Raw genomic sequence first — 64,297 nt, 5'->3', positions numbered from 1 at the left:
GGGGTGGGGGGGGGGGCGGGGCAGCTCCGGGTCCGCCCCCGGCCCGAGGAAAGGGGGAACAGATCCGGGATCGGGATCGGGATCGGGATTCGGGATCGGGATCCAGGATCGGGGATCCCCGGCCCGGCTGCGGACCCTGGAGCGGGTACGGGACACCCGGGAGGGCTTCGGGACCCCGGGAATATGGGGAGGGGGATCCCAGGAATGCTGGGGGGACACCCGGGGGTTGCGGGATCCCGGGAATGTGAGGAGGGATCTTGGGAATGAGGGGGGAGGGGGGGAGGCAGACCCAGGAATGCTGGGAGGACCCCGGGAATTCGTTCAGAACACTCGGGGGGCTGCGGGATCCCGGGAATGACGGAGGTGGGGGGGGGGGGGGGGGGAGGGGAGAAATATGCGGGAGGATCCAGGGAATGCGGGGAGGGAGATCCCGGGAATTTGTGCGGGACATTCGGGAATGCTGGGGGGAATCCCGGGAATGCAGGGGGGAATCCCGGAAATGCTGGGGGGAATCCCGGGATCGGGGCAGGGCGGGCGCTCCCGGGTCGCGCTCCGTGGGGGCCATGTCGGGACATGTCGGGACAGGTTTTCCCAGCGTTTTGCGGGAGTTCCTTTTCCCTCCAGGATCCCGGAGGATGGATGGATCCATGGATGGATCCCGGAGGATGGATGGATGGATGGATGGATGGATGGATGGATGGATGGGGGGGGTCTGAACCCCACGGGGGGAGGGGATATTTTGGGAAGCAGGGCTGGGATAGGGGAGGGGCTGGTCCTGGGTTCACTCTCGTCTCTGCTCCCAGGACAGACCCACGGACATTCCCTGGAATTCCTGCCGGGAATCACCGGAGAGGGGTCAGGATCGGGGTCGGGGCCGTGACCTTGGTGCCCCCGGAAAGAGCCCGGGCCTTCCTCCTTCCTCCTCCTCCTCCGCCCCGTCTTCCTCTTCCTCCCCTGGGCACAGAACCCGCGCTTGTGGGGCACTCCTGGGATCCACAGAATTCCTGGGAGCCACAGAATTCCCGGGACACTCTTTGGGACCGACGAAACTCCTGGAACACCCCTGGGACCCACAGAAATCCTGGGACTCCCCCGGGTCACGCCAGGGACACCTTTGGGACTCACGGAATTTTCTGGGGACTGACTGAATTTCTGGGACACTTTTGGGACTCGCGGAATTTTTTTGGGACACTCTCGGGACTGATTTGGGAATTCCCAGGACAACCATCCCCGGGCCAGGTGAGGCGGATCCTCGTTCCCTTCCCACTTTCCGGATCCATGTTCTGTTTCCCGTCCAGGAGGAAGGGGCGCAGGGCGGATTCCCCCGAATCCATGGATCGCGGGATTTCCCCGCAGGAATCATCGGGAGCCTCCAGGCCCTGGCAGGCGGATCCAGAGTTTTCCATGCTGTGCCAGTACCAGCGTTCTGGGAAGGGCTGGGCCAGGCCATGGACCCACGACGGGGTCCGAGGGGCTGGGGAGAGCGGGAAAAACACCGGGAAAGAGCCAGGAGAGACGGGAGACGGGCACGGATGCACCCAGGTGGACGGAGAACAACCGGGGAGCCGCCGGAATTCCGGAGCCCAGGCAGGAAAGCTGAACCCCAGCGGGATCCAACCCCTCGGGGAGAACTTTAGGGATGAGCCGTCCCGGAATGGGAACGTGCCGAGGGAAGGGATGGATCGGCCTCAAGGGAAGGGTCCCAGCCTCCCGCTCCAGGCTGGGGACAGCCAGGATGAGGAGGGAGAATCCAGCGGCTCATCCCAGAGTTGGAGCTGGGAGAGGGACAGGGACGGTGCCGGAGGGGACGGGCACGGCCAGAACCCAGGAACGAAGCCCAGGGAGTGGCTCCGGGAAAAGCTGCGCGGGCTGGGAGAGGACGTGGAAAAGTGGGAAGGGAAATCCACGGCGGAGCTGGCGGCCGGACTGGCACAGCGCATCGTGGGAACGCCCACGTGCAGCTACCCCGCGGAGCCGGGAATCCATCGGGAACCGAGCTCCGGAGCCAGCCAGGACACCGGCATTCCCATAGGGATTTACGGGAGACTCCCGGGAATGCTGAGGGCCGGCGGGAATACCGAGAGCCGGGACTCGGACTCGGCATTTCCCATTTCAGTCGCGTACCTGAGGCAGAGCCCGCGCTCCGAGGGGCTGGAAGAGGAATTCCCAAAGGTGTGGGCGCGATCCCGGATGGATTGCGGGCGGCTGAGCGAGGAGGAGCTGCTGGACGGGGATCCGGTGCCTTTCCGGCAGGAACGCCCACAGCCCCCGCACGTGGAGAGGCAGATGGAGGAGCTGCTGCGGGAATACCTGGAGCACAGAATCGTGGTGGAGGGCACGTCCAGCTCCAACAATCCCTGGATCCTCATCCCGAAATCCAACGGGCGCGGCTGGCGCCTCTCCCTGCAGTGCTCGGCCCTCAACGACGCCACTCCCGTGGGGCCTCAGGAGCAGCTGGACAAGGAGGCGATCCTGGCCTCCATCAGCCACCGGAGCCGCTTCTTTTCCGTGCTGGATTTATGCAACGCCTGCCTCGCCATCCCCTTGGCCCGGAGCTGCTGGGAGCGCTTCGCCTTCACCTTCCGGGGCCGGCAGTACCTGTTCACTCGGCTGCCGCCCAAATTCCACGGCACCACTTCCATCCTGCACCGCCGCGTGGCCGCCATGCTGGCCCAGCTGGATCCCGGAGCCGCTCCCGGCGTTTTCCATTACTGCGACGACATCCTGATCACCGGGAAGAGCCGCTGGCAGGCGGAACGCCGCACCCGGCAGGTCCTGCGGCTGATTCAGAGCGCCGGCTTCAAAGCCAACCGGGATAAGGCGCAGCTGGTGCGGCGCCAGGTGAATTACCTGGGAATCACCATCGGAGCCGCGGGGTGCAGCATTCCCGAGGAAAAGGTGCGGGAGATCTGCGGGGACCTCGACGCTCCCGGCCCGTGGAATCCCGCCAGGCTTCGCTCCATCCTCGGGAAGTTCAGCTCCTTCAGGAATTTCATTCCCGACCACTACGAGCTGGCCCTGCCGCTGCAGCGTCTGGCGGGGCCGGGGAACCGGGAAGCGGAACGGGAATGGGAATGGGGGCAGGAGCAGAGGGAGCAGCTGCAGCGGCTGAGGGAGGCTCTGGAGCACGCTCCCGTCCTGCGCTTCCCGGTGAAATCCCGGCCTTTCCTGATCCGGATCTCCATGCACGCGGAGACAGTGGGAGCGGAGCTGCTACAGGAAAACTCGGGAATTCTGCTCCCGGTGTGGTACAGCTCCCACAAGCTGAAGGGCCGGAATTTGTCCCCGCTGGACGCCTGGCGCGTGGCGACCATCCAGGCCGTCCAGGAATTCCAGACCCTGGCAGGGTCGGCTCCCATGGTGATCCAGGATCCCAATGGGAATTACCTGCTCCGGGGTCAGGTTTTGGACACCGGTGGCCGCCGGCATCCGGAGGAGTGGACGCTGCTCGTGGCCCCCAAAGGCCCGGAGCCGCAGCAATCCCAAAGGATCACGATCCCGCTGGCACCACCGCTCAGGGAGCTGCCTCCCGACTTCCCCAGAGCCAACGTGTGGTTCCTGGCCGTGGAGAAGGGAACGTTCCGGGAAACGTCCGTCGGCTTCGCCCTCTCCAGCCTGGAGAGACGGCGGATGACGGGAGTGTCCGGGAGAAGCTCGGTTCCCAAAGTGGAGCTGGAAGCGCTGCGGGAACTCCTGGAGCAGCACGGGAGCCGCTCCCCGCTGCTCCTCTACTGCAACTGCCCGGGCCTGGCGGAGCGGCTGGAACGGCGGGAGCGGGAGCGGGGCTGGAATTCTGATGGGGACGCCTGGCCCGTGGTGCTGCGCTGGCTCCGAGCGTTCCCGGGAACGCTCAGGATCCGCGAGGTGGGAACGGACGCGGATCCGTTGGAGAAGGAGTGGATCAAGGATGTGAGCGGCTCGGCCAGGATCCTGCCCGAGGTCACCACCAGCAGCTGGATAATCTGGGAACCATCCCGGTACGAGAAGCAGGAAGTGGTGGCCCAGTGCCACCGCTGGCACGAGGACACAAAGGACACCACGGCCAGGGTGGGAAAAGTGGAATTCTTCGGAAAGTACCAGGAGGACGTGACCCGCTGGGTGCAGAACTGCCCCACGTGCAGAGAGAACAACTTCCATCCCGATCCCGATCCCGACGCCCCTCAGCGGGCGCAGGGCCCCTGGTCCTGCCTGCGGATCAGCCTCTCCAAGGCTCTTCCCGGCACTCCCGAGGGATTCCAGGCGCTGCTGGTGGCTCAGGACGCGCTCTCGGGCTGGCTCGACGCCTTCCCGCTGCGCCAGCGCTCCGAGCCGGACGTGACCGACGCGCTGCTCCAGGAAGTTTTTGGGCGTTTCGGGAAGGTCGAGACCGTTCTGCTGGCTCCGGCTCCCGCCTGGATGTGGAATTCCATGCAGGATCTGCCGCTCCGGGGTTTCTGGAGCCGCCTGGAGCGCTCGGAGCCGCAGGCGGCGGCCGCGTGCGTGTTCAGGGCGGCGCAGGAGGTCGGGAAGGGCTGGGCCGCGGCGCTGCCGCTGATCCTGGCAGGAACCAGATCCCAGTGGATCAGGGAAGGGGAGCTGAGCCCGCTGCTCTGCGTTCCCGACCTTCCCCTGGAAGTGTGCTGGGAATGGCCCGGCCTGGAGCCTCCCCACGGGAATAACAACGACGGGAATTACAGAAATGGGAATAACGAGCTGTCCCGGCTGCGCGGGATGCGGCTCCGTCCGGGATTCCGGGATCAGGTGGAGGCTGCGCTCTACTGGGATCCAAAAGAGGAATCCGAGATTGGGATACGCTGGTACCGGGATTGGGCTGTGCCGGATCCAGGCTCGGAATACGCCAGACTCCCGAGCACCATCCGCTGGATCCAGGATTGGAGTGTGCCGGATGCGAGATCGGGATGTGCCGGATCCGGGATCAGAATTCGCCAGATCCGCAAGCAGGGCCCTCTGGATCTGGGATCGGGATATTAGGGATCCAGGATCGGGATCTGATGGATCCGGGATTGGGATACCAGGGATCCGGGATCGGGATGTGACAGATCCGGGATTGGGATATCAGGGATTTGGGATCGGGATTTGATGGGTGCAGATCTCACTGTGAGGATGCTGGGCTGGACTGGGGGATTTAGGTGGGACGTGGGGTGGGTTTAGGCTGGGAGAGGCTTAGGTGGGACTGGGAGAGGTTTTAAACTGGACTGGGAGAGGTTTTAAACTGGAATGGGAGGGGTTTTAAACTGGGCTGGGAGGGGTTTTAAACTGGGCTGGGAGAGGTTTTAAACTGGAATGGGAGAGGTTTTAAACTGGTCTGGGAGGGGTTTTAAACTGGACTGGGAGGGGTTTTAAACTGGGCTGGGAGGGGTTTTAATCTGGTCTGGGAGAGGTTTTAAACTGGGCTGGGAGGGGTTTTAGGTGAAGCTTTTAGGCTGGACTGGGGTTCTTTTGAGCACGACTGGGCGGGGGGTGGATTTTAGGCAGAACCTGGGACTTTTTTGATCTGGTGATGGTTTAAGTCAGGACTGAGAGACTTCTAGTCCTGGGAGAGCTTTTAGGTGACACTGAGCAAGGTTTTAGGACTGAGAGGGCTCTTAGGCTGGACTGAGGAGCTTTTAGAACTGGTGAAGCTTTTAGGCTGAGCTGAGGGGCTTTAGGCGGGACTGGGGGAGGTTTGAGGCGGGACTAGGACAAGTTTTATGTTGGATTTAGGACTTTTTAGAACTGATTGAGCTTTAAGTCAGGACTGGGGCTCGCTTAGGCCCGGGAGAGCTTTCAGGCTGGACTAAGCCTGGCTCAAGCTCCTGCTCCGCTGGCTGGGCCCAGGCAGGGAAATCTCCCAGCTCCAACTGGTTTGAACTGGGCTGGCCTTTTCCCTGGGAGCACTGGGAGCACTGGGATGGGGCCGCCATTCCCAATCCCAGAGCCCGGGAGCGCTTCCCGACATCCTGGAATGTTTCCTTGGGGACGTTTTCTTGGGAATGCTTTCTCTGGGATGTTTTCTCCTGAATTTTTCCCCGGGGAATGTTTTCTCGGGAATGTTGTTTCCCCTCGTTTTCTACTCCTGGTTCTCTTCATTAAACTGAGTTTAAACTGCAGGCCTGAGTTTTTCCTGTGGTCAGGATGGGGTTAAATCCTTGGAGCTCCTGCGGGCTGGGAACAGGGAGATAACCAGGAATTCTCCGGGCTGGGAACAGGGAGATAACCGGGAATTCTCTGGGATATCTCCACAGCTCCAAGGTTCCTTCCACCTCCTCACATTCCAGGGAATCCTCCCCCAGGCCCAGGGAATTTTTGGGGGCTGAATCCTGATTTGGGCTCTTCCCGAGGCTCCTTCCCAAGGTTCTGGCTCCTCCTTTCCCGTTTTTCCCCCAGTGAAGGCTCTCCAGGCCCCTCTGACGTTAAAAACCTGGAATTCTGAAATAACCGAGGTGGGAAAAGAGCCTTGAGGGATCAGTCCAGGAATTTGGGATCAGCCTGAGCCTTGGACATGTTGGGATCAGCTCCAGGGGCTGGGAATTCTCAGGGGTGGAGATGGGGAGGAACATCCCGGGATGGCCTGAAATCCAGGAATGCCATGGGATGAGTTGAGGGCACAGCCCAAGGGGGGCTCTGCTCCTTCAAATTCCCGGGATTTTTGAATTCCCTGAGGGAATGTTCCTGATCCCGTGGGAATCCCGTTCCTGATCCGGGGTCACCGCTCCAGCCGGAAACCGGGAACGGAACCATCCCAGGGATCCAGGAGGGACCCCGGACCCTGATCCCGGCCCCTCATCCCAGGACCATTCCCAGGATTCTGGATCCAATCCCCAGATCCCTGCCCCAGGTCCAGGAATCACAGCCCAGACCCCATTTCTCCATATGGGATCCCCAGATCCAAATCCCAAATCCAGGGGCCATTCACAGCGTCCCCAGACCAATTATCCAACCCCTGCCACAAATCCAGGGATCAGATCCCAAACTCATTCTCTATTCCCATCCCAAATCCAGGGATCACATTCCAAATCCCATTTCCCTGTCCCAAATCCAGGGATCAGATCCCAAAACCACTCCCTATTCCCACCCCAAATCCACATCCTGACCCCTCCATCCCAATCCCAGACCCCAGATCCCGTTTCCCTGGAACCGTTCCCCTCTCCTAGTCCGGGACCCCACCCCAGTCCCAGACCCCATTCCCACAACCCATTCCTGGATCCCATTCCTCATTCCCAGGCCCCATTCCCAGACCCCATTCCTGGAGCCTATTCTCAGACCCCATTGCCACACCCCATTCCCAGACCCCATTCCCCTTTCCCATTCCCCCATTCCCATTCCCCATTCCCAGACACAATTCCCCATTCCTAGACCCCATTCCCATTCCCCATTCTTGGACCCCATTCCCAGATCCCATTCCCAGACCCCTTTTGCCATTCCCAGACCTCATTCCCACACCCCATTCCTGGATCCCATTCCCCATTCCCAGACCCCATTTCCAGTCCCCATTCTCCATTCCCAGTCCCCATTCCCAGACCCCATTCCCACACCCCATTCCCACACCCCATTCCCACACCCCATTCCCAGACCCCAATCCCGGATCCCATTCCCACACCCCATTCCCACACCCCATTCCCACACCCCATTCCCAGACCCCAATCCCGGATCCCATTCCCAGAACCCATTCCAAGACCCCATTCCCGGATCCCATTCCCAGTCCCCATTCCCGGAGCCCCTTCCCAGTCCCCATTCCCAGTCCCCATTCCCAGTCCCCATTCCCAGACCCCATTCCTGGATCCCATACCCAGTCCCCATTCCCACACCCCATTCCCACACCCCATTCCCAGTCCCCATTCCCAGACCCCATTCCCGGATCCCATACCCAGTCCCCATTCCCACACCCCATTCCCGGACCCCATTCCCGCTCCCGCCCCTTTCCCCTCCTTAGGGGCGGGCTCGGGCTCAGCCGCGATCCCAAATCCCGGTTTTTGGTGGCCGCTGTCCAGCCCCGCGCCCTTCCTGCTTTTCCCCGCATGATCCAGCCGGGAATTCCGAGCGGTCCCCGGGAAGTTTTGGGGGCGCGGGGCCGGCGCGGGGGAGCCGCTCCCGGAGCTCGTGCGGGAAGAGGAATTCCAGGGTGGATGCGGGAATTGGGGCGCTGAGGCCCGGGATTGGAGCGATGAGAGGTGAGCGGGACAATCCCGGGGGATTCGGGGATCCGGGGCGGGGGTGAGGGGAAGGAATCCCGAAATCCCACTCGGGAGGATCCCAAAAATCCACCCGGGGAGAATCCCAAAATCCCACTCGGGAATCTCAAAACCCCATTTGGAGGGGATCCCAAAAACCCACCCGGGGAGAATCCCAAAATCCCACTCGGGAGAATCCCAAAAATCCGCACCTTCAGGGGAGAATCCCAAAATCCTACTCGGGAATCCCAGAAACCCTCCCGGGAGGATCCAAAATCCCACCTGGGGAATCCTAAAAACCCACAGGGGGAAATCCCAAATTTCCCACCCTGAACAAGGAAAGGGGCACTGGGAATTTTTTGGGTTTTTTTTTTTTTCAATGTTTGGGAATTTAGGAATTCCCTGGGAGTCATCCCTGGACATCCCAAATTTTCCACCCTGAACCAGGAAGGGGAATCTGGAATTTTTTTTTTTAATTTTTTTTTTTTTTTAGTTTTTATTTTATGTTTGGGAATTTAGGAATTCTCTGGGATCAGGGAGCCACCCCTGGACATCCCAAATTTTTTACCCTGACCTAGGAAAGGCACCAGGATTTTTTTTTTTCCCAATGTTTGGGAGTTTAGGAATTCCCTGGGAGTCATCCCTGGACATCCCAAATTTCCCACCCTGAACCAGGAAGGGGCACTGGGATTTTTTTCCTTTGTTCCCATGGTTTTTATGGTTGGGAATCCCAGAAGCTGCTCCTTGCCTCCATCTCCCACTTTTTTTTTTTTTCCCCCAAATCCCAAAATTCCCCAAATTCTGGCCTCTGGGGCGCCAGGATTCCCACTGGATCCTGGAGGGACCCAGATGTGTTCCCATGGGATTTGCCAGTGGTGGATCCCGGGTGGATTCCCAGTTTTTCCTTGGGAATGCTGGGCTTGGGGGTTCCCCAGGGATCCTTGGGATGGGATTTGGGATCTCAGGGATGCCCTGGAATGGGATCCCAGTTCTCAGGGATCCTCGGGATGGGATTTGGGATCGCAGGTATCCTCAGAATGGGATTGGGGATCTCAGAGATCTTTGGGATGGGATTTGGGATTTCAGGGAACCCCTGGATTGGGATCTGGGGTCTCAGGGGTCCTCTGAACAGGATCCTGGCTCTCTGGGATCCTTGGGATGGGATTTGGGAACTCAGGAATCCTTGGGATGGGATCCTGGCTCTCTGGGATCCTTGGGATGGGATTTGGGGTCTCAGGAATCCTCAGGATGGGATTTGGGATTTGGTTTGGGATTCCAGGGATCTCCTGGGATGGGATCCAGGCTCTCAGAAACCCTCAGGATGGGATTTGGGATCTCAGGAATCCTCAGAATGGGATCCTGGCTCTCTGGGATCCATGGGATGGAATTTGGGATCTCAGGAATCCTCAGGACAGGATCTGGGCTCTCAGGGATCCTCAGGATGGGATTTGGGATCTCAGGGGTCCTCTGGATGGAATTTGGGATCTCAGGAATCCTCAGGGTGATATTTGGGATCTCAGGGATCCTGGGGACAGGATCCAGGCTCTCAGGGATCCTCGGGATGGGATCCGGTGGCTTCAATCCCGCTCTTTTGCCTTCCAGCTCCCGAGGCAGCCGAGGAGGAGGAGGAGGAGGAGCAGATGCCGCCCTTCAGCTCCGGGGCGGGCGGTGAGGAGCAGGAATTGTGGGATCGGGGGAATTTTGGGATGGGGGATGGGAAGGGATCGGCCCCATCCCAAATCCCGGCGGTTCCAGGGCGATCCCGGAGGTGCCGTGGGAGCTGTGGCCGGGAAGCGTCACTGGGAGCGGCCGTGCGGGGCCTGTTCGGGATATCCGGGATCCTGCTGCTCGCCGTGGGACTGCTGGGAACGCTGGGTCAGACAGCGGGATCGGGAATGGGATTGGGATAGGGAGCGGGGAATAGGGAACAGGGACAGGATCGGGATCGGGATCAGGATCGGGAATGGGATTGGGATAGGGAGCGGGGAATGGGGAACAGGGACAGGATCGGGATCAGGGATGGGAATGGGAATGGGAATGAGATCAGGGATGGGGATGGGATCGGGATTGGGAACAGGAACAGAGATGGGATTGGGAATGGGATTGGGGTCGGGAATGGCAACACAGATTGGGATCGGGAACCTGACTGGGGAACGGGGACAAGATTGGGATTGGGATTGGGGATGGGATCAGGGACAGGAATGGGGATGGGGCCAGGAACAGGATTGGGATCGGGGACGGGGTTGGGACTGGGACTGGGGACGGGATTGGGATCAGAATCGGGGTCAGGGACGGGATTGGGGATGGGAATGGGAATGGGAACGGGAACGGGAATGAGAAGGGGCTTGGGGTAGGGAACAGGAATGGGGTCAGGATCGGGATCGATGTCAGGATCGGGACTGGGGTCAGGATCGAGATCCGGATTGAGATTAGGATCAAGACCGGGATCAGAATGGGGATTGGAGTTGGGATTGGGATCAGGGGAGACTCCAGAGGCACCTGGGAGACCTTGGGAATTATCCCAGGAGTGTGGGATTGATCCATGAGCACCACGGGAATCACCTGGAGCCTGGATCCCAGCGATTGCCAAGGGGGATCCCAGGGATGGAATTCCCAAGGGATGGAATTCCCGAGGATCCTGGATCCCAGCGATTTCCAGGGGGATCCCAGGGATGGAATTCCCAAGGGATGGAATTCCCGAGGATCCTGGATCCCAGCGATTCCCAGGGGGATCCCAGGGATGGAACTCCCAAGGGATGGAATTCCCGAGGATCCTGGATCCCAGCGATTCCCAGGAGGATCCCAGGGATGGAATTCCCAAGGGATGGAATTCCCGAGGATCCTGGATCCCAGCGATTCCCGGGGGGATCCCAGGGATGGAATTCCTAAGGGATGGAATTCCCGAGGATCCTGGATCCCAGCGATTCCCGGGGGGATCCCAGGGATGGAATTCCCAAGGGATGGAATTCCCGAGGATCCTGGATCCCAGCGATTCCCAGGGATGCCAATTCCCAAGGGATTCATCCTGGAGGAGGTTGGATCCCAGCCCCTCCCAGGTGATTCCCAAGGGTCTCACATTCCCAAGGGACAGAATCCTGGAGGAGCTCTGGCAAATCCCAAACCCCGCCCTGGTGCGGGGCCGGCATTCCCAACTCCCTGACTTCCCGAATTCCCAAATTCCCGGGCAGTGTTCCGGAAGGTGGATTCCATCTCCGAGGAGATCAGCACATCCCAGACCTTGTACGAGCAGAAACTCCTCTCCCTGCAGGAGGATCTCCAGGCATTGGGTGAGCAGTGCCGGGATCGGGATTTTCCAGGGATTCCTCCCTTTTCCAGCTCCTCCGGCTCCGCACCCCTGGAGCCAAATCCCCGATATTTTTTTCCCCCCAGGATTTTGGGCAAGGATGTCCGGCAGATCCCAGGGGTGGGGTTGGTGGGATGGGGCTTTGGAGAAGCCTGACTACAGAATCATGGAATCCTGGAATTCCAAAGGATTTGGGTGGGAAGGGAGGGTGGGATCAGGGCTGTCCCAGTGTTCATCTCCAGGCTCATAAAGTCCTGGAATTCCAAAAGATTTGTGTGGGAAGCACCCTCCAGTCCCTGGCTGCATCCCAGGAGCCGTTCCCCAAGCCCGGGCTGCTCCGGTTCCCGTCTGGCCTGGCCTGGAGCCGGGATCCGACCATGGAGCAGCTCCCTGGAGCTGGGATGGGATAATGGGATGGGATGGGATACAGGGATGGGATACAGGGATGGGATGGGATGGGATGGGATGGGATGGGATGGGATGGGATGGGATGGGATGGGATGGGATGGGATGGGATGGGATGGGATGGGATGGGACGGGACGGGACGGGACGGGATGGGATGGGACGGGACGGGACGGGACGGGACGGGACGGGATGGGACGGGACGGGACGGGACGGGACGGGACGGGATGGGATGGGATGGGATAATTCGGGATCCTCTCCCAGAGCAGCTGCAGGATGGGATACCCCAGGATTTTTTCCCCGGAGCAGCTCCCGGCTGGGATAACTCGGGATTCTCCCTCCCAGGTGAGAGGAGCTCCGGGAACGGCTCCTCCGTGTGCCGGGACACGGCGGCGCTGGGCCGGGAACTCTCGGAGCTGCAGCTGGAGCTGGAGCAGATCCAGAGGATGCTCCAGGCGCAGGAAATCCTCCTGGAGCGAACTTCCCAGAGCCACGCCCGCCTCTCCTCCGCCGGCTCCTCCATCTCGGGCGGGCTGCGGAGCTGCTCCGCATCCATCGGGAATGTCAGCCGGAGCCTGGAGCAGCTGCGGGAGCAGGCGCGGGGGTGCCAGGGGGTCACCGCCCGCCTGCAGAATTCCCTGCGGGATTTGACCCGGCAGCGCTCGGAGGCCGGAGAGGCGGCGGAGCGGCTGAATTCCAGCCTGGAGCAGAATTCCCAGCGGCTCCGCGCTCTCCAGAGGCGGGCGGAGCAGGAGACGCTGGCGCTGAGCAGGGCGGCGACCGAGTGGCAGAACGTGACGCGGATTTTTGGGATGCTCCGCGCGGCCTCATCGCGGAATTCCGAACTGCTCCGGGGTTTGCAGGCCGGGCTGGGCTCGGCGGTTCGGGAAGCGTCGCGGAATTCCGACGGGACGCAGGAGCTGGCGCTGGAGCTGCTGGGGCTGCAGCTGGAGCTGGATAACATTTCCTCGCAGCTGGAGGAGCAGCAGGAGAACGCGCAGGATCTGCGGCACCGCCGCGGGCACGGGCGGAACCGAACCCAGGAGAGGTTCCGGGAGCTCGAATCCCGGCTGGAATCTCTCCAGCTGGAAATCCGAACCATCCTGGCCAACGTGGGGGCCACGGACGGGCACGTGCAGGGAATGCTGCGGTTCCTGGACGCCGTGCGCTTCTCCTGCTCCCGGGAATTCCGCGGCCAGGCCGAGGAGCTGCGGGAGCTCAGGAGATCCCTCGGGATGCTCCAGGAGGTGACGGAGGAGCTGCGGGAGCGCTCCGGGGTGCTCGGGGCGCGGCTGGAATTCGGCGTGAGGAATCTGTCGGTGGCGGTGGAGGAGATGAGGGCGGTGGACGAGCGGCACGGGGAGATGCTGCGGGACGGCTCCGCGCTCCGGGGTGAGCGGGACGGACGGACAGAGGGACAGGGGGATAGACAGAGGGACGGAGGGACGGACGGAGGGAGGGACAGAGGGGATGGACAGATGGACAGAGGGATGGATGGAGAGATGGAGGGAGGGATGGAGGGAGGGACGGAGGGGCAGACAGAGGGATGGACAGATGGACGGAGGGATGGACGGACGAACAGACAGAGGGATCAACGAAGGGACAGAGGGACGGAGGGATGGACAGATGGACGGACAGAGGGATGGACAGAAGGACAGAGGGATGGATGGATGGACAGAGGGATGGAGGGATGGACGGACGGACAGAGGGATGAATGGATGGATGGATGGATGGATGATGGATGGATGGATGGATGGATGATGGATGGATGGATGGATGGATGGATGACGGATGGATGGATGGATGGATGATGGATGGATGATGGATGATGGATGGATGGATGGATGGATGGATGGATGGATGATGGATGGATGATGGATGATGGATGATGGATGGATGGATGGATGGATGATGGATGGATGGATGATGGATGGATGATGGATGGATGATGGATGGATGATGGATGGATGATGGATGATGGATGGATGGATGGATGGATGGATGGATGGATGATGGATGGATGATGGATGATGGATGATGGATGGATGGATGGATGATGGATGGATGGATGATGGATGGATGATGGATGATGGATGATGGATCATGGATGGATGATGGATGGATGATGGATGATGGATGGATGGATGGATGGATGATGGATGGATGGATGATGGATGGATGGATGATGGATGGATGGATGATGGATGATGGATGATGGATGGATGATGGATGATGGATGGATGATGGATGATGGATGGATGGATGGATGGATGGATGATGGATGATGGATGGATGATGGATGATGGATGGATGATGGATGATGGATGGATGGATGATGGATGGATGATGGATGGATGATGGATGATGGATGATGGATGGATGGATGGATGGATGATGGATGGATGATGGATGGATGATGGATGATGGATGATGGATGGATGGATGGATGGATGATGGATGGATGATGGATGGATGATGGATGGATGGATGGATGGATGGATGGATGGATGGATGGATGATGGATGGATGGATGATGGATGGATGGATGGATGGATGGATGGATGGATGGATGGATGGAGCGGGGCTTTCCCCGGGATAGGGCGGAATTTTGGGAGTCCTGATCCCGAGAAGGAAGATCCAAACCCTCACTCTGATGTCTGGAACGGCACCGGGATCATCCCGTGGATGTGGATCCCAGGGAACGTGACCCTTCCCTGGATGAGGAGTGGGATTTCTTGGGAATCCTGATCCCGAGACAGCTGTAGGAGGATCCAAATCCCCACTCTGAGATCCGGGATCATCCCGTGGATGCGGATCCCGAGGACACCGGGGCAGTGACCCCTCTGGACAGCGGGATTTTGGGATTCGGGAATGTCCCGAGCTCCCTGCAGTGTCCCCCCCCGCACGGTGCCACTGACTCCTCCCGATCCCCCGGGATGGAATTCCCTCCTAGCCCGGGATTCCCAGGATCAGAGCATTCCCCATTCCCGGCACGGAATTCCCTGTTTTCCCTGGATGGGATCATTCCCGCTTTTCCCGGGAGGGAATTGCCGGGACTGGAGCATTCCCACGTTCCCTGCCCCAGGACCCCAGGATTAGATCATTCCCATACTCCCTGGGTGGAATTCCCGGGATGGAACCATTCCCGCATTCCTGGGATGGAATTCCCAGTTTTCCCGGGATCGGAGCATCCCTGCATTCCAGGGATGGAATTCCCGAGATGGGAGCATTCCCCGTTCCCGGGATGGAATTCCCAGTTTTCCCTGGATGGGAGCATTCCCCAGTTCCCCCTGGATGGAATTCCCAGTTTTCCCGGGATTGGAGCATCCCTGTATTTCCGGGATGAAATTCCCAGGATGGGATAATTCCTGCATTCCCCGGATGGAATTCCTAGAATCGGAGCATTCCTGAATTCTCTGGATGGAATTCCCGGGATGGGATCATTCCCCAGTTCCCCGTGGACGGAATTCCCAGTTTTCCCTGGACGGAATTCCTGCTTTTCCTGGGACGGAATTCCCACATTCCCTGCATCCCCCCTCTGTCATTCCAGGCGTTCCGGGGCTCCCGGGACCCCGCGGCCTCAAGGGCGACGTCGGATCCGGGGGAGCGCCGGGAGATCCAGGCCAGAAGGGCGACCTCGGGAATTTGGGATCTCCGGGATCGCCGGGATCTCCGGGATCGCCGGGAGCGGAGGGGCCGAGGGGGGAGCGGGGCCCGCCCGGATCCCGCGGTTTTCCCGGCTCCAAGGGATCCAAGGGCAGCTCGGGAATTCCGGGACCGCGTGGCTCCAAGGGTGATCCCGGAATTCCCGGAATTCCAGGAATTCCCGGAGCCGCGGGACAACCGGGCCCGGCCGGACCGCCCGGAGAGCGCGGGGATCCGGGAATGGCCGGGAATCCCGGGAATCTCGGGAAGGAGGGGACACAGGGGACACAGGGGGAGCCGGGACCCAGGGGACCCCCGGGAATGGCGGGACAGTGACGGGGACAGGGATTTGGGATTGGGGACAGGGACAGGGGACAGGAATGGGAACATGGACATGGACAGGGGACAGGGAGAGGGGACAGGGATTTGGGACAGGGGACAGTGACGGGGATTGGGATTTGGGATTGGGGACAAGGAGAGGGGATTGGGGATTGGGGACTGGGGATTTGGGATTGGGATTTGGGACAGCGATAGGGGACAGGGGACAAGGAGAGGGGACAGAGATTTGGGACAGGGGATAGTGATGGGGATTTGGGACAGGGATTTGGGATTAGGGACAGGGAGAGGGGATTGGGGATTGGGGACAGGGATTTGGGACAGGAATGGAGAAAGGGACAGGGGACAAGGAGAGGGGACAGGGGACAGTGACGTGGATTTGAGATTGGGATTGGGGATTGGGACTGGGGACAGGGATTGGGGACAGCGACAGGGGACAGGGATTTGGGATTAGGGACAGGGATTTGGGATTAGGGACAGGGATTTGGGACAGGAATGGGGACAGCGACAGGGATCAAGGAGAGGGGACGGGGATTTGGGACAGGAATGGGGACAGGGGAGAAGGAGAGGGGACGGGGATTTGGGACAGGGGACAGTGACAGGGATTTGGGACAGGGATTTGGGATTGGGGATTTGGGATTGGGGACAGGGAGAGGGGATTAGGGACAGGGATTTGGGACAGGAATGGGGAAAGGGACAGGGGAGAAGGAGAGGGGACAGAGATTTGGGACAGGGGATAGTGATGGGGATTTGGGACAGGGATTTGGGATTAGGGACAGGGATTTGGGACAGGAATGGGGACAGGGACAGGGATCAAGGAGAGGGGACGGGGATTTGGGACAGGGGACAGTGACGGGGATTTGGGATTGGGGACAGGGAGAGGGGACACGGGCAGGGGACAGGGATTGGGACAGGAACATGGACAGGGACTGGGGACAGGAATTTGGGATCGAGAACGGGGATTTGGGATGGGGACAAGGGACACAGACTGGGACAGGGATTTGGGACTGGGGACAGGGACCGGAGTGTCCCCAGTGCCACCCCAGCTCCCCCAGTCCCTCCCAGTTGGGGCCAGGGGCCGGTCCCCGCTCCCGGGAATTCCTTGGGAATTAATTTGGGAATTATTTGGGAATTTGGGTGACCCTAAAGTGACCCCGGGGGGGGGTCGCTGCCCAATAAAGGATCCTGGTGCCTCCTGGACTGGGAATACGGGGAATACCGGGAAAGCTCCACGGGAACTGGGAATGCCCTGAATGCCCTGAGCCCCGGCTTCCCAAATCTGGGAATTCTGATGTGAAGGTGCCGAACTCGGATCCCAAATTCCAGAATTCCGATGGAAAGGAGCCAAACTTGGATCTCAAATCCTGGATTTGGGATGAGCGCATTGTCCCCTTCCCTTATCCTGGGCTGTGATTCCCAAATCCCGGAATTCCAGGGGGAAGGAGCCAAACTCGGATCCCAAATCCCAGATCTGGGGGGGGGGGGGGGGGGGGGTCGGGGGGGGTCCTGTCCACCGCTCTCTTATCCCTGGCCGTGATTCCCAAATCCAGGAATTCTGATGGGAAGGAACTGAACTCGGATCCCAAATCCCAGATCTGGGGTGATCCCATCCCCTCTTTCCTCATCCTGGGCCGTGATTCCCAAATCCGGGAATTCCGATGGGAAGGAGCCGCACTCGGATCCCAAATCCCGGCTCTGGGGGGGCCCGTGCCCCCCTTCCCGGCCCCATCCCGGGAATTCCGTGCCCGGCCCTTTATTGGTGTTGGCAGCGCCGTTTCCTGTTTTGATCCCAAATTTCGGCCGTGTGCTGGGAGCGGCCGCTGGAAAAACAGCGCGGGGGCGGCGCGGGGGAATTTTGGGAATTTGGTGGGGGGGGGGGCGCTGAGACTGGGAATTCACTGCAGGGGTGGTTTGGGATCATGGGATCATCCCCACGGGATTCTGGGGAGGCTCAGACCGGGAAATCTTTGCAGGGAAGCATCCGGGATCATCCTGATGGGATTTTGGGAAAATCTGGGGGGGGGGGGGGGGGGGAGGGATTGGGGCGATCCCGAAATCCCCACTGGGCCTCGGTGAGGACCCCAAAACATTCCCGAGTTTGGGAACGGGGCCAGCCGGGGACACCCGAAAACATTCCCAGATCTGGGAAAGGCTCTGGAATGGAGCTGGTATCGGAACACCAGGAGCGGCTCCTGCTCACATTCCCAAAATGCCCAAATATTCCCACAACCCCCATTCCCACCATTCCCCCATTCCCACCGGGAACAGCTCCGGTTTTCCCGCCGCTCCCCCTTTCCCACATCCCAAAAATCGGAGCCATCCCAGGCTCTGCTTCTCATGGATCCGGGAGAGCTCCTGGATCCCGTTCCCGATCCCATTCCTGAGCCCTGGGATGTGGGAAGAGCAGGAATTCCAGAATTCCCATAGATCTGGGAAAGCTCCTGGATCCTATTCCCAATCCCATTCCTAATCCCAATCCCAATCCCAATCCAAATCCTATTCCGGAACAGTGGGAATTTCAGGATTCCCATGGATCCAGGAGAGGTCCTGGATCCCATTCCCAATCCCATTCCCGACCCAGCTCCTGACCCCTGGGATGTGGGAAGAGCAGGAATTCCGGAGTTCCCATAGATCTGGGAAAGCTCCTGGATCCTATTCCCGATCCCATTCCTAATCCCAATCCCAATCCCAATCCAAATCCTATTCCCGAACCCTGGGATGCAGGAACAGTGGGAATTTCAGGATTCCCATGGATCCAGGAGAGGTCCTGGATCCCATTCCCAATCCCATTCCCGACCCAGCTCCTGACCCCTGGGATGTGGGAACATCAGGAATCCAGGCTGGGATCACTGGGATCCCATCTTTTCCCTGGGATATTCCCAGATTTCCTCCGAGCCCAGAAACTCTTCCCGCTTTTTCCCAGATCTCTCCCACTCCAGGGATTCTCTCACCCCCTTCCAGAGCAGCTTCCCACAAAACCCTGGGAATTCAGCACAGTTCCAAAGGGAAACGATCCCAGAAATCCCAAACTCCCCCCCCCCCCCCCACCTTCCTTCCCGAGCCGGATCTTTTTCCCGAATTCCCTCCCGGGCGGAGTTTTCCCGACAATTCCCAGCGGGAAGAATTCCAGAGGCAGATCCAAGGCTTTGTTGGCTCCCCCATTCCCGGGAATTCCCTCCCGTTGTCCTTGGAAAAGCGGGGCCGGGAGCGCCCCCGGCTCCGAGGTTTTCCATGGAGCCAGAGTTCGTTTTCCAGGGAATTTTTTTCTTCCTTTTTTTTTTTTTTTTTCCCGGCGTCGGGAACGTTCCCAGGGCGGGATCCTCACATGAAATCGTCGGAGTCGTTCCCGTCCTGCAGGAAAAGCAGGAATGTGGGATTTTGGAATTTCTGGGAATTGCAGCCCATCGTTCCCCGGAAATCGGAGCGGAGGGATCGGGAATCCCGGGATGCTTTGGTAGTGGGGGGGGGGGGGGGGGCAGGGATTTTTTGGGATGATCCCATTCCGATCCCAACGTTTCCCGGCATTCCCGTGGTCTCCAAGCTTTCCCTGGACACCTCGCGGTCTGGAGCCACCCTTGGAGCTCTGGGAATTCCCATTCCTGTCCCATTATTCCCATTCTTCCCATCCCCAATCCCATTATTCCCATTACTCCCATTCCCACACCATTCCCATTATTCCCATTCCAATTCCCATTATTTCCATCCCGATCCCATTATTCCCAGTCTTCCCATTATTCCCATTCTCTCCATTCCCATCCCATTCCCATTACCGCAATTATTCCCATTCCCAACCCCATTCCCATTCTTTCCATTCCTCCCATTCCCAATTCAATTCCCATTATTCCCATCCTTCCAATTCCCCTTCCTCCCATTATTCCCATTCCCATTCCCAATCCCATTACTCCCATTCCCATCCCCAAACCTGTTATTCCCATTATTCCCATTCCCATTATTCCCATCTCATTCCCATTCCCAATCCCATCCCACTCCCATTATTCCCATTATCCCCATTCCCATTATTCCCAATCCCATTCCCATTATTCCCATTATCCCCATTCCCATTCTTCCCATCATTCCCATTCCAAACCATTCCCATTATTCCCATTCCCGTAATTCCCATTCCCAATCCCATTACTCCCATTCCCATCCCCAAACCTGTTATTCCCATTATTCCTGTTCCCATTATTCCCATTCCTATTGCTCCCTTCCCATCCTTGTTCCCACTATCCCTATTCCCATAATTCCCATTCTTCCCATCCCAAACCCCTTCCTCCCATTATTCCCACTCCCATTATTCCCATCCCATTTCCATTATTCCCACTCCCATTATTCCCATTCCACTCCCATTATTCCCACTCCCATTATTCCCAGCTCCTCCCTCCAGGAAAGGCCCCCCTCGAGGAGGTCGGAATTCCCGGAATTCCGTCCAGTTCCCCAGGAATTCCCGGGAATTCTCACCTGGTTGGAGGACATGTTCTCCGCCTTCATCAGGGACGAGTAGCTCCTGCAGGGAGAATTCCAGAGGATTATCCCGGATTTCGGCAGGAATTCCGACTGAAAGCCAGGACCAGATCCCGGAATTCCAAAGGATTTTCCCTCTGGAATTCGGCCTGGCTGGATCAGCCCTTGCTCCCCTCAGTGATTATCCCGGAATTCCTTTTTTCCCCCGAGGTTTTCTCTGGGATCTCCCAGCTGAAAAAATCCCGGACTTGGGAATCCCAATCCCCGTTTTCCCAGCCTGGATGGATCCCCGGGGAAAAATCCCAGAATTCCTGAAATCCCGTTTTTTTGTGGCGTCCAGGGAGAGCTGGAGCTCGGGGAAGCTCCCGAGGGAATCCTGGGAATCCCAAACCCCTGGGGATGAATTCCTGGAACATCCCAGCCCCTCAATCCCGGTTCTCTGGGATCGGGAATTCCGCGAGGAGCAGGAGGAGCAGCAGAACTCCTGGGGAAGCTCCGGGAATTCCAGGGGAATCCAGGATCAATTCCAGACACAATTCCAGGATCAATTTCAGAGGGAATTCCAAAGGGAATTCAGGAAGCAATTCCAGAGAGAAGTCCCGGAGACAATTCCAGGGGAAACTCCAGAGAGAATTCCAAAGTGAATTCCAGAGGGAATTATAAAAGGAATTCCAGAGAGAATCATCAGGGAAAATTCCGACAGGAATTCCAGAGGCAATGCCAGAGCAGTTCCAAAGGGAATTCCAGAGGGCATTCCACAGGGAATTTGAAAAGGAATTCCAGAGGGAATTTTGAGATAATTCCAAAAGGAGGCAAATCCAGAGACAATTCCCGAGGCAACTCCAGAGGGAATTCCAAAAGGAGCCAATTCCAGAGATAACGCCAGAGGCAATTCCAAGAGGAATTCCCAAGGGAATTCAGAGACAATTCCAAAAGGAATTCCAGAGGCAATTCCAAAGTGAATTCCAGGGACAATTTCAGGGCAACTCCAGAGGGAATTCCGCAGGGAATTCTAAAAGGAATCTCAGAGGGAATTCCAGAGCAATTCCAGAAGAAATTTTAAGAGCAATTCCAAAGGGAATTGTAAAACGAATTCCAGAGGGAATTCCAAGATAATTCCAGAAGGAGACAATTCCAGAGATAATTCCAGAGGCAATTCCAGAGATAATTCCAGAGGGAATCCCAGAGGCAGCTCCAGAGAGAATTCAGAGATAATTCCAAAAAGGAATTCCAGAAGAAATTCTACAGGGAATTCCAGAAGGAGGCAATTCCAGAGGCAATTCCAAAGGGAATTCCAGAGGGAAGCTCAGAGAAATTCTGAAGTGAATTCTACAGGGAATTCCAAAAGGAGTTCCAGAGAGAATTCAGGGATAATTCCAAAAGGAATTCCAGAGGCCATTCCAGAGGGAATTCCAGAGACAATTCCAAAAGGAATTTCCGAGGCAATTCCAAAGGGAATTCCACAGGGAATTTAAGGGCAATTCCAGAGGGAATTATAAAAGGATTTGCAAAAGGAGGCAATTCCAGAGGCAATTCCGAAGTGAATTACAAAAGGAATTCCAGAGGCGATTCCAGAGGGAATCACGGAAGGAATTTCGGAGGGAATTCCGAGATAATTTGAAAAGGAGGCAATTCCAGAGATAATGCCAGAGGCAATTCCAAAAGGAATTCCCGAGACAATTCTGGAGGCAATTCCAGAGGCAATTCCGGAGGCAATTCCAAAAGGAATTCCCGAGACAATTCCAGAGGCAGTTCCAGAGAGAATTCAGAGATAATTCCAAAAGGAATTCCAGAAGGAGACAATTCCGGAGGCAATTCCAAAAGGAATTCCCGACACAGTTCCGGAGGCAATCCCAGTCTCTCTCCCTCCCCCCACTCCAGGACTCCCCGTGCCCGTTCCCAGGGTTATCCAGGGAAAACCCGCAGCGGTCTCGGATCCCCCGGAATTCCCGGAATTCCCGGAATTCCCACCTGAGCTCCTCCATCTCCCTCTTTTTCCTCAGCTCCTCCTTCTCGGCCCTGCGGAGCTCCTGGAGCTGCTGCCGGCGCCTCCCGCGCTCCTCCCGATCCCGACATTCCCGCTCGGCCGCCAGGTCCGGGAATCGCTCCACGCGCGTCCGCTCCAGGCGCCGCAGCTGCTCCGACGGCCGCCGCTCCACCGTCAGCGTCCGCACCTGGAATTTCCCGGGAAAAATTAAAAAAAAAAAAAAAAAAAAAAATCCGGGAATGACAGCGGGGATCGGGAGCGCGCGCCGCTCCACCGTCGGCGTCCGCACCTGGAATTCCCAAAAAAACCCCGGGAATAACGGGAATTACAGCGGGGTTTGGGGCGTACTGCTTCACTGTCAGCGCGTGCACCTGGGATTCCAGGGAAATCCAGGAAAAATGGGAATGACAGCGGGAACTGGGGGAGTACCGCTCCACCGTCAGTTTGAGCACCTGGGATTCCAGGGAATTCCCAGAAAAAAAAATGGGAATTAAGAGTGGGAATTCCAACGGGACTTGGTGTTCCACTCCACTGTCAGCATCCGCACCTGGGATTCCCAGAAAAATGGGGAAAAAAAAAGGGAACCATAACGGGAATTAAAATGGGAAGTGGGGGGAGGGGGGGGGGTGTGCGCTGCTCCACCATCAGCGCGTGAACCTGGAATTCCAGGAAAAAATGGGAAAAAAAAGTGGGAATTAAGATGGGAATTCTAATGGGAATTGGGGTGTTCTGCTCCACCGGCAGCGTCTGCACCCGGAAAAAAAACGGGAATTCCAGGGGAAAAAAAACGGGAATTAAAACTGGAATCGAGGGTGTTCTCCGCCATCAGCGTGTGCGCCTTGGGAAAAACGGGAATTCCGGGAGGAAAAAAAATGGGAACGGGAGGCCTTGAAAATTGGGAAAAGGCTCCGGTCCTGCTCTGTGCTGGGAATGTCGGGAATTCTGGGAAAACTGGGAATGTGGAGCTTTCCCAGTGGGAGAAATAACCCAGTCCTGGTTTGCATTGGGAACATCGGGAATCTTGGGGAAAACTGGGAATGGCGGGTGTTCCCGACCGGAAAAAAAAATGTGCCAGTGCTGCTCCCTGCTGGGAATGTTGGGAATTGCAGGGAAAACTTGGAATTCCGCGCTTCTCCCATGGGGGGGGGGGGGGGGGAAACCATCCCCAGCGCTGTGCTCCAAACTGGGAGTGTTGGGAATCTTGGGAAAACCGGGAATTGGGAGCTTTCATCCCTGATCCCGCTCTGTGCCGGGAAATTTGGGAATGTGGGAGGTTTTCCCACGCTCCGGGCATTCCTGGATCCCAGGGATTTGGGTTGGTTTTAGGGGGACAATTCCCAGATCCCAGGAGCCGTTCCCGGATTCCCGAGGTTCCCATTCCCGGATTCCCGAGGTTCCCATTCCCGGAATCCCGAAGTTCCCATTCCCGGATTCCCATTGCTCCCATTCCCAGAATCCCGAGGTTCCCATTCCCAGAATCCTGAGGTTCCCATTCCCGGAATTCCTGTTGCTCCCATTCCCAGAATCCCGAGGTTCCCATTCCCGGAATTCCTGTTGCTCCCATTCCCAGAATCCCGAGGTTCCCATTCCCGGAATTCCTGTTGCTCCCATTCCCAGAATCCCGAGGTTCCCATTCCCGGAATTCCTGTTGCTCCCATTCCTGGAATCCCATTCCCTTTCTCAGATTCCTGTTCCCCAAATTTCCGAGGTTCTCATTCCCAGATTCCCGAGGCTCCCGTTGCTAAATCCCCATTCCCAGATCCCTGTTCCCCATTCCTGAGGTTCTCATTCCCAGATTCCCATTCCCCACTCCCAGATTCCCAAGGCTCTCCTTTCCAGATTCCCATTCCCAGATTCCCGAGGTTCCTATTCCCAGATTTCCACTCCCGCTGCTCCCCATTCCCAAGTCTCTCATTCCCGGATTCCCGTTCTCCATTCCCAGATTCCCGTTTTCCCCCCATTCCCAGTTTTCCCCCCATTCCCGTTGCTGTTCCCATTCCCAAGTCTCTCATTCCCGTTTTTCCCGCTGTTCCCATTCCTGGGTATCTCATTCCCATATTGCTGTTCTTCCTCCATTCCCGTTTTTCCCACTCCAGAGTCTCTCACTCCCATTTTTCCTGCTGTTCCCGGTTTTCCCCCATTCCCAAGTCGCTCGTTCCCGTTTTTCCCGTTTTCCCCGTATTCCCACTGTTGTTCCATTCCCGAGTCTCTCGTTCTCACATTCCCATTTTTCCCCCATTCCCGTTGTTCCCATTCCCAAGTCTCTCATTCCCATTTTTCCCGGTCTTCCCTGCTGTTCCCATTCCCGTTTTTCCAACGTTCCCGTTTGTTCCCGCTGTTGTTCCTTCCCTCTTTTTCCCGGTGTCCCCCATTCCCTTTTCCCCCGCTGTTCCCTGTTTTTACCCGGTGTCTCCCTTTCCCAGTTTTTCCTGCTGCTCCCATTCCCGGGTCTCTTATTCCCCCATTCCCGTTTTTCCCCCCATTCCTGCTGTTCCCATTCCCAAGTCTCTCATTCCCATTTCCCCCGTTTTTCCCTGCTGTTAACATTCCCAGGTCTCTTGTTCCCCCATTCCCGTTCTTCCCGCTGTTCCCTGTTTTTCCTGGTGTTCCTCAATCCCACATTCCCGCTTTTTCCCGGTGTCTCTCATTCCAGTTTCTCCCACTGTTGTTCCCTGTTTCTCCCGGTGTCTCCCATTCCCATTTCCCCCATTTTTCCCTGCTGCTCCCATTCCCGGGTCTCTTGTTCCCCCATTCCCGTTTCTCCAACATTCCCGCTTTACCCCCATTCCGTTTTTTTCCCGCTGTTGCTCCCTGGTTTTTCCCGGTGTCCCTCATTCCCACATTCCCGTTTCTCCCGGTGTCTCCCATTCCCATTTTCCCCAGTTTTCCCTGCTGCTCCCATTCCCGGGTCTCTTGTTCGCCCATTCCTGTTTTTCCCCCATTCCCATTTTTCCCCGCTGTTGTTCCCTGTTTTTCCCAGTATCTCTCATTCCCATTTTTCCCATTTTTCCCTGCTGTTCCCATTCCCCAGTCCCTCATTCCCCCATTCCCGTTGCCCCCCCATTCCTGTTGTTCCCATTCCAGGTGTCTCCCATTCCCATTTTCCCAGTTTTTCCTGCTGCTCCCATTCCCGGGTCTCTTATTCCCCCATTCCCGTTTTTCCCCCATTCCCGTTCTTCCCCCCATTCCCGTTCTTCCCCCCATTCCCGTTTTTCCCCCCATTCCCGTTTTTCCCCCCATTCCCGCTTTCCCCCACTGTTGTTCCCTGTTTTTCCCGGTGTCTCTCATTCCCATTTCCCCCAGTTTTTCCTGCTGTTCCCATTCCCTGGTCTCTTTTCCCCCCATTCCCGTTTTTTCCGCGCTTTGCTCCCTCGTTTTTCCCGGTGTCTCTCATTCCCACATTCCCGGTTTTTTTTGTTTTTTTTTTTTTTCTTTCCCCTCCCCCCCCGGAGCGTCTCCCCGTCACTCACGTCCTTCTGCCGATGGAATCCGATCTGTCCCACGTCCATGTCCGGAGTTTTCCGGAGGTTGCTCCAGGGGGTGTAAACCACGGTCACGGAGCTCAGCTTGCAGCCTGGGGAAAAACAAACGGGAAGGAAAAACAACGGGAAAAACAAACGGGAAAAACAACGGGAAAAACAACGGGAAAAACAACGGGAAAAACAACGGGAAAAACGGGAAAAGGAAAAAACGGGAAAAGGAAAACCAATGGGGAAAAAGGGGGAAAGGAAAAATGGGGAAAGGAAAAAAACGGGGAAAGGAAAAAAACGGGGAAAGGAAAAAAACGGGGAAAGGAAAAAAACGGGGAAAGGAAAAAAACGGGGAAAGGAAAAAAACGGGGAAAGGAAAAAACGGGGAAAGGGAAAAAACGGGGAAAGGGAAAAAACGGGGAAAGGAAAAAACGGGGAAAGGGAAAAAACGGGGAAAGGGAAAAAACGGGGAAAGGAAAAAAACGGGGAAAGGAAAAAAACGGGGAAAGGAAAAAAACGGGGAAAGGAAAAAAACGGGGAAAGGAAAAAAACGGGGAAAGGAAAAAACGGGGAAAGGAAAAAACGGGGAAAGGAAAAAACGGGGAAAGGAAAAAACGGGGAAAGGAAAAAAACGGGGAAAGGAAAAAACGGGGAAAGGGAAAAAACGGGGAAAGGAAAAAAACGGGGAAAGGAAAAAAACGGGGAAAGGAAAAAACGGGGAAAGGAAAAAACGGGGAAAGGAAAAAACGGGGAAAGGAAAACCAATGGGAAAGGGAAAAAAAGGGGGAAAACAAATGGGAAAAAACCAACAGGGAAAACAAATGGGGAAAACAAAAGGGGAAAACGGGAAAGAAAAGTAGGAAAAATGGGAAAGAAAAAGGGGAAAAAACAAACCGGGGGAAAAAAAAAACCAGGAAAAATGGGAAAAACAAACCAGAAAAACAAATGGGGAAATATGGGAAAAAATGGGGAAAAAACCAGGAAAAACAGTAAAAACAAATGGGAAAAAACAAACGGGAAAAATGGGAAAACAAATGGGGAAAAACAGTGGGGAAAAATGGGAAAGGAAAACGGGAAAGGAAAACGGGAAAGGAAAACGGGAAAGGAAAACGGGAAAGGAAAACGGGAAAGGAAAACAAACGGGAAAAAACAAACGGGAAAAATGGGAAAACAAATGGGAAAAACAAACAGGAAAAGCAAAAGGGAAAAATGGGAAAAGAAATTGGAAAAACGGGGAAAACCAATGGGAAAAATGGGAAAACCAGGAAGAACAAACAGGAAAAAATGGGAAAAACCAAGGGGGAAAACAAACGGGAAAAAACGGGAGAGAAAAGTAGGAAAAATGGGGAAGAAAAACGGGAAAAAAACAAACGGGAAAAAGCAAACGGGAAAAATGGGAAAAAATTGGAAATCCCTTTCCCAGAATTTCCAGGGATTTTTTTTTTTGGGATCCAGGGACAGATCCCAACCCTGTCCAGGCATTTCCTGGGGTTTTCCAGGGATTTCCAAGGATTTCTCAGTAACTTCCCAGAAATTTCTTGGGATTCAGGGACAGATCCCGACCCTTTTCCAGGGATTTCCCTGTGGATTTCCCAGGGATTTTGGAGAATTTCCAAGGAATTTCCTGGAATTTTTTTGGGATTCAAGGACAGATCCCAACCCTTTCACGAGGATTTCCCAGGAATTTCCCGACCCTTTCCCAGGGTTTTCCCAGGGCTTGCTGGAATTCCCAGGGATTTTTTTCGGGATTTGGGGACAGATCCCAACCCTTTCCCAGGATTTTCCCAGGAATTTCCCAGGACTTGCCGGAATTTCCAGAGATTTCTTGGGATTCAGGGACAGATCCCAACCCTTTTCCAGGGATTTCCCTGTGGATTTCCCAGGGATTTCTGACAATTTCCAAGGAATTTCCTGGGATTCAAGGACAGATCCCAACCCTTTCCTGAGGATTTCCCAGGATTTTCCTGAACCTTTCCCAGGATTTTCCCGGGGATTTCCCAGGACTTGCTGGAATTCCCAGGGATTTTTTGGGATTCAGGGACAGATCCCGACCCTTTCCCAGGATTTTCCCAGGAATTTCCCGACCCTTTCCCGAGGATTTCCCAGGAATTTCCCGACCCTTTCCCGGGGATTTTCCCGGGTTTTCCCAGGACTTGCCGGAATTCCCAGGGATTTTTTTTGGGATTCAGGGATACCTTGGATGCTGTTGGCCTTCACCAGGTGGGCGCAGTCGCTCAGCACTTCCTTGGGAATGTCATCCATGGTCTGGCCCTGCCCACGGAATTCCCGGGCTTTGGGATCGCCCCAAGCTGCAATTCCCAGCTTTTCCCAAGGAATTCGAGGGAATTCCCACTTTTCCCAAGCTTTTTTTCCCAATTTTCCTGGGGAAATATCCCGAGTTTCCCGGAAAAAAAAAAAAAAATCCCAGTTTTCCCACGGAATATCCCGATTTTCCCATGGTTTCCCAGAGGATATCCCAATTTTTCCAAAGTTTTTCCCAATTTTCCCAAGGTTTTCCATGGAATATCCCGATTTTCCCAAAGTTTCCCTTGGAATGTCACAAATTTCCTAGGAAAAATCCAATTTTCCTGGGGGAAAAAAAATCCTGATTTTCCTAGAGAAAAAAAAAAATCCCGATTTCCCAAGGAATATCCCAATTTTCCCAAAGTTTTCCCCAAATTTCCCATGGAATATCCCATGGAATATCCCAATTTTCCCAATGTTTCCCATGGAATATCCCAATTTACTCAGGAAAAATTCCAATTTTCCCATGGAATATCCCTGATTTTTCCAAGGTTTTCCCCAATTTCCTCAAGGTTCTCCCCAATTTTCCCAAAGTTTCCCATGGAATATCCCAATTTTCCTGGGGGAAAAAAAAATCCCGATTTCCCATGGAATATCCCAATTTTCCAATGGAATATCCCAATTTTCCTGGGGGAAAAAAAAATCCCGATTTCCCATGGAATATCCCAATTTTCCCAAGGTTTCCTATGGAATATCTCAATTTTCCTGGGGAAAAAAAAAACCCAATTTTCCCACGGAATATCCTGATTTACTCAGGAAAAATCCCAGTTTCCATGGAATATTCTGATTTTCCCAAGGTTCTCCTCAATTTTCCCATGAAACATCCCAATTTTTCTGGGGGAAAAAAAAAAAATAAATCCCAATTTTCCCAGAGAAATATCCCAATTTTCCAGGGGAAAAAAAAAAAATCCAATTTTCCTGGGGAAAAAAAAATCCCAATATCCCATGGAATATTCATTTTTCCAAGGAATATCCCAATTTTCCCCAGGTTTCCCAGGGAATATCCCAATTTTCCCAACGAATATCCCAAGGAATATCCCAATTTTCCCAGGATTTACCTTGTGCAGCCGCAGGTAGACGTGAGCAGAGGAGAGTTTGTCCACGTGGAACCTATGGAAAAGTGGGATGGATTGGCTGGGAATTCCAGGGAATTGGGGAAAAAAAAAAGGGGGGGGGGGGGGGGGGGAAAGGGGGAAAAAAGGAAAAAAAAAAAGGGAAAAAAAGGAAAAAAAAAGGAAAAAAAAAAGGAAAAAAAAAGGAAAAAAAAAAAGGAAAAAAAAAAGAAAAAAAAAGGAAAAAAAAAGGAAAAAAAAAAGGAAAAAAAAAGGAAAAAAAAAGGAAAAAAAAGGAAAAAAAAAGGAAAAAAAAAGGGGAAAAAAATAAGGGGAAAAAAATAAGGGGAAAAAAATAAGGGGAAAAAATAGGGGAAAAAAATAGGGGGAAAAAAATAGGGGAAAAAAATAGGGGGAAAAAAATAGGGGGAAAAAATAGGGGGGAAAAAAGGGGGAAAAAAAGGGGGAAAAAAGGGGAAAAAAGGGGAAAAAAAGGGGAAAAAAAGGGGAAAAAGGGGGGAAAAAAGGGGGAAAAAGGGGGGAAAAAAAGGGGAAAAAGGGGGAAAAAAGGGGGAAAAAGGGGGGAAAAGGGGGGGAAAAAGGGGGGGAAAAAGGGGGGAAAAAAAGGGGGAAAAAAGGGGGAAAAAAGGGGGAAAAAGGGGGGAAAAAAGGGGAAAAAAGGGGGAAAAAAGGGAAAAAAAAGGGAAAAAATGGGGGAAAAAAAAAGGGGAAAAATGGGGGAAAAAATGGGGGAGAAAAGGGGGGAGAAAAGGGGGGAGAAAAGGGGGGAGAAAAGGAAAAACAGGGAAAAGAAAAAAGAAATAAGGAAAAAATGAGGAAAATAGGAAAAGAATCGGGAATTAGGAAAAGGGGGAAAGGGAAAACCAATCAGAAGGGGAAAAAACTGGGGAAAAAAACTGGGGGAAAAAAACTGGGGGGGAAATGGGATGCAGGGAATGGGAACTGGGATCCGGGGAACGGGAACTGGGATCCGGGGAACTGGGAACTGGGACCCGGGGAACTGGGAACTGGGATGCAGGGAACGGGAACTGGGATGCAGGGAACGGGAACTGGGATCTGGGGAACGGGAACTGGGATCCGGGGAACGGGAACTGGGATCCGGGGAACGGGAACTGGGACCCGGGGAACTGGGAACTGGGATCTGGGGAACTGGGAACTGGGATCCGGGGAACGGGAACTGGGACCCGGGAACTGGGAACTGGGATCCGGGGAATGGGAACTGGGATCCGGGGAATGGGAACTGGGATCCGGGGAACTGGGAACTGGGATCCGGGGAACTGGGAACTGGGACCCGGGGAACTGGGAACTGGGATCCGGGGAACGGGAACTGGGATCCGGGGAACGGGAACTGGGATCCGGGGAACTGGGAACTGGGATCCGGGGAACGGGAACTGGGATCCGGGGAACGGGAACTGGGATCCGGGGAACGGGAACTGGGATGCAGGGAATGGGAACTGGGATGCAGGAATGGGAACTGGATGCAGGGAATGGAACTGGGACCCGGGGAACTGGGAACTGGGATGCAGGGAATGGGAACTGGAATGCAGGGAACTGGGATGCAGGGAATGGGAACTGGGATGCAGGGAACGGGAACTGGGATCCAGGAACTGGGAACTGGATGCAGGGAACGGGAACTGGGATCCGGGGAATGGGATCCAGGGAATTCCAGCACCCACCAGACGTCCTCGGGCCAGCCGTACTTGATCAGATCCTCGTCTGTGGAACGGGAACGGGCTCAGAAAATCCTGGAACTCCAGTCCCAAATCCCGGAATTCCCAGTCCCAGATCCCGGAATTCCCAGTCCCAGATCCCGGAATTCCCAGCCCAAATCCCAGCTCCAAATCCCAGAATTCCTGTCTCGAATCCCAGAATTCCCAAAGCCAGCCCAGATCCCAGAATTTCCAGCCCCAAATCCTGGGATTCCCAATCTCCAAATCCAACAATTCCCACCCCAAATCCCGGGATTCCCACCCCAGATCCCAAAATTCCCATCCAAAACCCAGCCCCAAATCCCAGAATTCCAACCCCAAATCCCGTGATTCCCAATCCCCAAATCCCAGAATTCCCACCCAGATCCCAAATCCCCATCCCAAAACCATCCCCAAATCCAAGAACTCCAACCCCAAATCCCGGGATTCCCACCCCAGTCCAAATCCCAGAATTCCAACCCCAAATCCCAGAATTCCCACCCAGATCCCAAAATCCCCATCCCAAAACCCAGAATCACCCCAGATCCCAAAATCCCCATCCCAAAACCCAGAATCCCCAAATCCTAGAATTCCAATCCCAAATCCCAAAATTCCAATCCCAAATTCCAGGATTCCCACCCCAAATCCCAGAATTCCCATTCCCAACAGGAATCAACCCCTGGATGGAGAAGGAAAACCCCCCTGGAGAGAGGAAAACTCCAGGAAAAAAAATCCCCCAAAAAAAAAACCTGGGAATTCTCCCCGGGAAGGGCATTTTTTTTTTTTCCCCAAAAAATGGGAGCATCCAATGGAATTCCCAGAGGATTTTCCCCCACTGGATTTTTCCCCCATAAAAACCGGGAAGGGCAGGAGGAAAAGATGGAATATTCCCAAGGAAAACGTGGAATTCCCGACCCCAAAATTCCCAAAATTCCCCAAATTCCCGGCACTCACTCTCGTACTTGTCCTTGCCCATGTAAATGGTGTAAACAGTGGAACAGCTGGGGAAAAAACCGGGAATAAACGGATGGAAAAAATCCGGGATAACCCCCCCCCCCCCCCGAACCCTCAACGGAATCCATGGAATTCCTTCTTCAAAATTCAGGAATTTTTTTCCCTTTTTTTTTTAATTTTTTATTTTTTTTGGGGGGGAATATTTTCATCACTCCCCCCCCCCCCCCCCCCCCCCCCAAACCCCGGCAGCAACAAAATCCCCCCCCCCAAAAAAATAAAAAAACCCAAATTAAAAAAAAAAAAAAAATATTTTTTGGAAAAGCTGAAATTGACGGGAATTTAAAATATTCCGGGATTGGAAGGAAAAATCCAGGAAAAATCCGGGAAAAATCCATCTCCTGCAAAACCCCCAAACTTCAGGATTAAAGGCGAAATTCCCAAAATTTAAGGAGTTATTCCTTGGTTTTTTGTTTTTTTTTTTTTTTTTTTTTTCTCCCGGTGATTCCAGACCGAATCCAGGAATTCCCGGATTTCCCCCCCTATGGAAAAGCGGCGAGGGAAGGAAAATTCCCGACGTTTGTTTTTTCCCGGGAATTTTGATTTTTTCCCGCGGTCGGGGATCCATGGGAATTCTCCTCCTTCAGGAATTCCGGCTCTGGAGCTCAGAAGGGGGGGAAAAAAAATGGGAAGGAAAACAAAACAAAAACAAAACAAAACAAAAAAAAAATTCCAGCGGGTGGAAAATTCCAGAGGAAAAATATCCAGGATTTGACGGCGGGAATCCCAAATCCCGGGAATTTGGGGAGTTTCGAAGTTTGGGAGAGACCCGGGTGCCTTTTGCAGAGGGTGGAGGGGCTGAGGGGAATTTGGGAAAAGGGAGGGAATCGGAAATTCGGGAAGGAATTCCCAGGAATCACTCTGTCCTGGGATCAGGGAATTCCCTGCGAGGGCCCTTCCCTCCCCTCAGGACCCGCTCCCGGCAATCCCGAGGATCTCTCACCGTTGGAGGTGAAGTAAAACACCATGATGGCCGTGCGCTGATCCCGGGTTATCCCGTTTTTTTTTTTTTTCCCCAGGTTTATCCCGGTTTTATCCCGGTTTTATCCCGGTTTTCCCGGGCCCGACTCGGGGCTCCGCCGCCTCCTCCTCAGGGAAGGCCCGGCCGGCAGGGGAACGGCGGGCACCGCGCATGCGCGGGATGATGTCACAACCCCCGCGCGGAACAGCGCGCAAGCGCAGAGCAGCAGGAGAGCTGCGCGGGAACGGGAACCGCGCATGTAAGGGGCGGCCATGATGCCGTACGGCGAAGGGAACTGCGAATGTACGGGCGATAGAAGTGCGCAATCAGGCGGCCGCCATGATGGGGTACGGCAAATATCACTGCGGCATGCGCGGAGCGGCCACGACACCATCCGGCAGAGCGAACTGCGCATGTGCAATGCTGTTCCCGTCTTACCCTGTTTTTCCTTTTATTTCCTTTTTTTTTTTCCCCCTTTTCCCCTTGGATTTTTCTTTCCTTTGCTGCCTCCCGTTTTTTCTTTCCTTTTCCTCTCCCCCTCTTCCCTTTCCCTCTCTCCTCTATTTCCTTTCTCTTTTCCCCCCTTCCTTTCTCTCACTTCATTCCCTTTTTCCTTTCCTTTTTCCCCACCCCTTTCCTCTTCCCCCTTTTTTTCCTACCAAAACTGCGGGAAAACCCAGAAAATTTGGGGAAAATCCACTCCGAAGCCGCTGATTTCCCTTTCCCACCCCCTTATTCTTTCCCCTTTTCTCTTTTTTCCTCACCTTTCCTTCCCTTTTTTGTCCCTTTTCCTCTTTTCCCTTCCCCTTTCCTTATCGTTCCTTTCCCCTTTTCCCTTTTATTTTCAAAAAACAAAGTTCACTCTTTTCCAGTTTATAAAAGGGATAAAAAAGGGACAATATCCAGCGCCGGGGTGTTCGTTAATCCTAATATTCTTAAAAGTTTTTGCATTATACGGGTTTATGCATGTTCATGTGCACTTATATGTATTAATTTAAGTATTTTGCCAGTTTAGACTTTTATTATTATTATTATTATTTTAACCTTTGACTTGCCTGCGTGCCGTCCTGTGGATTAAATCGATGTATTTTATTTCTCCTCGAAGCTCTTTTCTGTTGGCTTTTTACGCTGTTTAGGTGATGATAAAGTAAAATAATAAAGAAGTAGACTACAACTCCCATAATCCCCCCCCGCGCGCGCGCGCGCCAGCCAAGCTGCGAAGCGCCGCTCCGTTCTCGCAAGGCACGCCGGGAATTGTAGTCTAACCGCGGGCCCGCGCGGCGAGGCGCCGCTCGCTGGTTGGCTGCGAGGCCGAAGGGGCGGGAACAACGCGTAGCCGCGCGCCGTTGGACCAATGGAGAGCGAGTTTCGTCGATTGACGTGAGGTTCGGCCAATAGGAGAGCAGCGCGGGCGGTTCGAAGGCGCGCGGCTCGGCTGACGGCGGGAAGCGGTCATGGCGGAGGCGGCGCTCAGGTGAGGGGGCTCTGAGGGGATCTTGAGGGGCTTCTGAGGGGACCTAAGGGAGCGCCTTTGAAGGAACGGTGAGGAGTGCGGAGGGGGATCTGGGGAGCTGGGAGGGGATCTTGAGAGGAGCTCTGAGGGGATGCGAGGAGCTCTGAGGGGATGCGAGGGGATCTGAGGGGATGCGAGGTGCTCTGAGGGGATGCGAGGGGATCTGAGGGGATCTGAGGGGATGTGAGGAGCCCTGAGGGGATGCGAGGAGCTCTGAGGGGATGCGAGGGGATCTGAGGGGATCCGAGGGGCTCTGAGGGGATGTGAGGAGCTCTGAGGGGATGCGAGGAGCTCTGAGGGGATGTGAGGGGATCTGAGGGGATGTGAGGAGCTCTGAGGGGATGCGAGGGGATGTGAGGGGATCCGAGGGGATCTGAGGGGATGCGAGGGGATCTGAGGGGATGCGAGGGGCTCTGAGGGGATGTGAGGGGCTCTGAGGGGATGCGAGGGGCTCTGAGGGGATGCGAGGGGATCTGAGGGGATGTGAGGGATCTGAGGGGATGTGAGGGGATGCGAGGGGCTCTGAGGGGATGTGAGGGGATCTGGGGGATGCGAGGGGATCTGAGGGATGCGAGGAGCCCTGAGGGGATGCGAGGGGATCTGAGGGATCTGAGGGGATGCGAGGGGATCTGAGGGGATCTGAGGGGATGTGAGGAGCCCTGAGGGGATGCGAGGAGCTCTGAGGGATGCGAGGAGCTCTGAGGGGATGCGAGGGGATCTGAGGGGAATCTGAGGGATGCGAGGGGATCTGAGGGGATGCGAGGGGCTCTGAGGGGATGCGAGGGGATCTGAGGGGATCTGAGGGGATGCGAGGGGCTCTGAGGGGATCTTGAGGGGCTTCTGAGGGGACCTAAGGGAGCGCCTTTGAAGGAACGGTGAGGAGTGCGGAGGGGGATCTGGGGAGCTGGGAGGGGATCTTGAGAGGAGCTCTGAGGGGATGCGAGGGGATCTGAGGGGATGTGAGGGGATGCGAGGGGATCTGAGGGGATGCGAGGTGCTCTGAGGGGATGCGAGGGGATCTGAGGGGATCTGAGGGGATGCGAGGGGATCTGAGGGGATGCGAGGAGCTCTGAGGGGATGCGAGGAGCTCTGAGGGGATGTGAGGAGCTCTGAGGGGATGCGATGGGCCCTGAGGGGATGTGAGGGGATCCGAGGGGATCTGAGGGGATGCGAGGGGATGTGAGGGGATGCGAGGGGCTCTGAGGGAGCTCTCAGGGGAGTCTGAGGGGATCTTGAGGCAGCTCTGGGGGGCTCTGGGGGAGGTCTGGAAGGATCTGAGGGCGTTCTGAAGGGCTCTAAGGGAGCGCCTCTGAGGGAATTGGGGGTCCTGAGGGGATCTTGAGGGGGATCTGAGGGAGATGTGAGGAGCTCTGAGGGGCTCTTAGGGAATTGCGTGGAGCTCTGAGGGAACTGTGAGGGATCTGAGATGTTCCGAGGGGGCTTTGAGGGGCTCTGAGGGAGCGGCTTTGAAGGAACTGTGGGGGGATCTGGGGGAGCTGTGAGGGGAATCTCGAGGAGGCTCTGAGGGGGATCTGAGGGGATCCGAGGGGGATCTGAGGGGACGTGAGGGATTTGAGGGGGATTTGAGGGGATCTGAAGGGCTCGGAGGGGGTTTAGGGGGAATTCTGAGGGGAGCTCTGGGGGGGTTCCGAGGAACTCTGAGGGAGCGGCTTTGAGGGAACTGGGGGAGCTCGGAGGGGATGGGATTCCTGGGAATGGGAATTTCTGGGAATGGGATGGGGCTCCTGGGAATGGGATGGGGCTCCTGGGGATGGGATGAATGGGAATGGGAATTTCTGGGAATGTGGGATTATTGGGAATGGGGTGGGATTCCTGGGAATGACATGGGATTCCTGGGAATTGGATGGATGGGAATGGGAATTTCTGGGAATGTGGGATTCCTGGGAATGGGGTGGGTTTCGTGGGATGGGATGGGATGGGATTCCTGGGAATGGGAATTTCTGGGAATGTGGGATTCTTTGGAATGGGGTGGGATTCCTGGGAGTGGGATGGGATGGGATGGGATTCCTGGGAATAGGAATGGGATGTCTGGGAATGGGATGGGATTCCTGGGAATGGGATGGGATTCTTGGAAGTGAAGGGCTGGAATTCCTGGGAATGGGATGGGAATTTTTGGGAATGAAGGGCTGGAATTCCTGGCCGCATTTTGGGATGGGATTTCTGGAAAACTCTCATGTTTAGGGTGGGATTTTTGGGATGGGCCATCCCTGGCATCTCCATCCCGGATGTTCCCGGTGCTTCCTTCCCATTTTTTCCCCCATTCTTTTCCCAATTTTCTCCCTCCTCCAAACCGTTTGGGTTTTTTTTTTTTCCCCCTCTCTCCCCTCTGGAATTCCATCCCAACCTCTGGAAATCCTGGAATTGCAGGAGCTCCGGAGCGGCCGCGGGAACGCCCCGGAAACGGAGCTGGGATCCCGAAGGGTGAGCAGGGAGGGGAGCATTCCCAAAAATCCCCAAAATCCGGGAATTCTGGCTCCAATCCCGTCCCTCTTCCCAAATTCCCACTCTCCTGGAGCCCCTCCAGCCTCTGGAGAACTTTCCAAGGATTCCCTGGATTCAGGAATTCCTGGGAGCCTCCATCCCTCTGGATTTCCTGCTCCTGGAGTGTTCCAGGATTGGGAATTCGCTGCCCATGGATCGGGATCATCCCAGGCTCCTTCCCCAGGAATTCCACGGATTAAAATTCCGTGCATTTTCCCAAGGAGAAGCTTTTCCCCTCCCCCCCCCGGGTCCCAGAATTCCCACAGAAATCAGTCCAGGAGGGATCCGAGTGGGAATTCCATCACATCCCTGACCTGGAATTGCAAATTCCTTGGGTTTGGAATCCTGGGGTGGAGAAATCCCTGGATTCGGGAATCTCTGGAGTCACAAATCCCTGGATTCAGGAATTCCTGCAGTCAGGAGTCCTCGGGTATGGAATCCTGGGATGAACAAGTCCCTGGATTCAGGAATGTTTGGAATCACGAATCCTTGGATCAAGGAATTCCTGGAATCACGAATCCTTGGATCAAGGAATTCCTGGAATCAGGAATCCTTGGATTCAGGATCCTTTGGATTCGGAATCCTGGGATGAACAAGTCCTTGGATTCAGGAATTCCTGGGTTGAACACATCCCTGGATTCAGGAATTCCTGGACTCAGGATTCCTTGGGTTCAGGAATCTCTGGAATCACAAATCCTTGGATCAAGGAATGCTGGGATTCAGGAATCCCTGGGAATCAGGAATACTTGGATTCGGAATCTCTGGAATCACAAATCATCGGATCCAGGAATTCCATGAAATCACAAACCCCTGGATCCAGGAATTCCCAGAGCAGCATTCCCAGCCCATTCTGGGCCCACCAGCCATTTTTTCCAGCAATGATTCCAGGCAGGATCCGATCCCTCATTCCCTTTTTTTTTTGTTTGTTTGTTTTTTTGGTTTTTTTTTTCCTTTCCCAGCTCCTGCTCGGAATTCCAGACCCCGGTGTCCAAACGGCTCCGAGCTTTTCCCGGATCCCCATCCCGGAATTCCCGCTGGAATTCCGGGAAGAAGCTCCTGGCTTCCCAGATCCGGTGGTCTCCCAGCTCCGAGGAGGAAAACCGGGAGGAGGAAACTTTTCCCGGGAAACCGGCGCTTTCCCGGAGATTGGACATCCCAGAGGGAAATCCGGGAATTCCCGGGAATTCCCAGCCTGGCTCCGCCTCTCCCCACAGTTCCCAGCTTCCCGTGGGGGCTTTCTACGGGAAAAGGACCTACCTGGATCCTCTGGAGAGGAAACGGCTCCGGGAGCTGCTGGGGGATGGGAACATCCTGCAGAAACCCGGGAATTCCGGGAATCCCGGCGGGAATTCCGGGAATCCCGTCAGGAATCGCGGCTCCAAAGGCAAAGCCAATCCCAAGGCCCGGCAGGAGATTCCAAAGGGGAAAAGCGGCGGGAACGCCGGGAATTCTCGGCACTCCGGTGCCGGCGATTCCCAGAATCGCGTGCTCCGGAAGAAGTCGGAATTCCGGGTGCTGAGCGCGGGGGTGCGGCCGGCGCTGCGGCTCCCGCTGGGCTCCGCCTTCTTCCAGAGCGGGAAGAGATCCCGGAAAAACCCGGGAATCTCCGGAGCCTCTTCCGGGAAAAACCCGGCAGACTCCGGAGCAGCTGCCAAGAATCCTTCGGAAAAGGCCCTGGAAAAATCGGGATTGGAGGAGGGGAAGGAAAGGCCGGGAAGGATTCTGGAAGCGCGGGAAGAGGAGAAGGAAAACCGGGAATGCTCGGAGGGAATTCCCGGGAAAAGCGCCGGGAATTCTGAGGGTGACGTGGGGAAGGAGGTGAGCGCAGGGATGGGGCAGAATTCCGGGGAATTCCTGGGAATTGTGGCCTTGGGAAGGGCTCCGAGGGATGGACAGCCTTGGGAATTTCTGGGGATTCCGTTGGGATTTTCCTTGGGAGCTCCTGGGAGATTCTTTGGGGATTTTTTTGGCATTTTCCTCTGGGAATTCCTGTGGGATTGTTCTTGGGGGATTTTCCTTCGGAATTTCTTTAGGATTCTTGTGGGATTTCACTTTGGGATTTTCCTTTGGAATTCCTGGGGGTTTCTGGGGGAAATTCCTCGGGAATTCTTGGGTGGTTTTTGGTTTTCTTTTGGAATTCCTGTGTGATTCTCCTTTGGGTTTTCCTTCTGGAGCTCCTGGGGGATTCCTTGGGAATTCCAGGGATTTTCCCAATTTCCTGGAGCCAATTCCAGGTTCTCCCGATTTTCTGCTTCCTGCCAGGCCGGAAAATTTGGGATCTGCATTGGGAGCCAAATGCTCCCAAATTGCCGTGTTTTCCTTGGGAATTCTTTGGGAATCCCTTCCCATTCCCAGGGGAGCCAGTCCTGGCTCCTGGCCCGAATTCCAGCTCTCCCAGAGCCCCTTTTTTTTCTCCTTGGAAAAGGCACCAAAAATTCCCGGGATTCTTTCCTGGGAGCGTTCCTGGATCGGATCCGGCCCTTCCCTGGGAAGGAATTCAGGAAGGATCCAGGGAATTCCCTGGGAATTCCAGGAAGGGTCTCCCTCCCCTTTTCCACCCCTGAATTCCATAAAAAAAAAAGCCCCTCGGGGTGGATCCTGAGTGTCCTGGATCCCGGAATTCCAGGATGCTCTGGGTGGGATCCGTTCCCAAATCCCAGGGTGATCCAGACTTTCCCTGGACACTCCCCGGGCTGGAGCAGACCCAGAATTCCTGGGAAAAAAAAACTGGGAAATCCTTGGGAATAGCCCCAATCCCTCTGGTGACCCCTCCCCCCACCTCCCCCACCCCCCCCCCCCAGAATTCCAGGTTTTCCCTGAAATCCCCTCTCTCCCCCAGCAGGAATCCTCTGGAATTCCGCCCTCTCCCAGCCCGGATTCCCGGGATTCCGGCCCGAAGAAGGAATTGGGTGAGTTGGGAAAACCTTGGGAATTCTTTGCCTGGATTTCCCAGGAATTCTGGGCTCGGAGGCACCAACAATTCCCAGGATTCCCACTGGGATGGATCCAGGGGAAGCGGAATTCCCGGGATTTTGGGGCCGGAATTCCGCGTTCCCGCTTTTCCTGACGCTCGGAATTCCGGGATTTTATTCCAGGCTCTCCGTGCCCGGCCGGGCTCTTCCCCATCTTCCTTCCCACCAGGAGGAGGTGAGATCCCATTCCCGCTTTTCCAGAGCAGGGTGGGGGCGGAAATCCCAGGAATTCCCAGCCTGGAATTCTCCCCTCTGCCCGCTCTGCGTGCTGCTGGAATTGCCAAATGCTGGGATTCCCAAATGCTGAGATTCCCAAATCCTGGAATTCTTAAATGCTGGGATTCCCAAATCCTGGAATTGCCAAATGCTGGGATTCCCAAATGCTGGAATTGCCAAATGCTGGGATTCCCAAATGCTGGAATTTTTAAATGATGGGAATCTCAAATGCTGGGATTCCCAAGTGCTGGAATTGCCAAATGCTGGGATTCCCAAATCCTGGAATTTTTAAATGCTGGGATTCCCAAATGCTGGGATTGCCAAATGCTGGAATTCCCAAATGCTGGGAATCCCAAATCCTGGAATTCTTAAATGCTGGGATTCCCAAATCCTGGAATTCCCAAATGCTGGAATTCTCAAATGCTGGGAATCTCAAATGCTGGGATTCCCAAATGCTTTTCCCTACTTTTCTTGTCCTTCCCATTTTATTTCCCTCTTTTATTCCTCCTTTTCCCCAGATTTTCCCCCATCTTTTTTTCCCCATTTTTTTCCCCAGTTTTTCCCTTGTTTTTTTGCCTTGATTTTTTCCATTTTTTTTCCTGTTTCCCCCAGATTTTCCAAACTGCTTTCCCCCATTTTCCCCCCCCTTTTCCCAATTTCCCCCCCCTCTTTTCCCAATTTTCCCCCCTTTTTTTCCAATTTTTCCCAACTTTTTCCCAGTTTTCCCCTTGTTTTTCCCCCCCTTTTCTCCTCTTGTTTTTCCTCTTTTTTTCCCCATTTTTTCCTTTCCCTCTCTTTTCTCCCACCTGGTTTTCCCACTTTCCCCATTTTTTTCCCCCTCTCTCCTTTCCCCACTTTTTCCCTGTTTTCTCCAGATTTTCCCACCTGCTTTTTTTCCACTTTTTTTCCCTGTGCTTTTTCCCTGGTTTTCCTTTTTTTTTTCCCATTTTCCCCATTTCCCCCCCTTTTTCCTTTCCCCCTTTTACTTCCCCTTTTTCCCCAATTTTTTCCCATTCCTCTTCCCATTTTTCCCCATTTTCCCCTCCCTTTTCCCCAGTTTTTCCCTGCTGTTTTCCAGGCCCCTGGAGGAGCTCCCGGCTCCCTTTGGGATCGGCCCCTCTGGAAAAGCTCCCAGGAAATCCAAGGAATCCTCGCAGCATTCCTGGGACCAGATGATCATTGTGAGATTCCCAGCGGGAACGTGCCGGGAATTCGGGAATGTTCTGTGGGATGGCAAATCTGGGAATTCCCTGGGAATGAGCCCGGGACAACCCAAGGGATTCCTGGGAGAGGGTGGGGAAAACTGGGAGGAGCACAGTGGGAATTCCCAACTGGGAGTGGGGAAATTCCGGGAATTCTGGGGATCATTCCGGAGCTTTGGGATCGCTCCCAGTTTTTTTTGGGGATTTTCCAAAGCCTTGGATCACCGGGGGAGGGGGAAATTCCCAAAATCCCAAATCCCTGATCGCATCCCAATTTCCAAAATCCTGGAATGTGGAGCCATTCCTGGGGCTGCAAACTCCTGAAATCCCAAATTCCCAAAATCCTTTCCCAAACTCATTCCCTTCCCTAAATCCCAAATTCCCGCCCCGGATTTCCTTCCCAGATTCCCATCCCTAAATCCTTTCCCATTCCTTTACCAAATCCCACATTCCCACACACCCCACCTTCCCAAAATCCCGCATTCCCGTCCCTTTCCCTCCCCATTCCCAGCCCTCTCCCATCCCTGCCCTTCCCCGGCCGCATTCCCGACTTTTTCCAGGATTCCCTGCCCTCATTCCCAACTGGAATTCCCATTCTGTCTTCCTGAGCTTCTCCCAAGGATTCCCTGCCCTCATTCCCAACTTTCCCTGCAATTTCTTGCCCTCATTTCCAACATTCCCAGAATTCCCTTTCTGTATTCCCGACCTTTCCCCAGGATTCCCTGCCCTCATTCCCAACTTTTCCCGGAATTCCCTCCCCTCATTCCCGAGCTTTTCCCAGAATTCCTTCCCCTCATTCCAGAGGTTTATTCAGAATTCCCTCTTCACGTTCCCAAGCGTTTCCTGGAATTTCCTTCCCGCATTCCAGACTTTTCCAGAATTCCCTTTCTGTATTCCCACCCAAGCTTTTCCCATAATTCCCTCCCCTCATTCTTGGTCTTTCCATGGAATTTGCTTTCCACAATACCCAACTTTTCCTGGAATTCCCCTTCTGTATTCCCACCTTTTCCCTGGGATTCCCTCCCCTCATTCCCAACTTTTCCCTGGGTTTCCTTTTTCACATTCCCAAGCTTTTCCTGGAGTTCCCTCTCTTCATTCCCAGCTTTCTCCCAGAATTCCCTCCCCTCATTCCTAACTTTTCCTGGAATTCCCTTTCTGTATTCCCAGGCTTTTCCTGGAATTCCGTCCCTGCATTCCCAACTTTTCTGAAATTCCCTTTCTGTATTCCCGAGCTTCTCCAGAGTATTCCCTGCCCTCATTCCCGAGCTTTTCCTGGAATTCCCTGCTCACGTTCCCGAGCTTTTCCTGGAGTTCCCTCCCCTCATTCCCAACTTTCCCTGGAATTCCCTTTCTGGATTCCCAGCCTTATCCTTGGATTCCCTGCCCTCCTTCCCGGTTTTCCTTGGAATTCCCCTGCCCTCATTCCCTGCATTCCTGGGATTCCCTCCGCTCATTCCTGACCTTTCCCTGGAATTCCTTGCCCTGGTTCCTGCTTTTCCCTGGGATTCCCTGCCCCGATTCCCGGAATTCCCTGGAATTCCCTGCCCCGATTCCCGCTTTTCCCGGCAGGACGCGGGCCAGCGGCAGCTGGGGGCGCTGCAGTGCGGATCCTGCGGGATGCTCTACGCTCCCGGAATTCCCGAGGATCGGCTCCAGCACCTCCAGCACCACCGGAGACTCCGCGAGGGGCTCCGCTACCTGGTGAGCCTGGAATGGACTGGGAATGCTGGGAATGGGCCTGGAATGGACTGGGAAGGGCAGGGCTGGGAATTCTGGGAATGGAATGGGAATAGGCTGGGAATGGACTGGGAATTCTGGGAATGGGCTGGGAATGGGCTGGGAATTCTGGGAATGCTGGCAGTGGTCCTAGTCCATGGATTCCCGAGGCTTTTCCTGGTGGGAATCTCCCGGATTCCCAGTCCAGCTGGGATTTGGTATCCAGAGGGAACTGGGACCATCCCAGCCTGGGCCGTGCTCTCCAGGAATGGCTGGGATTGATCCCATTCCCGAAATCCAGAGCAATTCCTGTTCCGGCGGTTCCCAGAATCCCGGGACCCTCCAATCCTGGAATCTTGAAATCCTGATCGAGAGTCCCGGGATCCCCCAATCTTGGATTCCCCAAGTGCAGAATCCTGGGATCCTCCAAACCTGGAATCCCAGGATCCCCCAGTCCCAGAATTCTGGGATCCTCCAGTCCTGAAATCCTGGGATTCTTCAAACCTGGAATCCTGAAATCCTCCAGTCCCAGGATTGCCCAGTCCATGAATTCTTGGAACCCCTGATCCCAGAATGATGGGATACCCCAATTCTGGAATCCTGGGATCCTTTAATCCAAGAAACCTGGGATTCCCCAGTCCAGGGATTCTGGGATCCTCTCTAATCCCAGAATTCTGGGGTCCCCCAATTCCAGAATCTTGGGATCCTCCAATCTTGAGATCCTGAGGCCTTCCAATCCCAGGATCCTCCAGTCCTGGAATTCTGGGATCCCCCAGTTCCAGAATCCCAGGATCCTCCAAACCTGGAATCCCCGGATCCCCCAATCCCAGAATTCTGGGTTCCCCCAATCCTGGGATCCCCCAATTCTGGAATCCTGGGATCATCCAATCCCAGGATCCCCCAGTCCTGGAATTCTTGGATCCCCCAATCCCAGAATCACGGGATCCCCAAAATCTGGGATACTCCAATTCCGGGATCCCCTCCAAACCCAGAATTCTGGGATTGCCAAATTCCAGAGTCCCGGGATCCTCCAAACCTGGAATCCCAGAATCCCTAAATCCTGGGATTCCATAAACCTGGGATCCCCCAGTCCCAGAATTCTGGGATCCTCTCTAATCCCAAAATTCTGGGATCCCCCAATTCCAGAATCTTGGGATCCTCCAATCCTGGGATCCTGAGACCTTCCAATGTCAGGATCCTCCAGTCCTGGAATTCTGGGATCCCCCAATTCCAGAATCCCAGGATCCTCCAAACCTGGAATCCCCTGATCCCCCAATCCCAGAATTCTGGGATCCCCCCATCCCAGAATATTGGGATTGTTCAATCCTGGGATCCCCCAATTCTGGAATCCTGGGATCCACTTACTTGGGATCCCCCAGTCCAGGAATTCTGGGATCTCCTCTAATCCCAGAATCCTGGGATCCCTCAATCCCAGAATCTTGGCATCCTCCAAACCTGGAATCCCAGGATCCCCCAATCCCAGAATTCTGGGTTCCCCCAATCCTGGGATCCCCTAATTCTGGAATCCTGGGATCTGCTAATCCCAAAATACCCCAGTTCCAGAATCTTGGAATCCTCCAATCCCGGGATCCCCAGTCCTGGAATTCTGGGATCCCCAATTCCAGAATCCGAGGATCCTCCAAACCTGGAATCCCAGGATCCCCCAATCCCAGAATCTTGGAATCCTCCAATCCCAGGATCCTCCAGTCCTGGAATTCTGGGATCCCCTAATTCCAGAATCCCAGGATCCTCCAAACCTGGAATCCCAGGATCCCCCAATCCCTGAATCCCGGGATCCCCCAATCCTGAAGTTGGGGTTTTTTTGGATTTTCCCGGCAGGGCTGGAAGAAGGAGCGCGTGGTTGCGGAATTCTGGGATGGCAAAATCGTCCTGATCCAGCCCGGGGATCCCAAATACGCCATCAGGAAGGTACTGGGAATTCCCTGGGATTTCCTCTGGGAACGGGAGCTGATCCCTGATTCCCACCCCACCCCCATCCCTAGATCCCGATTCCCTGCCTGAACCCGGCCTTCTTTTTGGGAACAAATCCTGTTTTCCTTGGAATTCCTGATGCGAACCCCATTTTTCCTGGGAATTCCTGGAGCCCAGCCTGTTTTTCCTGAGATTTCCCATCCCGGTTTTCCCAGGAATTCCCAGTGTCCTTCCCCCTTTTTCTGGGGATTCCTGATACCAATCCCATTCTTCCAGGGAATTCCTGGAGCCTATCCTAGTTTCCTCGGGAATTCCCATCTGAGTTTTCCTGGGAATTCCCGTGATCCCCCATCCTGCTGCTCCCTAGAATTCCCATGGATCCCATCCCGTTTTTCCAAGGAATTCGTGTGATTCCCATCCCAGTGTTCCCATGAATCCCCATGGTGCTTTCTGTGGGACTTCCCATCCCATTGTCATGGGAATTCCCGGTGCCAATCTTGTTTTTCCCATGATTCCCATCCCGGTGTTCCCTGGAATTCCCATGATCCCCATTTCGCCTGAAATTCCCACGATCCCCATTTCCCTGGAATTCCCATTTCCCCTGGAATTCCCACGATCCCCCTTTCCCCTGGAATTCCCACGATCCCCATTTCCCTTGGAATTCCCATTTCCCCTGGAATTCCCATGATCCCCATTTCCCTTGGAATTCCCATTTCCCTTGGAATTCCCATGATCTCCATTTCCCTGGAATCCCCATTTCTCCCGGAATTCCGACCATTCCCGTTTCTCCCGGCAGGCACAGGAGGTTCTGGCTCTGGTGGATTCCGAGCTGGGATTCCCAGCGGGGACCCCGTGGTGCCCGGAGCCATCCCAGAATAATCCCCTGGAGCCGGGGCGGAATTCCCGGCGGAATTCCCAGATTTTCCCGGAGCAATCCCACGTTTATCTGTTCGTGAGCCCCGGCAGCGGCTCCGTCCTCGGCTGCCTGGCCGCGCACGGCATCACGCAGGTCAGGAAACGAATGGCTAATTAATTAATTAACTCGTTAATTAACTCATCGATCGGTTGATTGGTCGATTGATTAACTCAGTAATCGATTGATTGATTGACTCGTTAATCGATTGATTGATTGACCCGTTAATCGATTGATTGATTGACTCGTTAATCGATTGATTGATTGACTCGTTAATTGATCGATTGCCTCGTTAATGGATTGATTGACTCGTTAATCGATTGATTCATTGACTTGTTAATTGATTGATTGACTCGTTAATCGATTGATTGATTAACTCGTTAATCGATTGATTGATTAACTCAGTAATCGATTGATTGATTAACTCAGTAATCGATTGATTGATTGACTCGTTAATCGATTGATTGATTGACTCGTTAATCGATTGATTGACTCGTTAATCGATTGATTGATTGACTCGTTAAACGATTGATTGACTCGTTAATCGATTGATTGATTGACTCGTTAAACGATTGATTGATTGACTCGTTAATCGATTGATTGACTCGTTAATCGATTGATTGATTGACTCGTTAAACGATTGATTGATTGACTCGTTAATTGATCGATTGCCTCGTTAATGGATTGATTGATTGACTCGTTAATCGATTGATTCATTGACTTGTTAATTGATTGATTGACTCATTAATCGATTGATTTGACTCATTAATTGATTGATTGATTGATTGACTCGTTAATTGATTGACTTGTTAATTGATTGATTGTCTTGTTAATCAATTGACTCATTAATCAATCAATTGACTCATTGATTGATTGACTGACTCGTTAATTGATTGACTCATTAATCAATTGATTTATTGACTCATTAAGTGATTGACTCATTAATTGATTGACTCCTTAACTGATCGATGAACTCATCGATTGATTCGTTAACTCATTAAAATTTGTTAACTCGCTGATTGACTCATTAATTGATAGATTTACTCGTTAATTGATTGACTCATTGATTGATTGATTGACTTGTTAATTGATTGGCTCGTTAATTGATTAACTCTTTGATTAATTGATTGATTGACTCGTTAAGTGATTGATTGATTGATTGATTGACTCATTAATTGATTGATTAACTCATTGACTAACTCAAATTGATTAAATTGATTAATTGAAGTGATTGATTTATTAGAGACCGATTGATTGATGGTTTGGGGATCTGGTTAATGGGTAATTAGTGATTAATCAGTGCCTGATCTGTAATTAATTACTGGTTCATTGGTGATTGGTTGGTTAATGACAAATTAGAGACCAGCTATTAATTAACAATTAATGAATGATCAGAGATTAATTGGTGCTTGGCAATTGGCAACCGGCAGATTAGTGATGCATTAGTGATCGGTTATTAACTGTGGGTTAATCAGTGATTAGGGATTAATTTGTGATTGGCCGTTAATTAGCGCTTGGTTAGTGATGAATGAGGGTTTAGTTATTAATTAGGGGTTGATGATAAGTGATTGATTTGGGGACGGTGAGGGATGGATGGATGGATGATGGATGATGGATGGATGGATGGATGATGGATGGATGATGGATGATGGATGGATGGATGATGGATGGATGGATGATGGATGATGGATGGATGGATGGATGGATGGATGGATGATGGATGATGGATGGATGGATGGATGATGGATGATGGATGGATGATGGATGGATGGATGATGGATGGATGGATGGATGGATGGATGGATGGATGGATGATGGATGGATGATGGATGGATGGATGATGGATGGATGGATGGATGGATGGATGGATGATGGATGGATGGATGATGGATGGATGGATGGATGGATGATGGATGGATGGATGGATGATGGATGGATGATGGATGATGGATGGATGGATGATGGATGATGGATGGATGGATGGATGGATGGATGATGGATGGATGATGGATGGATGATGGATGATGGATGGATGGATGATGGATGATGGATGGATGGATGGATGGATGGATGGATGGATGATGGATGGATGGATGGATGATGGATGGATGATGGATGGATGGATGATGGATGGATGGATGATGGATGGATGATGGATGGATGGATGATGGATGGATGATGGATGGATGATGGATGGATGGATGGATGATGGATGGATGATGGATGGATGGATCGGGCTGGGAAGGATTCCCGTTAACGGGAGCTGGGAAGGAATTCCCGGAGAATCCTGGGAGGGATCCCTGGGATGGCCCTGACCCGGATTTCCCAATTCCCAATCCCGATTTTCCAACCCCAATTTTCCGATCCCCAATCCCGATTTCTCAATCCCCATTTCCCAGTCCCCAATCCCCAATTCCCAATTCCCAGTCTCAATCCTGTTCCCATTCCCTGCACCTGTGCCCCAATCCCACTTTTCCAATCCCATTCCCAGGATCTGTGCCCCATTTCCCAGTCCCCATTCCAAGTTCCTGGCCCCATTCCCAATTCCCATTGTCCCATTCCCAGTTTTCCATTCCCAGTCCCCATCCCCATTCCCATTATTCCCGTTCCCAGTTTTCCATCCCAATTCCCAGTTCCCATTATTCCCATCCCCATTCCAAGTTCCCATTTCCAGTTTTCTGTCTCCAGTTCCCATTCCTGTTCCCATTCCCAATTTCCCATCCTCATTCCCATTCCTATTCCCAGTTTTCCATCCCTATTCCCAGTTCTCATCCCCATCCCATTATTCCCATTCCCAGTTTTCCATCCCCATTCCCAGTTTCCCATTCCCAGTTCCATCCCCCATTCCCAGTCCCCATTCCTAGTTTTCCATCCCAGTTCCCATTCCTATCTCCCTTCCCAATCCCAGTTTCCCATTCCCACTTTCCCACTTCCAGTCCCCATTCCCAGTTTCCCATCCCCATTTCCATTTCCCCGTTCCCGGTTTCCCATTCCAGTTTTCCCATTCCAAATTTCCCATCCCCATTCCCACAGGCATTCCGAGTGCTGCCGGAGCCGGGCTCGGCGCCACTCCCCGACCCCCCGGAGCATTCCCGGGGCGATTCCCGGGATCCCTTGGCGCTCCGTGCCTGGCGCTGCTCCCTGGATCCGGAGCCGGCCGTGTGCGGGATCAGCCGGATCTGGGTGCTGGGATCACGCCGGCGCTGCGGGATTGCCCGGAGAATGCTGGATGCGCTCAGGTGGGATGGGATAATGGGATAATGGGATAATGGGGTGGGATAAAGGATGGCATGGGATGATGGGATAATGGGATAATGGACGGGGGGATAAATGGATGGATGAACAACACTGGGAATGGATGGATGGATGATGGATGGATGGATTCGTGGATGGATTCATGGATGGATGGATGGATGGAAAACACCAGGAATGGATGGATGAACACCGGGAATGAACGTGGGAATGAATGGATGAACACCGGGAATGGATGGATGGATGGATGGATGGATGGATGGATGGATGGATGGATGATGGATGGATGGATGATGGACGGATGGATGATGGATGGATGGATGATGGATGGATGGATGATGGATGGATGGATGGATGGATGGATGGACACTGGGAAGGAACACTGGGAATGAACATCAGGGATGGATGGATGATGGATGGATGGATGGATGGATGATGGATGATGGATGATGGATGGATGGATGGATGGATGGATGGATGGATGGATGGATGATGGATGGATGGATGATGGATGATGGATGGATGGATGGATGATGGATGGATGGATGATGGATGGATGGATGATGGATGGATGATGGATGGATGGATGATGGATGGATGGATGATGGATGGATGATGGATGGATGGATGGATGATGGATGGATGATGGATGGATGGATGGATGGATGGATGATGGATGGATGGATGATGGATGGATGATGGATGGATGGATGATGGATGGATGGATGGATGATGGATGGATGATGGATGGATGGACACTGGGAAGGAACACTGGGAATGAACATCAGGGATGGATGGATGATGGATGATGGATGATGGATGATGGATGGATGATGGATGGATGGATGATGGATGGATGGATGGATGGATGGATGGATGATGGATGGATGATGGATGGATGGATGGATGGATGGATGGACACTGGGAAGGAACACTGGGAATGAACATCAGGGATGGATGGATGATGGATGATGGATGATGGATGGATGATGGATGGATGGATGGATGGATGGATGGATGATGGATGGATGATGGATGGATGGATGGATGGATGGATGATGGATGGATGGATGATGGATGGATGGATGGATGGATGGATGGATGATGGATGGATGGATGGATGGATGGATGATGGATGGATGGATGGATGGATGGATGGACACTGGGAAGGAACACTGGGAATGAACATCAGGGATGGATGGATGATGGATGGATGGATGATGGATGATGGATGGATGGATGGATGGATGGATGCTGGGATACAGGCAGGGGGGGCATGGGAAAAGGACAGGGAAGTGGGATCTGGGGAGGGATGGCCATGGAAAACTGGGATTCAGGGAGGGAAGGATATGGGAGACTGGGATTCTGGTTGGGAGAAAGACGGAAAACTGGGATTTGGGAAGGGAAATCTGGGATTTGGGGAGGGGAAAACCAGGATTTGGAAGGGTTGGACATGGAAAACTGGGATTTAGGGAGAGGGGTGAAAATGGGGAACTGGGATTTGGGGAGGGAAATCTGGGATTTGGAGAGGGATGGGACATGGAAAAGTGGGATTCTGGTTGGGAGGGAGACGGGAAACTGGGATTTGGGGAGAGAGATGGACATGGAAAACTGGGATTGTCGTTGGGAATCCTGGTTTCACCTAAGAATATCCTGGATTTCAACTAAAAATATCCCAGATTTCAACTAAAAACATTCCGGATTTTGCCTAAACATTTCCCAGACTTCAACGAAAAATATCCCAGGTTTTGACCGAAAAGAATCCTGGACATTTGACTAAGAATACCCCAGATTTCCCCTAAAAACCTCCAAAATTCCAGCGAGAAAAGCAGGAATCCCACCTCCGACCATTCCCGGTTTTGCCCGTTCCCCTTTCTCTGGGATCCAGTGCCGGGATCTGGATTCCCAATCCCGTTTTTTCCCCGTTTCTTTTGCCACTCCAGGCGCACGTTCGTGTTCGGGGCCATTCTGAATTCCCGGGATTTGGCTTTTTCTGACCCCACTCCGGACGGGAGAGGCTTCGCTGCCCGGTACTGCGGCCGCGCCGACTTCCTGGTCTACAACCTCCTGCACGGAGCGGGATCTGCGGGATCGGGATCGCTGGGATCGGGGCTGGGATCAACATCGGGGTCCGCGGGATCAGGATTGAGATCAGCGGGATCAACATCGGGATCTTTGGGTTCAGGATCGGGATCAGCGGGATCATTGGGAGCAGGATCAGCAGGATCACTGGGATCAGGATCGGGATCACTGGGATCAGGATCTTTGGGAGCAGGATCAGCAGGATCACTGGGATCGGGATCGGGATCACTGGGATCAGGATCTTTGGGAGCAGGATCAGCAGGATCACTGGGATCAGGATCGGGATCAGTGGGATCATTGGGAGCAGGATCGGGACCATCGGGATCAACATCAGGATCTTTAGGATCAGGATCATCGGGATCACTGGGATCGGAGTCATCGAGATAATTGGGATCAGGATTTGGATCATTGGGATCACTGGTATTAGGATCACTGGGATCTTTGGGATCAACATCAGGATCATTGGGATCGGGATCATTGGGATCACTTGTATTGGGCTCAAGATTATCGGGATCTTTGGGATCACTTGGATCGGGATCGTCGGGGTCCTCAGGCCCAGCCTGAGCTCCTGAGGGGATGGGAAAAGCTGGGATTGATCCAGGAGGGTCCTGCTGAGATCCCAAGGGAATCCTGAGCTCCCATGGGAATCCTTCCCTAAATCCCTTCCCTAGATCCCTGAATCCCTTCCCTAAATCCCTTTTACCTGAGCCCCTTCCCTGAATTCCTTCCCTAAACCCCCTCCCTAAATCCCTTCTTTCCTGAATCCCTTCCCGAAATCTCTTCCCTGAACTCCTTCCCTAAATCCCTGAATCCCTAAATCTCTGAACTGCTTCCCAAAATCTCTTCCCTGAATCTGTTCCCTAAATCCCTTCCCTTCCCTGAAATCCCTTCCTAAAATCCCTAAATCTCTTCCCTAAATCCCTGAATCCTGTCCTTGAATTCCTTCCCTAAATTCCTTCCCAAAATCTCTTCCCTGAAATCCCTAAATCCCTTCCCTGAATTCTTTCCCTAAATCCCTTCTTTTTCCTGAACTCCTTCCCAGAATCTCTTCCCAGAATTCCTTCCCTTCTCTGAATCCCTAAATCCCGAAAAATCCCTAAATCCCTAAAAATCCTTAAATCCCTCCCCTCTTTTTGGAATCCTGTCTTTTCCTTGGGAATCCTGAGCTCCCACAGGAATCCCTCATTCCCTTGGGAATCCTTTCCCTAAATCCCTGATTCTTTTCCTTGGGAATCCTTTCCCTAAATCCCTGATTGTTTCTTTCCCTTGGGAATCCTTTCCCTAAATCCCTGATTCCCTTGGGAATCATTCCCTAAATCCCTGATTCTTTTCCTTGGGAATCATTTCCTAAATCCTTAATTTCCTTGGGAATGTTCCCTTGGGAATTTTTCCTTAAATCCCTTCCCTTCCAAATCCCTCCCTTGGGAATGCTCCATTCCCTTGGGAATCCTTTCCCTAAATCCCTGATTCTTTCCCTTGGGAATCCTCTCCCTAAATCCTTAATTTCCTTGGGAATCTTTCCCTAAATCCTTCATTCCCTTGGGAATGTTCCCTTGGGAATTTTTCCCTAAAAATCCCTTCCCTTCCAAATCCCTCCCTTGGGAATGCTCCATTCCCTTGGGAATCCTTTCCCTAAATCCCTGATTCTTTCCCTTGGGAATCCTCTCCCTAAATCCTTAATTTCCTTGGGAATCTTTCCCTAAATCCTTCATTCCCTTGGGAATGTTCCCTTGGGAATTTTTCCTTAAATCCCTGATTCTTTCCCTTGGGAATCCTTTCCCTAAATCCCTGATTCTTTCCCTTGGGAATGTCCCTCGGGAATTCCTCCCCTCTCACTTCCTGCACAGTTGCTGCGCTCCACTGGAAATCCTGGAATTCTTCCAGGATTACCCCGGAATTCCTCGGTTTTCCTGGGTGTTTTGTTTTTTGGGGTTTTTTTTTGGGGGGGGATTTAAGTTAATTGGGGTCAGGGTTTCGTTCGTGGAATTTTTATTTTTTTTTTCTCCCTCCATTGGAATTGTGCCGGGAATTCTTCCCGGGGTTTTTCCCGTGGGATTTGCACCCGGAGCCTCCCGGGGCCCTCCCAGGCAGGAAATTCCAGGGGCTTTGTGGAAATATTCCAATGTTTTGTGACAATATTCCATAAATTTATGACACTGTTCCGAAGTTTTGTGACAGTATTCCAAGGTTTTATGATGATGCTCCATAAATTTATGACGATATTCCAAGGTTTTATGGAAGTATTCCATGGTTTTCTGGTGACATTCCATAAATTTATGACAATATTCCAAGTTTTTCTGCTCTTTGAGGGTTTTATGGAAATATTCCAAAGTTTCGTGAGGTTATTCCATGGTTTTATGGAAATAGTCCAAGGTTTTTTGAGGATATTTCCCCCTCCAAGCACCCAAATCCCCATCCAAGCCCCCCTGGAAAATCCAAATCCCAAAGGAAACAAAAATCCATCAATCCCACAGAGAGGGGGAAAACAAATCCATTTATTGGGAACATTCCTGAGGGAAAAACTTGGGAAAATCTAACTCAAAAATTAAGGAAATTCCGACCTGGAAAGAGGGAAAAATTCAAGATGAAAAAAGGGGTGGGGGTGGGGGGGGGGGGGGATGGGGAATCCAACCTGAAAAGAGGGAAATTCCAGCCCAAAAAAAAAAAAAAAAAAGAGGGAAAATCCAATCCCAAAACTGGGAGAATCCAGCCTGAAAACTGGGAGAGTCAGTCCTAAAAAAAAGAGGGAAAATCCCACCTGGAAGAGAGGGAAAACCCAACTCCAAAATGAAGGAAATTCCAACAAAAACAGAAGTGGAAATTCCAACTCCAAAGCGGGAAAGTTCAGCCGGAAAATTGGGAAAATGCAGATCCCAAAGAGTGGGAAAATGAAGGAAATCCAACCTAAAATGAGGGAAAAATCCCACCTGGGAAAAGAGGGAAAATCCAACTCAAAAATAAGAAAGAGGGAAAGTTGGACCCAAGAAGTGGGAAAATCCAATGGGAATTGGATTCCCAGTGGAAAATGTGGGAAACTGGATTCCCAGTGGAAAATCCAATGGGAAAACTCAGGAAATTCCAGTCCAGAAACACACACACAAAAAAAAAAAAAAAAAAAAAAGGGGAAAATCCAACTCGAAAAGGAAGGAAAAATCTGACCTAAAAGACGGAAAATCCAACTTAAAATAAGGAAATTCCGACCCAGAACAGAGGGAAAACCCAGTCCCAAACCTGGGAAAATCCAACCTGAAAATTTGGGAAAATCCTACCTGGAAAAGTGGGAGAATCCAACTTAAAATAAGGAAATTCCGACCCAGAACAGAGGGAAAACCCAGTCCCAAACCTGGGAAAATCCAACCTGAAAATTTGGGAAAATCCTACCTGGAAAAGTGGGAGAATCCAACTGCACAATGCAGGGAATTCCAACTCCAGAGAGGGAAAATCCGTCCCAAAAAAAAATTGGGATAGGACGGACGAAATTCCAGCTGTTCCAGAGAAACGGGAACGGCTCCGGAGCCACGTCCTGATGGAAATCTGGGAATGCCAGGCTCTGGAATTCTGGGAATGTCAAGTTCTGGGAATTGCAGGAAGCTCAGGGCTCCGGGAATCTGGGAATGTCGTGGCTCTGGGAACTGTGGGAATGCCAGGGCTCCAGCGCCCCCATCCCGCTGGAAGTGCAGGAACATCAACCTCTGGAATTCCAGGAGCGAGGGAGGAACACCAAGCGCTAGGAAAACCCGGGGAGCACGCGGGGCTCCAGGAATCCCGGGAATTCCAGAGGGGTGAGCAGGAATTCCGTGTCCGTTCAGGGCTGCGGGTCGGACTCCAGGGCCCGGACGATCTGCGCGGCCGCCGGGCGCTGTCCGGGATCGCGGGAAGTGCAGACCCCGAACAATTCCCGCACGGATCCCTGGGATGGATCCAGCGCCTCCGGGGGCAGCGCCGGCCGCGTGCCCAGAGCCGCGTAGTAGGAATCCTCGTCGAAGGATTCCTCGGAAAACGAATCCTCTGGAATTCGGAGAGGGAGGCGTGGATGTCGGGAGAGAGCGGATCCCGGGAATCCCCTCCCCAGATTCCAGCCCTGATATTCCCGGAGCGAGCCCGCTCTGGGAATTCCTTCCCAAGGTCCCAAATCCCAAGCTCCCCTTTCCCAGTGGAAGCCATTCCCTGGCTCCTGGCCCTCCAGCCCTTTCCCAAATCCCAGCTCTCCTTTCCCTCGGGAAAAGGCTCCGAGGATTCCCTGGATCCTTCCCTGACCCAGCTGCACATTCCCAGCTCTCCCAGCCTGGCATTGGATCCATCCCCGTCCCGACTCCTCTCCGGGAAGGAATTTCGGGAATTCCCTGGGGCTTCCCTGGGAATTCGGCACTCCAGGAAGGGTCTGCCTTCCCTTATCACATCCCCAAATTCCATAAAAAAATCCGTCAGGGATGGATCCTGAGTGTCCTAGATCCCAGAATCCCGGAATGGTTTGGGATGGGATCCATGGACCTTCAATCCCATCCCAGGGACACTTCCCATGATCCCAGGGTGATCCAAACCCACCCTTGGACACTGCCAGGGATCCAGGGATTCTCTGGGAATTCCAGCCCAGCCGGGAATTCCTTCCCAAGCTCCCCTTTCCCAATCTCCCCCTTTCCCAGTGCTAATCCTGGCTCCCATCCCTCCATCCTGTTTCCCCCCCCCCCCCCCCCCCCCCCCCCCCCCAAATCCCGTCTCTGATCCCATTCCGGGCGGGAATTCCCAACCTTCGGATCCGCTCTGGGACAGGGGCAGGTGCGGGATGCTGAGGGACAGCATCTCCCACAGGGTGAGTCCGAACGGGAAAATGTCGGATCTGTCCGAGATGATCCCGTGTGGCTCCAGCGCCTCCGGAGGCTTCCAGGGCTCCGTGCCCACGTAGCACAGCTCGGGATCGCTCACTGCAACGGGATCGGGAATGGGAATGGATTGGGAACGGGACTGGATTGGATTTGGAACGGGATTGGGAACAAGATCCCAGATTGGAAAGGAAATGGGATCCCAGATTGGGAATGGGATTGGATCGGACTGCTTTAGGAACGGGATCCCAGATTGGGAATGGGATTGGGAACGGGATCCCAGATTGGGAATGGGATTGGTTTGGGAACGGGATCCCAGATTGGGAATGGGAACGGGATCCCAGATTGGGAATGGGAACGGGATCCCAGATTGGGAATGGGATTGGATTGGACTGGTTTAGGAACGGGACCCCAGATTGGGAATGGGATTGGATTGGACTGGTTTAGGAACGGGATCCCAGATTGAGAATGGGATTGGTTTGGGAACGGGATCCCAGATTGGGAATGGGAACGGGACCCCAGATTGGGAATGGGATTGGGAACGGGATCCCAGATTGAGAATGGGATTGGGAACGGGATCCCAGATTGGGAATGGGATTGGGAACGGGATCCCAGATTGGGAATGGGATTGGATTGGTTTGGATTAGGAACAGGGTCCCAGATTGGGAATTTGACTGGAATTGGGAATAGGATTGGGAATGGGATCCTGTATTTTGAACGGGATTGGGAACAGGATTGGAAATGGGATTCCAGATTGGATTGGAATCAGGGATTAGGAATGGGACCCCCATATTGGGAATGGGATTGTGAACGGGATCCCATTAGGAATGGGATTGGATTGGGAATGGGACCCTGAACTGAGAATGGGACCACAGACTGGGAACAGGACTCAGGATTGGGATCCCAAACTGGGAATGGATCCTAGACTGGGAATGGGAATGACATCCTGGATTGGGAATGGGATCCCAGATCAGGATAGTGGATTAGGAATGGCATTGGAATGGGATCCTCTATTGAGAATGGGATTGGATTGGGGATGGGAATAGGATTGCAAATTAGGAATGGGATTGGATTGGAATCCCAGATTTGGATTGGGATTCTGGATCGGGAATGGGTTGGATTTAGAATAGAATCCCAGATTGGGAATGGGATTGGGAATGGGATCCCGCATTGGGAATGGGACCCTGAACTGAGAATGGGATTGGATTGGACTGGGAATGGGATCCCACATTGGGAATGGGATCACAGATTGGGAATGGGATTCACGATTTGGATCCTAGATTGGGAATGGATCCCAGATTGGGAATGGAATACTGGATTAGGAATGGGATTGGATTTGGAATGGGAATGACATCCCAGATCGGGATAGTGGGTTAGGAATGGCATTGGATTGGGGATGGGATTGCAGATTAGGAATGGGATCCTTCATTAGGAATGGGATTGGATTGGGAATGGCATCACAGATTTGGATTGGGATTCCATATTGGGAATGGGATTTAATTAGGATTGGGATCCCGGGAAAAAACACATTCCCACAGGGGGATTCCAGGAACAGGGGTCTCCCCTTTCCCAGAGGAATTCCAGACTCCTGGATGCATTCCCAAGCCCTGGAGATCCTTGATGGAATTCCAGTGCCCTGTGGATCCCTCCAGGAGTTTCCAGTACCTCCAGCTCCACATTCCCAAGAAACCTGATCCATTCCCACCCCCCCCCCCCCCCCCCCCCCGCCCCCTCAAGGAGATTCCAGAACCTCCAGCTGAATATTCCCAGTAAAACCTGATCCATTCCCATCCTCTGGATCCAGATTCCCAATAGAACTGGATCCATTCCAACATTCCTCCAGGAGACTCCAGAGCCTTCACATTCCCAATAAAACCGAATCCATAATCCCAATAAAACCTGATCCATTCCCATCCTCCAGCTCCACATTCCCAATGAAACTGGCCCATCCTCACTTTTCTCCAGGAGATTCCAGACTCCATCTTAATATTCCAAATAAATCCCAAGGCAATTCCCAAGGCTCTGGCTGGGAACAATCCCTGGGTTTCCCCCACCCCAATTCCCACTGTCCCCTAAAACCCCCCCTCCCCAAAAAAGCCTGGAATTCCCTCTACGCCCAACACCTCCAGGGAAGCCCTGGATTCCCAGGGAATTCCCGGGAATTCCCACCTGCCAGGTTCTCATCCAGGGGCAGGGAGACTCCGACGTCGCAGATTTTCACGGAGTCGAAGGCGCCGCGCACGACCACGTTGGGGGATTTGATGTCCCCGTGGAGCAGGCGCTGCTCCGTGTGCAGGTACTGCGGGAATACCGGGAATTCCCGGGGAAAACGTTCCCCTCGGATAGGGGAGAAAGGAAGGGGGGAAAAAAAAAAATCCCCGGATCCGGCCTTGGAAAGTCAGGGATCGGGATCTTGTGGATCAGCCCTCTCTGGCATTGGATCCATCCCCATCCCGACTCATCTCCAGGAAGGAATTTCAGGATCCAGGGGCTTCCCTGGGAATTCAGGACTCCAGGAAGGGTCTCCCTTCCCTTTTCTATTACTGAATACCATAAAAATCCCTTGGGATGGTTCCTGAGCATCCTGGATCCCAGAATCCCGGAATGGTTTGGGATGGGATCCATGGACCTTCAATCCCATCCCAGGGACACTTCCCACGATCCCAGGGTGCTCCAGCCTTTCCTTGGGCACTGCCAGGGATCCAGGGATTCTCTGGGAATTCCAGCCCAGCTGGGAATTCCTTCCCAAGATCCCAAATCCCAAGCTCCCCTTTCCCAGTGGAAGCCATTCCCTGGCTCCTGGCCCTCCAGCCCTTTCCCAAATCCCAGCTCTCCTTTCCCTCGGGAAAAGTCTCCGAGGATTCCCTGGATCCTTCCCTGATCCAGCTGCACATTCCCAGCTCTCCCAGCCTGGCATTGGATCCATCCCGACTCCTCTTCGGGAAGGAATTTCGGGATCCAGGGGCTTCCCTGGGAATTCGGCACTCCAGGAAGGGTCTCCCTTCCCTTTTCCATCCCCAAATTCCATAAAAAATCCATCAGGGATGGATCCTGAGCATCCTGGATCCCAGAATGGTTTGGGATGGGATCCATGGACCTTCAATCCCATCCCAGGGACACTTCCCATGATCCCAGGGTGATTCAAAACCACCCTCGGACACTGCCAGGGATCCAGGGATTCTCTGGGAATTCCAGCCCAGCCAGGAATTCCTTCCCAAGATCCCACCCATCCCTATCCCAACCCCCCCTACCCAGCAGCTGGAATCCCTCCCTGTCTCCCCTCTCTCCCGGAATCCCAGGATTTTCCCGGAAGTGTTTTCCCGGGATTTTTCCTGGCATTCCCGGTACCTGGAGACCCCTGGCCATGCTCAGGGCCACGTGCAGGATGGTGGGAGCCGGGAATGCTCCCAGACCCTGCTCCCGGCGTTCCTCGATCAGGTCGTTCAGGGATTTCTCCCCCCCAAATTCCATGGCCAGGCACAGGCTCCCGTCCGGAGCCTCCGTCAGAGCCCGGTACCCTGGGAATGGGAAAAAAATGTGGGATCCGTGGGAAACATGGGAAACTCTGTGGGAAACGTGGGATCTGTGGGAATGGGAAACGAACGTGGGATCTATGGGAAAGCTGGGTTCTGTGGGAATGGGAAATGTGGGATCTGTGGGAAATGTGGGAATGGGATGCAAATGTGGAAAATGTGGGAAATACGGGAAACTGTGGGAAACATGGGATCTGTGGGAAATGTGGGATTTGTGGGAACGGGAAACAAACGTGGGATCTGTGGGAATGGGAAACGTGGGATCTATGGGAACCTGGTATCTATGGGAATGGGAAACGTGGGATCTGTGGGAAACGTGAGATGAACGGGAGATGTGGGAATGGGAGCCATGGGAATGGGAAATGTGGGAATGGGAGCCGTGGGATCTATGAGAGGCATGGGATCCATGAGAACAGGATCCATGGGATTCGTGGGAATGGAACCTATGGGAATGGGATCCATGGGATCTATGTGAATGGGAAACGGGAATGGGAGCTATGGATCCATGGGAATGGAACCTGTGGGAATGGGAGTCATGGGAACGGGATCCAGAGGAACAGGATCTGTGGGAACAGGATCCGTGGGAATGGGATCCATGGAAATGGGAGCCGTGGGAACTGGAATGGGATCTATGGGAACAGGATCCATGGGACTGGGGAGGGAATGGGATCCATGAGATCCATGGGAATGGGGTCTGTGGGAACAGGAACTACAGGAATGGGAACGGGATCCATGGGAAGGGGAGCCGTGAGAATGGGAGCCATGGGATGGGACTGAAGGAACAGGAATAGGATCCATGGGAATGGGATGGGATTGATGGGATGGGAATAGAAATGGGACCAGTGGGAATGGGAATCGATCCATCCCCTCCATTCCCACAGATCCAAACCCTCCATTCCCAACGGATCCAACACCTCCATTCCCACCAAATCCACCCCCTCCATTCCCAACGATCCACCCACTCTATTCCAATGGATCCAATCCTTCCTTTCCCATGGATCCAATTCTTCCATTTCCAAAGATCCACCCGCTCCATTCCCAACAAATCCAACCCCTCCATTCCCAACAAATCCAACCCCTGCATTCCCGGTGAATTCCCACCGACGATGTTGGGATGCTGCAGATTCCGGAGGGTCTGGGCCTCTTCCCGGAGTCTCTGTTGGAAGAGGCTCCGCTGGCTCTGGGAACAGCCAGAATTGATTTTCTTCACGGCCCACGGAGACCGGGATAATCCCCGCGGAGACCTGGGCGGGAAAAACCTCTGGAATTCCCATGGAAAATGGGGAACAGCCTTGGAGGGGGGGGGATGGAGCTTGTGTGGAATTCTTGAGGAAATTGGGAAGAGGATCCAGTCTGCCATGGGACGGGATTGCTCCAAATCCCTCGGTGGAATTCTCAGGGAAAGGGAATTTTTTATCCCCTGCCATTCCCAGATGGAGCTGAGGGTGGTGGAGGGAAGGAACGGAACCCAAAATCCTGGAATTCCAGTTTGCACTCCAAATCCCTGGATTCTAGCCAACAAAAGGTTTATCCCAAAAAAATGGAGCCCAAAATCCTTGGAATTCCAGCTGGGAAAGGGTTATCCTAAAAAAATTAAAGCCAGTTCCCTGGATTCCCAAGAATGGACCCCAAAACCTGGAATTCCAGCCAGGAAAGGATTATCCCAAAATAACGGACCCCAAATCCTTGGAATTCAGCTGGGAAAGGGTTATCCCAAAAATCCTGAAATCCTGAATTCCAGCTGGGAAAGGGTTATCCCAAAATAACAGACCCCAAATCCTTGGAATTCAGCTGGGAAAGGGTTATCCCAAAAAAAGGGACCCCAAAATCTTGGAATTCCAGCCAGGACAGGGTTTATCCCAAAGCACTGTGCTCCTTCCTGGCTCTGCAAATCCCAAATCCCTCCTTTGGCCCCGCATCCGTGGGGAGGAAATCCAGGATCATCCCGAGGATGGCTCCGTCCTTCCCGAGGGCTCCTTTCCCACCCGCTCCGGGATTTCCTGGGATAACAATTCCCAAAGGCATTCCCAACCTTTTCATCAGGTACACGCTGACTCCGGTGCCAAATCCCAACTTCTGCATGAAGGGAGAGGCCGGGATGGTCAGGGACACGGGGCCGGAATCTGCAGGGAAAGTTCCCGGTGATCCCGCAGGAAAATCCAGCCGGGATCGGGATCTCCTCCTCGGGAATCGCGGGTGGGATGGGAGGGAACGGCCTCGAACTTCCAGGGAAAGTCCAGGGGGAGTTTTCGGGAATGTTTCCTGCCTGGAAAGGGTTTCCCAGGCCTAGAGTCCCCATTCCCAGCGGGATTGAAATCCCTGGGGATTTTGGGGATGCGGATCCGAGAAGAGCCGGGAATGGCTGGAATTCCCAAAGCATTCCATGATTCCCACTGGGTGCTCCAATTCCATTCCTGACTCTGATATTTTAGGAAAGCTCCTTTCAACCCTCCCCGTTTTTTTGGGTTTTTTTTCCAGAATGTTTTCCCAAATTCCAACTCTGTTCCCTGGATGGGTTTGGTCCCTAAAAAATCTGGAGCTCCCGCAGATCCAACCCCCAATTCCAGAGGGGAATTTTGGGCAGCACAAGGGAAACTGGGATAGGAAACTGGGAATGGGAAAAAAGGGGATGGGAAATGGAATGGGAAACTGGGAATGGGAAAAAAAGGGGATGGGAAATGGAATGGGAAACTGGGAATGGGAAAAAAGGGGATGGGAAATGGAATGGGAAACTGGGAATGGGAAAAAAGGGGATGAAAAATGGAATGGGAAACTGGGAATGGGAAAAAAGGGGATGGGAAAAAAAGGGAATGGAAAATGGAATGGGAAAAAAAGGGGATGGGAAATGGAATGGGAAAAAGGGGGATGGGAAAAAAAGGGGATGGAAAATGGAATGGGAAACTGGGAATGGGAAAAAAGGGGATGGGAAAAAAGGAGGAGGAGGAGGAAGGCCTGGCAGTTTTCCAGGGAATCTGTGGAATTGTCCCAGGAAAGGTTGGGCAGGTTGGGAGCAGCCTCTGGAATTCATCCCAGGCCATTCCCATTCATGGCTCCAGGTTTGGAATGAGGGCGTTCCCCCGGAAAACCTCTGAGCTCCCGGGGATTCCTTGGGGGAATTTTCCGGGATCATCCTGCAGCTCCTCACCCGCTTTGTCCCGGCGGGAAGAGACGGTGGGAGACTGGAACGTGTCCATGGTCCCGATCCCGATCCCAATCCCGATCCTGCGGGCACGAGGGGACATGGAGGGACCCCAATGGCGCTGGGGGGATGGATTTGGGAATGGGGAAATCCTGGAGTTGGGAATTTGGGGAAATCCTGGATTTAGGGAAATTGTAGATTTAGGAATGGGGAAATCCTGGATTTGGGGAAGTCCAGGATTTTGGACATGGGGAAATCCTGGATTTAGGGAAATTGTGGATTTGGGAATGGGGAAATCCTGGAGTTGGGAATTTGGGGAAACTCTGGATTTAGGGAAATTGTGGATTTGGGAATGGGGAAATCCTGGATTTGGGGAAGTCCAGGATTTTGGACATGGGGAAATCCTGGATTTAGGGAAATTGTGGATTTGGGAATGGGGAAATCCTGGATTTGGGGAAGTCCAGGATTTTGGGCATGGGGAAATCCTGGATTTAGGGAAATTGTGGATTTGGGAATGGGGAAATCCTGGAGTTGGGAATTTGGGGAAATCCAGGATTTGGGAATGTGGGAAATCCCAGACTTGGGGAATTGGGGAAATCCGGATTTGAGGAATTGGGGAAATCCTGGATTTGGGGAACTGGGGAAATCCTGGATTTGGGGAATTGGAGAAATCCTGGATTCAGGAATTATGGGTTCCTGGATTTAGGAATGTGAGAAATCCCATATTTGGGGAACTGGGGAAATCCTGGAGTCAGGAATTACGGATTCCTGGATTTGGAAATTAGGGAGGTCCCACGTTTGGGAATTGGGGGAGGTCCCACATTCGGGAATTGGGGATTTGGGAATTGGGGGATTTGGGAATTGGGGGGTTCCGGACTGGAGGGATCCGAACCTGGAGGATGGAGCGGATCCCAGTTCGGGGTTCTAGGGTGGGGAGGAAATCCCAAACCAGGGAATGGGGCAGTGCCAGATTCGGGAACTGGGATGGGCCCAGGTTTGGGAATTATGGGGGAGGGGATCCAAGGTTGGGATGTCCTGGATTTGGGAATGGGGGGAATCCCAGTTTGAGGGCGGGAATTCCAGCTCGGGGGTTCCCAGGAAGAGCCCCCGGTCCCACCTCGTGTCGGGCTCCGCTGTCCGGGGAACTCCGAGATCCTCTTCCCGATCCCGGGAACTCCGGGATCCTCTTCCCGATCCCGGGAACTCCGAGAACCTCTTCCCGATCCCGGGAACTCCGAGATCCTCTTCCCGATCCCGGGAACTCCGGGATCCTCTTCCCGATCCCGGGGAACTCCGGGATCCTCTTCCCGATCCCGGGAACTCCGAGAACCTCTTCCCGATCCCGGGAAATTCCGGGATCCTCTTCCCGATCCCGGGAACTCCGAGAACCTCTTCCCGATCCCGGGAAATTCCGGGATCCTCTTCCCGATCCCGGGAACTCCGAGAACCTCTTCCCGATCCCGGGGAATTCCGGGATCCTCTTCCCGATCCCGGGAACTCCGGGATCCTCTTCCCGCTCCCGGTGCCGATTACCAAGGAACTCCGGGATCCCTTTTCTGACCCCTGGGAACTTCGGGATCCTTTTCCTGCTCCCGGTGCCGATCCCGGGAAACTCCGCGATCCCGCTCCCGCTGCCGTTCCCGGAGAATTCCGGGATCCTTTTCCCGCCTTTTTCGGCCGTTACCGGGCGCAACGTTCGAATCCCGCGCGCC

General features: G+C 53.7%; 4 protein-coding genes across 5 annotated transcripts; 2 read left to right on the top strand and 2 right to left on the bottom strand.

Annotated features, from left to right (window-relative positions):
• The first annotated feature begins 8,143 nt into the window (after positions 1-8,143).
• SCARA3 (scavenger receptor class A member 3) lies at positions 8,144-15,838 on the top strand. The gene is made up of 6 exons (XM_062490765.1): positions 8,144-8,150; positions 9,753-9,818; positions 9,906-10,025; positions 11,339-11,437; positions 12,203-13,249; positions 15,408-15,838. The coding sequence occupies exons 1-6, from the start codon at positions 8,144-8,146 to the stop codon at positions 15,836-15,838; spliced, it is 1,770 nt and encodes a 589-aa protein (XP_062346749.1).
• Positions 15,839-18,970: 3,132 nt separating this feature from the next.
• Positions 18,971-33,967, bottom strand: CCDC25 (coiled-coil domain containing 25). 2 transcript variants are annotated; one of them, XM_062489581.1, is made up of 9 exons: positions 32,764-33,967; positions 31,776-31,814; positions 30,810-30,849; positions 29,119-29,170; positions 27,952-28,027; positions 25,757-25,860; positions 22,271-22,473; positions 20,297-20,342; positions 18,971-19,189 (listed from the first exon to the last, which is right to left on the bottom strand). In XM_062489581.1, the coding sequence occupies exons 1-9, from the start codon at positions 32,798-32,800 to the stop codon at positions 19,160-19,162; spliced, it is 627 nt and encodes a 208-aa protein (XP_062345565.1). In that variant the 5' UTR covers positions 32,801-33,967; the 3' UTR covers positions 18,971-19,159. The 2 variants fall into 2 exon arrangements, with proteins under 2 accessions (XP_062345565.1, XP_062345566.1); XM_062489582.1 differs by lacking the exon at positions 31,776-31,814 and having other exon boundaries at positions 32,776-33,965.
• Positions 33,968-34,247: 280 nt separating this feature from the next.
• Positions 34,248-51,665, top strand: ESCO2 (establishment of sister chromatid cohesion N-acetyltransferase 2). Its single transcript, XM_062490764.1, has 11 exons — positions 34,248-34,267; positions 37,768-38,626; positions 39,651-39,717; positions 39,904-39,955; positions 41,075-41,177; positions 42,768-42,899; positions 44,754-44,843; positions 45,643-45,855; positions 48,793-48,998; positions 50,955-51,140; positions 51,197-51,665. Exons 1-11 carry the CDS (start codon positions 34,248-34,250, stop codon positions 51,663-51,665), a joined length of 2,397 nt encoding a protein of 798 aa, XP_062346748.1.
• Positions 51,666-53,568: 1,903 nt separating this feature from the next.
• On the bottom strand, positions 53,569-63,942 carry PBK (PDZ binding kinase). The gene is made up of 8 exons (XM_062489580.1): positions 63,703-63,942; positions 62,592-62,668; positions 61,479-61,569; positions 60,548-60,690; positions 59,262-59,431; positions 58,083-58,212; positions 55,842-56,015; positions 53,569-55,101 (listed from the first exon to the last, which is right to left on the bottom strand). Exons 2-8 carry the CDS (start codon positions 62,638-62,640, stop codon positions 54,899-54,901), a joined length of 960 nt encoding a protein of 319 aa, XP_062345564.1. The 5' UTR covers positions 62,641-62,668; positions 63,703-63,942; the 3' UTR covers positions 53,569-54,898.
• Positions 63,943-64,297: the final 355 nt, after the last annotated feature.

This window comes from Cinclus cinclus, chromosome 3 (assembly GCF_963662255.1).
Source record: "Cinclus cinclus chromosome 3, bCinCin1.1, whole genome shotgun sequence".
Taxonomy (NCBI): domain Eukaryota; kingdom Metazoa; phylum Chordata; class Aves; order Passeriformes; family Cinclidae; genus Cinclus; species Cinclus cinclus.
The sequence above is the reverse complement of the archived record's forward strand: the minus strand, read 5'-3'. Positions and strand labels throughout refer to the sequence as shown.

Coding starts and splice junctions, on each gene's coding strand:
- PBK (XM_062489580.1), bottom strand. CDS start 62,640: ATGGACACGTTCCAGTCTCCCACCGTCTCTTCCCGCCGGGACAAAGCG. Junction 60,691..61,478: donor AGCGTGTACCTGATGAAAAG/GTTGGGAATGCC, acceptor TTTCCCGCCCAG/GTCTCCGCGGGGATTATCCC. Junction 55,102..55,841: donor GTCCCAGAGCGGATCCGAAG/GTTGGGAATTCC, acceptor TCCGAATTCCAG/AGGATTCGTTTTCCGAGGAA.
- CCDC25 (XM_062489581.1), bottom strand. CDS start 32,800: ATGGTGTTTTACTTCACCTCCAACGGTGAGAGATCCT. Junction 25,861..27,951: donor GAAGGCCAACAGCATCCAAG/GTATCCCTGAAT, acceptor GTTTTTCCCCAG/GCTGCAAGCTGAGCTCCGTG. Junction 19,190..20,296: donor AGAACATGTCCTCCAACCAG/GTGAGAATTCCC, acceptor CTTTTCCTGCAG/GACGGGAACGACTCCGACGA.
- SCARA3 (XM_062490765.1), top strand. Junction 11,438..12,202: donor GGAGGATCTCCAGGCATTGG/GTGAGCAGTGCC, acceptor TCTCCCTCCCAG/GTGAGAGGAGCTCCGGGAAC. Junction 13,250..15,407: donor GGACGGCTCCGCGCTCCGGG/GTGAGCGGGACG, acceptor CTGTCATTCCAG/GCGTTCCGGGGCTCCCGGGA.
- ESCO2 (XM_062490764.1), top strand. CDS start 34,248: ATGGCGGAGGCGGCGCTCAG. Junction 38,627..39,650: donor AGGGTGACGTGGGGAAGGAG/GTGAGCGCAGGG, acceptor CTCCCCCAGCAG/GAATCCTCTGGAATTCCGCC. Junction 39,718..39,903: donor CGGCCCGAAGAAGGAATTGG/GTGAGTTGGGAA, acceptor ATTTTATTCCAG/GCTCTCCGTGCCCGGCCGGG.